The sequence below is a fragment of the Gossypium hirsutum genome, chromosome A13, assembly GCF_007990345.1.
Source record: "Gossypium hirsutum isolate 1008001.06 chromosome A13, Gossypium_hirsutum_v2.1, whole genome shotgun sequence".
Classification (NCBI taxonomy): domain Eukaryota; kingdom Viridiplantae; phylum Streptophyta; class Magnoliopsida; order Malvales; family Malvaceae; genus Gossypium; species Gossypium hirsutum.
Genome location: NC_053436.1, coordinates 73,552,084 through 73,624,172, shown reverse-complemented (window position 1 = coordinate 73,624,172; position 72,089 = coordinate 73,552,084). Strand labels below are relative to the sequence as shown.

The 72,089-nt window shown below is 31.9% G+C and overlaps 3 protein-coding genes, 2 long non-coding RNA genes and 2 other non-coding genes across 11 annotated transcripts; 5 read left to right on the top strand and 2 right to left on the bottom strand.

The window, feature by feature from the left end:
* Positions 1 to 33,360: 33,360 nt before the first annotated feature.
* LOC107893599 (uncharacterized) lies at positions 33,361 to 38,487 on the bottom strand. Of its 2 annotated transcripts, none has more exons than XR_005908130.1 (6): positions 38,135 to 38,487; positions 35,617 to 35,753; positions 35,019 to 35,127; positions 34,545 to 34,936; positions 33,720 to 33,817; positions 33,361 to 33,585 (listed from the first exon to the last, which is right to left on the bottom strand). It is a non-coding gene; the product is annotated as an uncharacterized lncRNA (long non-coding RNA). The 2 variants fall into 2 exon arrangements; XR_001682884.2 differs by having other exon boundaries at positions 34,545 to 34,624; positions 38,135 to 38,480.
* A 2,952-nt stretch (positions 38,488 to 41,439) lies between these two features.
* LOC121212763 (uncharacterized N-acetyltransferase p20) lies at positions 41,440 to 42,222 on the top strand. Its single transcript, XM_041086210.1, has one exon. The coding sequence runs from the start codon at positions 41,482 to 41,484 to the stop codon at positions 42,010 to 42,012; it is 531 nt and encodes a 176-aa protein (XP_040942144.1). The 5' UTR covers positions 41,440 to 41,481; the 3' UTR covers positions 42,013 to 42,222.
* Positions 42,223 to 44,195: 1,973 nt separating this feature from the next.
* On the top strand, positions 44,196 to 45,518 carry LOC107899418 (late embryogenesis abundant protein D-34-like). Its single transcript, XM_016825125.2, has 3 exons — positions 44,196 to 44,591; positions 44,817 to 45,125; positions 45,223 to 45,518. Exons 1-3 carry the CDS (start codon positions 44,280 to 44,282, stop codon positions 45,385 to 45,387), a joined length of 786 nt encoding a protein of 261 aa, XP_016680614.2. The 5' UTR covers positions 44,196 to 44,279; the 3' UTR covers positions 45,388 to 45,518.
* Positions 45,519 to 49,259: 3,741 nt separating this feature from the next.
* LOC121213104 (U1 spliceosomal RNA) lies at positions 49,260 to 49,423 on the top strand. The gene has a single exon (XR_005908472.1). It is a non-coding gene; the product is annotated as a U1 spliceosomal RNA (small nuclear RNA).
* A 1,020-nt stretch (positions 49,424 to 50,443) lies between these two features.
* On the top strand, positions 50,444 to 50,605 carry LOC121212764 (U1 spliceosomal RNA). The gene has a single exon (XR_005908138.1). It is a non-coding gene; the product is annotated as a U1 spliceosomal RNA (small nuclear RNA).
* A 417-nt stretch (positions 50,606 to 51,022) lies between these two features.
* Positions 51,023 to 58,421, bottom strand: LOC107893759 (cysteine synthase). Of its 4 annotated transcripts, none has more exons than XM_041086206.1 (11): positions 58,326 to 58,421; positions 57,861 to 57,913; positions 57,635 to 57,744; positions 57,425 to 57,482; positions 56,740 to 57,003; positions 56,516 to 56,653; positions 56,379 to 56,430; positions 55,965 to 56,044; positions 55,426 to 55,485; positions 55,193 to 55,273; positions 51,023 to 51,331 (listed from the first exon to the last, which is right to left on the bottom strand). In XM_041086206.1, the coding sequence occupies exons 2-11, from the start codon at positions 57,897 to 57,899 to the stop codon at positions 51,239 to 51,241; spliced, it is 975 nt and encodes a 324-aa protein (XP_040942140.1). In that variant the 5' UTR covers positions 57,900 to 57,913; positions 58,326 to 58,421; the 3' UTR covers positions 51,023 to 51,238. The 4 variants fall into 4 exon arrangements, with proteins under 4 accessions (XP_040942140.1, XP_040942139.1, XP_040942141.1 ...); XM_041086205.1 differs by having other exon boundaries at positions 58,176 to 58,361; XM_041086207.1 differs by lacking the exon at positions 58,326 to 58,421 and adding an exon at positions 58,075 to 58,219.
* Positions 51,264 to 55,187, top strand: LOC121212762 (uncharacterized). Its single transcript, XR_005908129.1, has 2 exons — positions 51,264 to 51,404; positions 55,046 to 55,187. It is a non-coding gene; the product is annotated as an uncharacterized lncRNA (long non-coding RNA).
* Positions 58,422 to 72,089: the final 13,668 nt, after the last annotated feature.

Here is a 72,089-nt window from a genome sequence, read left to right as displayed (position 1 = left end):
CCCACCATTAGCACTTGGAGTGACCACGACCAATCAGGCAACTTCCTTCCTTATCTATTTATGGGCTACACATTAAGGACAATGTGTCAACTAAAGTGTGGGGAGTAACATAGAAAATTTGCTTCAAATTTTTACATTTTCTTTGATTTTTCTTGTCTTTTGTGTGCTTGAGCTTGTAGAAATACAAGTGATTGGTTAGGAGCATGTACATATGTTGCTTATGTTTATGAATAAATTTGGTATAATGATAGGTGATTTTAAACTTTTGATTATTAGGCTACTAAGTTCTATATGTTACACTATAAATAGGTATTAAGCAATCAACTATACCAAGCGATATAGAAAATACAAGGAAACGAGTATGCTAGTACGAATGATAAATAGTTGATTTTGTATTTGTTTGGTTGATTAAATTTGTGCATGTTGAGATATTTAGGGATGACCTAAGGCATTGTTTGGAACACATCTAGAACCAAAAAGTTGTCCTAATTATATTTCACCTTTAGTACCAATTTTTGAGCCTGTTGTCACTTCTTGATGAACCACATTACAAACCTCGAGCCTGAACACATCAATTTGTATTTTCCCTTGTTCTTTGGTCCTACACTGCACGATTATAGACGCATAGTCATACGTATTGAGGGTTAAGTAGATGCATCATGGCGGAGTTTGTAAAAATAGAGTGAAATAGGAAAAATTAGTGTGATATGGGAATTATAAGTTAGCCTGAAAGTGCAAAAAAAGAAGAAAAATCCAAAAAGAAAGTCCATACGAGTAGAAAAACTACCTAAAAAGCCAAAAACATTCTTGAGTGAGATAAGTTGAAAAAGAAAAGTGACGAAGTTATAACAATAGAAAAAACTCGTTCATTAGTGTACAAAAAACTCGTAGGCTAGCCGTAATTACTATGTCATGCTATGATTTCTTATGTGGAGAGATAAGGAAGGTGAGAAAAGGAGAAATAAGGCAGTAAGCAAGAAAGGGTCACTAAGAGGGGAAGAATAAGGATCAATACGATGTGCCAAACTATTTTCGTGTTTGTAACCCTTTTTTCTGCTTACTATTTTAGAATTACATACCTGTCCTAAGCTTCAGAATGTTACAAGCCAAAATGTCCTATGTAACCTAAATATCCTTATACATGAATGGACATCATACTAGACATGTGCATAAACGACTATTTGTATTTTGCTCGAATAATCAAAGTACTTATATGATTTGTTGATGGATTTCTATAGATGAAACCCTTAATACTTGTATATTTTGTAACATGCTCAACTTAGATGTTTGAAGTCAAAGGTGGTAAGTCAACTATTCATCATGTTAAAGTTGTTAATAAGCATGAAATGTCTAGGTCATATGCTTCGAAGTTAACACTTGTACCATACTTGCTTAAGGGTCATCATGTTTATTTGTCATTTTTGTTTATGTTGCTTGGGGACAAGAAATGGCTTAAGTGTGGGGGAGTTTGATCTACCAAAATTTGGTGTAGCAGATTAAACTAGTTTTCACACTTAAGGAGCCTGAATACAAGCATTTTCATTACATTTGAGTTAAGTTTCCTTAATTGTACTTACATTCAATAAAATTTGCAAATGGAGTCTTTTATTGACTTAAGGGCCGAATGAGGTCTAAGGGAAAGCTAACATACTTTGAGAGTTTGCAGGAGACCATCAGAAGGCATTTTAGGATGATAGTGGATGCTATGTCGCAACACGGGGGGATTGATGTCGCAACGTAGAGAACAAAATTAAGAAAACTCAAGTCTGCATTCGATGTTGCGGCACAGACTGAGGATGTCGCGACATACCCCCGAAGATGGCTACAACAGAGAATATTGGTTTCTATGTCACGACATACTCATAATCAGATTTGATTTATTCTTCCTTTTTATTCTTTTGAAATTTTGTCTTTTTATGCTATTTTATTTTCATTATTATAAAACCCCAAAAATCCTTTATTTTATATTCTTCATACTATAACTAGATATAAAAGTATTAATTAATTCTTTTAATATTTAGGTTAGAATTGATCTAGCGCTCACCTCCCTTGGTATGATCCTTGGAGTACTTACCCACTCCGTTGTAAAACTATATTACTGTAACGCCCCAAAAAAAATTGGTCTTAGGAGAGTTGGACTTTGAGTCTGGGATTCGGATAGAAGAAAACCTGAATATTTAGAAGTTTTGAATATTACTAGTGTTTAAAAATATATATATTGATAAAATATTTATGTTAGTACTAATATTTTAATTTTTATGAAAATTATTATCATTATAATTATTAGATAGAAATATATTTATAAAATTATTGTTGTTAATTTAGTGTTTAAATTAACATATTATTAGAAAATTTTACAGTATCTATTTTTATTGATTTATGGAAATTATAATTATTATTATTAGGAAAAATATATATATTATCGTATTTAAAATTTTCATTATTATGGTTATTATTATTATTATTTTAGTTTTTAAATAAAATATGAATGGCTTATAGTATGGGAAAAAGTCCAGGCTCGGCCCATAGCTTTAGCGAAATTTTCAAATTTTGCCTCTTAAGAGAATCTGAGCAGTAGACCTTATTAATAACTTGAGCTGAGTTTTAGCATAAAGAAGCATCTGGCTTAGAGGCTAAGCACGCTAGCAGGCCGTGGGAAGTGCCTGGGTTCAAGGCACGGCGCGCGCAAATTGGGTTATTTATTTTAGTATGCAGGTTGCGGTTGGAATAGGCCTTAAAAGAAGTTGCGAATGAAGTTTGACATTAGGAGAGCCTGTGGCGCAATGGCAAGCAATGTATGTGTGTGTTTAAGAGGTCGCAGGATCGAGATGTACAGCAGGCAAAAATTTCCTTTTTGTTTCGCAAGTAACCGGAGCTTCAGCAGGTAAGGTTTATAACTAATTGTGATCGTATATAAGTTAAGAGAGAAGTTTGGTGCAGTGGCCAGCAGCACGGGCGAAGGCACAAGGGCAGGCGGAGGTCTGGGGTTCGAGCCTCACATCGCGCACGGAAGGCTTGGATTTTTGCTGCTCACGTGGGGGAGAGTCAGAGTTTGACCGAAACTCTCCTAGACATGGCTTGAGTCGGTCAAGCGGTGGACTACAGCTGATAGTGCAAGGAAGTTGGATAGGATTTAAATTGGTGGGGGCTGAAATTTAGGAGAAAAGTATGGAATTTAAATTTGGGAAGGAATTTATGTCAAAATAAGATTTATGGCAGAGTACCAGTTCGGCTATAGGCAATTAAATGCCGAAAAAACTCTTAAAATTTTGGTGTTAGTCTTGGGTATTTTTAAGTAACTAATAGATTTAGGTTGGGGCCATTCATATCTATGGTTATTTTTGAGATCGACCTTCATTGTTTCTCCTCTCTTCTCCCCTCTCTTGCATTCATATTTTCTTTTCTCCATAGCCGAACCCATACTCCTTTCTTTCTATCTTTTCCCTTATTTTTCTTTCTTCATTATTTCTCAAAAAGCTGAATCTTGCTATAGCCGAATCTCTATCATTTTCCCTTTTTCTTTCAAAAGCCGAAAACCTTCATATCTGGGGTGTAGGAAGCAGAATCATTGGCTACTTGAACCTGTCTCTTCTGACTATGGTAGATCGGGATTAGAATCATAGATAAGAGCACTCTCTTGGGCAGAACAACGATTGGTAAGTATTCGAATCACTTGTGTTAGTTATTCATGGTTTAAGATAAAAGCCGAAACCCCTTAAGGGTGGCTAACGTTTGGACTAAGGGTGTTGGTGCTTTTTTTTCTTTTTTCATTGTATAAGCATTAGCGTGGACAAGGGGGCATGCAATGAAGGGTGTAAAGACTGATTCGGATTGGATCTCTAGATCTAATCCATATTTCGGCAAAAAGGTAAGAACTCTAGGGTAAGGGATGTGGGCTGAATTTGGTAAGGGGGAATAGTACGTAGTTTGTTTTCGGCATGTAGACTGACGTTTAGTAACTTGATTGTAGGCAACTCGTGAGTGGATCGCGCCAGCGTACCGTTACAAATCAGGTGTGTAAACGACACCCACTCATAGACTAGATCGGTAAAAGCCGAAAAGCCGAAAAGCCGGCAATTATGAACTTGCGAGCGTGCGAGCACTTGTGAGGTGGTTTGGTTGTTAATTTTGATAACCGCAAGCAGTATGATTGCAGAGTGCGTAATTTCGTGCACTTCGGTATATTTGGGCTTAATGGGCCGAAAATAGGTTAGTGGGCCAACGGGCCCGATTCGGTAAAAACGCTCGGTAAGTGCTTCTGTTAATGTGTTAATGGTTAGAATATGTATGTAAACTCTGTAATAGTAAATTTTATTAAACTACCCTTAAGTAGAAAAATTATCATTTTACCCTTAGGTGCTAAATGACCGTTATACACCTAGGGTTAATTTTGACTGAAATACATGATATTCTGATTCTGTTTGTTATATACCATGACATGTATATCTGTTGCATGGGGTTGGGTTTTGTTATGGAGGAATAACTCGTTCTGGTGGCTGTGCCACATATTCTGATATAAGCAGCTTTGCTGCGGATTATAGTTAGTGCCGCAATCGGTGCTAACACTGTAAGTGTAGGGATGGCGTGGGTGATTTATTCCCCACAGGAAGTGTAGGGATGGATGGAGGCAAGTGCAGGGTTGGATGGGGTTATCATGCATTAATCATATGAGACTGTTTTATTATGGGCCAACTGTATTAAAATGGGCCCAACTGTGTTAATATGGGCAAGACCCAATATATCTCGACGTAATAGGGCTACGGCCCAGACTGATACTGATATGGGCTAGGCCCAGTATGCTCTGATATTGTAATAGGGTTATGGCCCAGATTAATATTAATATGGGCTAAGGCCCAGTTAACACTGATTTCTGAATAGGGCTTAGGCCCAGTAAGGCTTGAACTGATTTGGGCTCTGGTTGGGATACTTTACACACTGAGTTTTCCAAACTCACCCCCTTTCTCTTCCATCCTTGCAGGTGAGCCCTAGTTGGTGGACTTGGAGCTGGGCGGGATTCAGAGTGGCCACGAATATTAAGTTTCTGTTTTCTTTAAAATAAGTTTCGCATTTATTATTTTGATTATTTTCTGGTTTAAGTTGTAATAAGGCCTCTCTTTTTATTATTTTTAATATTTTTGGTTATTAAATTGGTTAGCTCTAGGGCGCGTTTTATAAAAGTTACTTATTTTCAAAATATCACGATTACCGAGCAAAGCTTCCGCAACGTAAATGTTTTCAAAGGAAATAAATATTTTAAATAGACTTAAACTTAATTTGTTGTTCGTGGACAAGTAATATGCTTTAAGTGTGGCAATGGATGTGTGCATGTCTAGGATTGGATCCATGAAGAGCTTGGTACTTAAGCAGTCCAATAGACTCACCACCTCTTTTCTGGCATCCTACCTGATGCACAGCTTCCATTCACTTTAAGCCATAACAAAGAAGGTTTGATTTCTCGATACTTAACTGTTTTTAAAATAACATGTTTCTGCCACTACAAAGGTTTATAAGTTTTCAAAGTTTCCCATAAGATTTTACAAGGTTGTTAACAATGTTTTGATTGTTACAATGAATCACGTTTTGGAAAAAAATAAGGCTAAAGTTTTATACAAGTTTAAACGGTAAAAGTTTCTAAACATCAAGAAGGGTTTTCAATGAAAACATGGTTTTTGAAAAACACTTCAATGTGACATGCCGGATTCGGTCGTAACTTCTGGGTCGGGTTTGGGGTGTTACAATTACAACTAGACTCTATACTTGCGGATACCGCTTCGTAATTCTATATTTTATTACAGTATTCACACTCTGGATGTTAGTACGTCTAGAGGTGGTCAAAAAATTTATTTGGAAGTTGAAAGACATATGTGAAACACGAGTTATATGTGTAACACCCTAAAATAGGGCCTAGGAGTTTTAGGGATATTTAGGAATTTTAGCCTTTGAGTGTTCGGAATTCTATTACATGGCATATCAGTAATGTTTTCAATTATGGTTTTTAAAAAATTAAATCAATTCCTGAAAATGATTTTTAATTAATTTTGAAAATAGGACTGATTTGCAAAAGAGTCAAAAATTAAGAGTTTTTATGAAGCAATTTGACCAATTGTCCAAAATCAACTTAAAAACCCCCTTTTCCAAATAATTTTCACATCAACTTCTCCTCCCCCATATTTGTGTCGTCCCATTATTTTCCTTTTTACTTCCCAATCAATTTTTACTTCTAATTCCTAATCCTCTTTGATTTTTATCACCCTTGAACCTTAAATCCTCCATTTAAATCAAGAAAATCACCCCAAAAACTTTATCATCTACATCATCTTATCCAAATGTGTTTTTTTGGGATTTGCATCAAATTTCATTTTTCTTCCATCGAAGATAACCATTCAACTTTCTATGAGTTTTAAATGATATAGTCCCTTAAACTGAATTTTTAGCCATTGAAATACATGTTTTTAAAAAAAGCCAAAAATCGGGTCTTAAATGGTAAATTTTGGGTTTGTGGCTAAAAATATGGTTTCAAGGTGTTTTTCAATTAGTTTTAATATGATTAGTTTTTCAATTTTGGGTCTCGGAAATAAGACAATGTGGTGCAAATATGTTGATATTTTCTATGTTATTATGGTGGTTACTTTAGAGTTAATACTTTTAAGATTTATGAGACTTGGTGCTTGATTAATCGTCTAGTTATATGGATATGATTTAGTGTTTAAAACTAATTATATAGGTGTTATGATGATTTTTAGGAGTTATAATTGTTGCATGCTGATTCAGTATAAGTATGGACGATTGGAATGCTTACATATGTTTTATTTTTTTGGTTTGAAGTAGAGGTATCAATATTTGTATGTTAAAAATGATACCTCTAAAAATTTCAAAGTGCAGGAAGTCAATCTTGCTAATTGTTATTGATACCTTAGCTCAAGTATTGATACTCAAGGGCAAAATTATAGATACTTGTTTAGTGGTACCGATATTTTTTGGTAGTTGGGTTTTTTATTAAGAAACAGTAAGCTAGTTTGGTACCCATTTTCCAAGTAGTATCGACCAGTTGAGAGAATTATCGATACCACATGCATAGTATAGATACATATGTGATATATTTGTAAAAATTTCTAAACAGCCCCAAAGCATGATTATTTGATGTTATAAGCTCGTTTGAAGTATAATTAACATGTCCTCTTGATAATCATCATGTGTTTGTCATAAAACTTATATGAATGTTTAAATGGAAGACTTTTTGTTAGGAATGAGCTTTTACTTTTTATATTTGACATTAGACGATGGTGTGGCACCTTGATATTCAGGATTGACGACCAGGTCGGGTATGGGATGTTACAATATGATTTTGGAAAGAACATAATTGATTTACAACATGTGTACAGATATTTTAGAAGTGCCTCTAATTTATAGATATTATGAATTCTGTTAAATGCCCATTTGAACGTAGTAAACAGTTAGGATACGATTCACAAGCCAATAGGATTAGAATGCGCACTTGTACAGGATTGCACTTTGGTGCCTCTAATTTCACCTCAGTGCCTCTATTTTGACTACAGTGCCCCTGTTTGCACTATATTGCCTCTATATAGCGTTTCGATGCTCTCTAGTGTGGTGTCGTTACCCGAGTATCCGAGTTATTTTACTATAGTTCATCAGGATATTAAAATTTGTGAATGATCTTTATAGGATTTGTTAATATATGTGACGAAATATCAAAAGATTTATGCTAATGAATGAATATACAAGAATGTTTCTGATATTGATTCAATCAAATGTATATATGAATGATATTGATTAAATTATTAAATAACATGAAATATTTGATAAATTATTTCAGTGCTAATCCCATCTATTCTTGCAAATGGTTTGTCAAGTTCATATAATCTAAGTTGTTTTAATTTCAATTTTTAGAATGAGGTAAGTTGGTTTAGATTTAGTTATGGACTTACTAAGCTATATAAACTTACTCTGTTTATTTTTTGTTTTTTGTAGTTAACGTTTTGTGAAACTAGGCAGACTAATCAACTTCTAAGCTCACACTTTCAAGCTTCTATCTCGGTAGATTTTGACTCGTAATTTTAGTTTTGTGGCATGTATAAAAGGTATTTTAGGTTAGTGAATTTGAAGACCTAGGTTGAAATTGTAATGTGTTTAAAGGTTGACATGTAGTATGTTAAACCTAATGTTTATCATGTTATGCATATATGATGAATGTGATGAAGGTATGTTGAAGATGGTGTGTTGATCTAAATTATGAAATGTTTGAATTTTGAATGTAATGTTTTGGTTTATGTACTAGTTGATGATTATGATTTATGGCATCAAAATAATGGTATGTTGGAGTTTGGAATAAGTTTTATTTTGGGTATGAATTAGGCATGCCTTAGTTGATAAAAGATATGGTTTGGTTAACCTTTTAGGTTAAGTGCATATTGGTGGACATATGCAAACTTCGATGATTGGTTTGTTTTCAATAGTTAAGTTAGATGTGATGGTGCTTTATGGCATATTGGTTAGAACTAGGCAAATGATATATTTTTGCATGATTTTGATGTGTTTTGAGTTCTTTGAATAAATAGTTTTGGTATGTTTGGAACTTAAATTAACCATTGAAGTAAATCTTGTATTTCAAGATACCATATGGCACACACGATCTACCACACGATAGGACACACGGCCGTGTGACTCACACAGGCATGGGACACGATCGTGTGATTTGTTTGATTTTAGTGAATTTAGGTACACATGGCGTCAATCTATTACACATTCTGGCAACACGGTCGTGTGACCCTATTATACACAGCATCAATCTATTGCACGGTTTGGGGACACGACAGTGTGCTATTGCACCACATGGCCTCAACCCTATCACACAGCCTGACCACATAGCCATGTGTCACCTGTTTTTTATTTTTGCCCTAATTTTATGTTATGTTTCAAATTAGTCCCTGCTTGTTTCTTAATTTTTTTAAAGCATTGTAATCTTGATTTAAGTCTCGTTTTAGTATGAATAACATGTTTATTGAATGAAAATCTATTGATGATTTTTCAAAATAAATTTTGGATTGAAATAGTTTATGTTGTTTTGTTAATTACTGTAGCACCTTGTAACCTTAATTTGATGGCAGAGACGGGTGAGGGGTGTTACAACTTGTGGAGATAATAACTCTTTACTTACTACTTATTATTTGTAACGACCATGTATACTTGCACGAAACCTTAATACAACTTTTTGGCGTCATTGACGGGGACTGTATTTTGTCATTGTTTATGAAGATAATTGTTTTGCAATTTGGTTTGTTTTTGTTTTTATGAATTTTAATTTTATTATTTTGTGACTTTTCAGGGTTTATGAAAATTGACTAAATTATTAATTTATTACCAATTGACCTAGAAATTGAATGCACTTTTAGGCAAAGAAGAAGAGGACGATCAACCTAAAGACAAGTCAAAGAAATGAATCAAGATCAAAGGGAAGACGCAACAAGTAATACTCGAAATCTGATCCTTATTTTTTATGGTAAAGATCGAGCTATTCAGCAATATGTTGTGCCTTTATTTAGTGAACTCAATCCAGGGATTGTAAGACCTGAAATTGAGTCCCCTCAATTTGAGTTAAAACAGGTGATGTTCCAAATGTTGCAAACAATGAGACAATTCAGTGGGATTGTAACAGCCCATTTTCAGTAGTGTCAAATATGGTGGTTTTGGGACCACAGTTTCGACCAGTGAGTCAATATTTTATTATTTATTTAATTTTTATAGAGATATTATGTAACGCCCCGTACCCGATACCGTTTCCGGAGTCGAACACGAGGTGTTAACGGACTTAATTCATTTACTTACACAGTTCATTTTAAAATTTCCAGACAACCTGGCTAACTGCATCACAGTTACTTTAAAAAACATATCTCGAGTTCCAAAACTCGAAATCCAATTACGTAAATTTTTCCTGAAACTAGACTCATATGTCCATCTACAAATTTTTTTCTAGAATTTTTTGGTCGAGCCAATTAGTACAGTTTATTAGTTAAAATCTCCCCTGTTTCAGGGTTTGACTACCCTGACCTTTATACATTACGACTTAGATATCTCCTTGTACAGAGCTTCAATACTTATTCCGTTTGTTTATAATGAAACTAGACTCAAAAAGGAATCTATACATATAAAGGATAACTTCTAATTGTCTCTGGTTAATTTATGGTAAATTTTCAAAATTAGAACAGGGGATCCCGAAAACGCTCTGGCCCTGTTTCACGAAAACTTAAACATCTCATAAAATACTACTCATATGGTCATTTTGTTTCTTTCATATGAAAATAGACTCATCAAGATTCAATTAGATAATTTATTCACTATTTAATTCCATTCCTACTATTTTTAGTGATTTTTCCAACTTACGTCACTGCTGCTATCAGCATCTATTTTAAGGTAAATTTTACCTATTTCATAATTTTCCATGAATCAAATAGCAAATTGACATACATTATTATCAAGGGTAATCCCGATTAGCCATGACGTACTAGCACCAATAGGACCATGATTGGCCATTCCAATGGCTAGTCATTACAAAAAATTTCCACACCACTTAATAACCATATCACAAGGCCATAATGTTATACTTCGAAATATACGAGCCATTTCCGCATGGCTATACGAATACACATTACCAAAGGGTACTTAATTAACAACAAGGGTCAGCCCTATACATGCCATTTTCAAAATTGAACTAAAAGAGTACCAAAAAGTGGCTTAGATAGTGTGGATGACTTCGACTTTGACACTCCCGAGTCCGATAGCTGACGAACAAAATCTATAAAACAGAGAATCAAAGTAACAGAGTAAGCATTTTAATGCTTAGTAAGTTCAAGTAATGAAATTATTTACGACTAAAGTACAGCGTTCATATGACTAAATGAATAGTTGTATATACGCATATTCCAAAAATTACACTTACTTCACACCTCAACCAGTATATTCATACACAGGGGATCAAACCTAACTAAAGGCCGGAAGTTGTTAATCAATAGAGCGCATACTATCTAAAAAGGAATTAACTTTTTCGATGCATATACGAAACATACCTTATCGTTTGGATTTTATGAGCGTATTAATTGAAATTATTACAGCAAGATCGCTCATTTCCAAACCCAAGTACCTTCGGGATTTAGCCGGATATAGCAACTCGCACAAATGTCTTCGGGTCTTAGCCCGGATATAGTCAATAGCACAAAAGCCTTCGGGACTTAGCCCGGATATAGTCACTAGCACAAATGCCTTCGGACTTAGCCCGGATATCATTCGAATAATCATGCACATATATCAATAAATCATGACACATCCATATTTCATCTTCATTACTAAAGCTCAAACACAAGACACTTATCAAACCTTACCAATTTCGGCTCAATAGCCACATACAAAGAGCATGATTTTGATTGGCTTTATAACATGATCTCTATGCACATTCGGTTACCCGTCATAGGTATAAACTAATCACCTCAATATATAATTCAAGTAGAATCATTATATCACCGTTTATTTGTTATGCTTATATGTCATGACTTAATCAAATCATAAACTAAGTTTCATTACTCGAAAACTTACCTCGGATATTTGGTACAGTTGCGGAGTGGCTACTCGGTTACTTTCTCTTTTCCCTTATCTGAAATTGCCCCCTATGCTCTTGAGCTTAAGTTCAACAAATTTTAACTAGTCATTAATCGACTATTCAAGTATTTCTTTCAGAATATAATACATATGGATTCGACTTTCACACATATAGATTATAGTAAGCTTTATAAAAAATCAATAAATAATTCATTAGCAAATTTTCATTAATGTTTACAATATATTTACAATTTCCCTATAAGCTGACTTCCTGAGCAACAGTCACTAAAGTTTTTATAACTGGAGCTACGAAACACCAAATCAATTGCCGTAAATTTTTCCTGACAGAAGACGCATTTATATATTATCCATAAAATTTTCAGAATTTTTAGTTTAGCCCAACAATACCAGATTTTTCTTAAAGTTCACCTTGTTTCACTGTTTGACAAAACTGACTACTCTTCACTACGAATCAAATTTCTCATTGTAAAGAATTCAAAATATGTTCTCGTTTATTTCATTTGAAACTAGACTCATTAAGGAGTCTAAGCATATAAATTTTATCTTAGGTACATTTTTGTACAATTTATACTGATTTTATAAAAACAGAATAGGGAATCTAGTAGTCATTTTGACTCAGCCCCACAATACTTCAAATATCTCAAGATCCGTAACTCTTTTGTTTTCATAGTTTCTTTTATAAGAAACTAGACTCTTCAAGCTTACATAATTTATTCAGCTTCTAACTCAACTCCTACAAATTATGGCGATTTTCCAAAATCACCTTACTGCTGCTGTCCCCAAGCAGATTATTACCAAATCATTCTCTCACACATTCTTTGTATACATTTATTTAAGCATGTATATCAACAATCGAATTCATCATATAAATATCTATAAATTCACTCAAACAATCTCAATACAACACATGGTGCTCAAACCATTATTCAAGTTCAAAACTCGGCTAATACACATATATACACTAGCAATCAAATACTAACATTTGCATTTCACCTTAATAGCTAGCTTAGCAAACCTTAATTTAACATATAATTGTTCATAACACAATTAAAGCATCCTCTCCACTCCATCAATTCAAAACACATACATTACCCAATAATATCCAAAATCATATTAGGCCTTAGTACACAACTTGTTAGCCGATTTTTCTCCATGTAGCAACTAATGCACATATGTGCTCATTTGTTAGACTCTACTTCACCTAACTACCATTTTTTTCATCCAAATAACATGAACAACAATCATTTCTTGAACATTTTCTCTTAACCGATTACTCATGTTACCAACAAGATTCAAAATTTGGACATGGGCTAACTAAGGGACTTAGTAACTAGCTTAATACATTCAACAATTTCAAAAGCTACCATGAATTACATACCTTATTCAAGACTAGAAGGAGTGGCCGAATGTTTGTTTCCCCTTCCCCTTTCTTCTTAGAATTTTCAGCCAAAGATGTTAAAAGATGAACACTTATTTCCTTTCTTTGTTTTATTCACTTAATTAGTTTAACACCCTTTTTTCTTTTCTTTTTTTTTTTCATAAATTATGCCATTAATACATTATTTTATTATTATTACCCATCACATATTGCTTATCCTCATTGTCATGGCTGGCCACTACTATCAAAGTGGGGAAATTGACATGCAAGTCCACCCTTTTAATTACATGCATTATTGAACCACTTCTAGGATTACCTATCCCATTTTCACATTTGTCTCACATAAGTCCTATTAAAAAGATTCACATTCAAATGAATAAATTAAAGATTGTAATTTTCACACATGCATGTTCATGCACAATAAACATAGAAAATAACGGTTCTTTATTTTTATAACTCGGTTTTGTGGTCCCGAAACCACTTTCCGACTAGGGTCAATTTAGGGCTGTCACAACTCTCCCCACTTAAGAAATTTTCGTCCCCGAAAATCTTACCGGTAAATAGGTTTGGGTATCGTTCTTTCATAGAGTTCTCGGTTTCCCAAGTAGCTTCTTCGATCCCGTGTTGAGCCATAACACCTTTACTAACAGAACCCTTTTGTTTCGCAACTCTAACTCTTTCACTTCACGAGCTAGGATACGAATCGGTTCTTCTTCATAGCTCATATCGGCTTGAATTTCAACCTCGGAGGGATTTATTATGTGCGAAGGATCAGATCTGTAACGTCGAAGCATCGAAACATGAAAAACGTTATGAATCTTTTCGAGATCAGGGGGTAAAATCAATCTATATGCCACTGGACCAACTCGTTCGGATATTTCATACGGCCCCATGAACCTCGGACTCAGTTTGCCTTTACGGCCAAATCTGAGTATCTTTTTCCAAGGTGAAACTTTAAGAAACACTTTGTCTCCCACCTGATACTCAATATCTCTTCGTTTTAAATCCGCGTACGACTTCTGACGATCTGATGCTGCCTTCAGACTTTCACGAATTATCTTTACTTTCTGCTCAGCATCTTTAATCAAATCAACTCCGAAAATTTTACTTTCACTGAGCTCGGTCCAAAACAATGGTGTACGGCATTTACGACCGTACAAAGCCTCGTAAGGTGCCATCTTAATGCTTGACTGAAAACTATTGTTGTAAGGGAATTCAATCAAAGGTAAATACCGTTCCCATGAACCACCAAACTCAAGAATGCAACACGTCAACATGTCTTCGAGTATCTGAATTATCCGTTCAGATTGGCCATCAGTCTGAGGATGAAAAGCGGTGCTAAAATGCAACTTGGTACCCAAAGCTTCTTGCAATTTCTTCCAAAATCGCGATGTGAATCTTGGATCTCTATCTGACACAATGGAAATAGGTACTCCATGTAACCTTACAATCTGAGATATATACATTTCAGCTAGCTTGTCAAGGGAATAATCCGTACGTACAGGAATAAAATGAGCTGACTTTGTCAGTCTATCAACAACAACCCAAATCGCGTCTTTCTTACTTGCCGACGATGGCAACCCAGATACAAAATCCATCGTGACTCGATCCCATTTCCATTCAGGTATCATGATCGACTGAAGTAAACCTGTAGGCACTTGATGTTCCGCTTTCACTTGTTGACATATTAAACACTTCGAAACAAAATCAGAAATGTCTCGTTTCATACCATGCCACCAAAACTGACGTCTCAGATCGTTGTACATTTTCGTACTCCCCGGGTGAATTGACATTCGGCTACAATGAGCTTCGTTCAGAATTGTCAAAATAAGTTCTGAATTTCTTGGAACACACAAACGACTTCTGAACCTCAAACAATCATCATCATCAATTTGAAACTCTGATTCCTTATTCGAAACACATTCAGCCCGTTTTGCAACCAATTCATCATCGACTTTCTGAGCTTCACGAATTTGATGAATCAACAATGGTTTGGCCTTTATTTCTGCTACTAACACATTATCGGATAGAATCGACAAATGTACATTCATCGCTCGTAAAGCAAACAGTGATTTACGACTTAAGGCATCCACAACCACATTAGCCTTTCCCGGGTGATAGTCAATGGCAAGCTCATAATCTTTTAACAACTCGAGCCAACGTCTTTGTCGCAGATTCAAATCTCTTTAAGTCATCAAATATTTGAGACTTTTGTGATCCGAAAATACATGGCCCTTCTCACCAAATAAGTAGTGTCTCCATATTTTCAAAGCGAATACGATGGTAGCTAATTCGAGATCATGGGTTGGATAATTTTTCTCATGTGGCTTCAATTGTCTCGACGCATACGCTACAACTCGACCTTCTTGCATCAATACACAACCCAACCCAAGTAAGGATGCGTCACTGTAAATGACAAACTCTTTGCCTGATTCAGGCTGCACTAGCATTGGAGCTTCAGTCAAGTAAGTTTTTAGTTGATCGAAACTTTTCTGACATTTTTCTGACCATTCAAACTTAACATCTTTCTGAAGTAGCTTCGTCATTGGTGTGGCTATCATTGAGAAACCCTTTACAAACCGTCTGTAGTAATCAGCAAGTCCCAAAAAGCTCCGAACCTCAGTAATATTTCTCGGGGGCTTCCAGTTAAGTATGGCTGAAATTTTGCTCGGATCAACTCGAATACCCGATGCAGATACCACATGACCCAAGAAGCTAACCTCTCTTAACCAGAACTCACACTTACTGAACTTAGCATATAACTGCTTATCCCGTAAAATCTGCAACACTAATCCCAGGTGTTCAGCATGATCGGTTTCATTTCTCGAATAGACCAAAATATCATCGATAAACACAACTACAAACCGATCCAAAAATGGTCTGAAGATCCGATTCATCAAATCCATAAATACCGTAGGGGCATTAGTGAGCCCAAACGGCATCATTAAGAACTCGTAGTGACCGTATCTCGTTCTGAAAGCAGTTTGGGTATATCCGAATCCCGAATTCGCAACTGATAATAGCCCGATCTCAAATCTATCTTTGAAAACACTGAGGCTCCCTTTAGTTGATCAAACAAATCATCAATACGCGGTAACGGATATTTATTCTTTATTGTCACTTTATTCAGCTGACGATAGTCGATGCACAACCTCGTGGTTCCGTCCTTCTTTTTCACAAACAATACTGGTGCACCCCAAGGTGAGAAACTTGGTCGAGCGAAACCTCTATCCGTCAACTCTTGCAACTGAGCTTTCAATTCCTTTAATTTCGTTGGTGCCATACGATACGGAGCTATCGAAATCGGTGTAGTCCTAGGTACAAGTTCGATGCAAAACTCTACCTCCCGAACAGGTGGTAACCCTGGTAATTCTTCGGGAAAAACATCCGGATATTCACAAACCACTGGTACCGACTCAAGTTTCTTTCCTGATTCTTTATTATCAAGTACGTACACAAGATACGCTTCACACCCCTTACTCACATATTTTTGAGCTAACATCGAGGATATTATTGTTGGCAATCCATTCAAGACAGTAGACTCAACTCAGATTATCTCATTATTTGCACGCCTCAAATCAATAGTCTTACTTTTGCAATTCACAACCGCATCATGTACGGTCAACCAATCCAAACCAAGAATAACATCAAATTCATCAAACGGTAAAAGCATCAAGTCAGCCGGAAAACAGGAACCTTGAATTACTAGGGGGCATTTCTTACACACCTTACCAACAAACACATAATCACCCAAGGGATTCGACACTCTAATAACGAACTCAGTAGACTCAACAGGTAAAGTCTTACTGGATGCTAAAGTCTCACATATATAAGAATGAGTAGAACCAGGGTCAATCAATGCAATCACATTAGTATCAAGGAGAGTGAAAGTACCGGTAATAACATCAGGCGAATAAGCATCCTCGCGTGCACATATAGTATAAGCTCTAGCAGGAGCACGAGCCTCAGATTTGGTAGTAACATCTCTAGATCCTCTCTGACCGCCACTAGCATTCCCCGCATTTTTAGATGGTCTACCTCGAGCAGTAGTAGCACCCGGTTTTCCACTCTGATTTACATTCTGTTCAGACTGTCTCGGGCAATTCTTGATAAAGTGGTCAGCTGCTCCGCACTTATAACAGGAGCGGTCATGGAATCTACAACTCCCCGAATGACATTTACCACAATACTGGCACTCTGTCCTGTCCCGACGATCATTTCCAACACTGGCAACCGAAATGACTCGTGTACTCACAGGGGGTCGATCACGATCTCGTCTAGAAAAGCCCGAAGTGTCTTTAGATCGGCCTAAATCATCTCTAAATTTCTTCGATGACTGTTGAAAGGGCTTCCCCGAAGATCTCTTACGAAACTCCTTTGCTCCCATATCAGCTTTTCTTTTCTCCTTACTGAGCTCTTCGGCTTTGCAAGCTCGCTCGACAAGTACCACAAATTCTCTGATTTCTAAAATGCCAACACACAGTTTTATATCTTCGTTCAGTCCATCTTCGAAACGTTTGCACATTACGGCTTCTGAGGAAATACATTCTCGAGCGTACCGGCTAAGCCTTACAAACTTTCGTTCATAATCAGTAACCGACATGGAACCTTGTTTAAGTTCAAGAAATTCTTTCAGTTTTTGATCAATGAATCTCTGGTTGATATACTTTTTTCGAAACTCGGTTTGGAAAAACTCCCAAGTTACTTGCTCTCTGGGCACAACAGAAATCAATGTATTCCACCAATAATAGGCAGAATCTCGTAGCAATGAGATAGTACACTTAAGGCATTCATCGGGTGTGCAAGATAGTTCATCAAGTACCCGAATAGTGTTGTCCAACCAAAATTCAGCTTGCTCGGCAGCATCGCTGTCTGTAGCCTTAAATTCAGTAGCCCCGTGTTTTCGGATTCTGTCAACTGGGGGCTTATTTAACCTTATCTGGTCAGTTACCGGAGGTATCGCAGGTGCAGGGGTTGTATTGGTCGGGAATGGGGGTTGTGGAACAGCCGTATTAGTTCGAATGTACTGATTGAACCATTCATTCATTACGCTATAAAAAGCCTGTCTAGCTTCATCATTCTGATTACTAGCAATAGGTTGAGAGTCCGCCGGCGCTGTCCCTTGCGCGGGAGCAGGCGCTACACTCTCAACATCATCAGCTACCGCTCGGTTGGGATCGGGATCCATTACTATAAGTAAACACATTTTTAACCGTCAGAAATCACCACACTATCAATAAACACATAATGGCATGTATAGCTAAACCCGAACGTATTACGGTAGTCCTAGAATCGACTAAACCGTGGCTCTGATACCAATAAAATTGTAACGCCCCGTACCCGAGACCGTTGCCGGAGTCGAACACGAGGTGTTAACGGACTTAATTCATTTACTTACACAGTTCATTTTAAAATTTCCAAACAAGCTGGTTAACTGCATCACAGTTACTTTAAAAAACATATCTCGAGTTCCAAAACTCAAAAACCGGTTCCATAAATTTTTCCTGAAACTAGACTCATATGTCCATCTACAAATTTTTTTCTAGAATATTTTGGTCGAGCTAATTAGTACAGTTTATTAGTTAAAGTCTCCCCTGTTTCAGGGTTTGACTACCCTGACCTTCATGCATTACGACTTAGATATCTCCCTATACAGAGCTTCAATACTTATGTCGTTTGTTTCTAATGAAGCTAGACTCAAAACGGAATCTATACATATAAATCATGACTTCTAATTGTCTCTGGTTAATTTATGGTAAATTTTCAAAATCAGAACAGGGGATCCAAAAAATGCTCTGGCCCTATTTCACGAAAACTTAAACATCTCATAAAATATGACTCATATGGTCGTTTCGTTTCTTTCATATGAAAATAGACTCATCAAGATTCAATTACATAATTTATTCACTATTTAATTCCATTCCTACTATTTTTAGTGATTTTTGCAACTTACGTCACTGCTGCTGTCAGCATCTATTTTAAGGTAAATTTTACCTATTTCATAATTTTCCATGAATCAAATAGCAAATTGACATACATTATTATCAAAGGTAATCTCGATTAGCCATGACGTACGTAGCACCAATAGGACCATGATTGGCCATTCCAATGGCTAGTCATTACCAAACATTTCCACACCACTTAATAACCATATCACAAGACCATAATGTTATACTTCGAAATATACGAGCCATTTCCGCATGGCTATACGAATACACATTACCAAAGGGTACTTAATTAACAACAAGGGTCAGCCCTATACATGCCATTTTCAAAATTGAACTAAAAGAGTACCAAAAAGTGGCTTAGATAGTGTGGATGACTTTGACTTTGACACTCCCGAGTCCGATAGCTGACGAACAAAATCTATAAAACAGAGAATCAAAGTAACAGAGTAAGCATTTTAATGCTTAGTAAGTTCAAGTAATGAAATTATTTACGACTAAAGTACAGCGTTCATATGACTAAATGAATAGTTGTATATACGCATATTCCTAAAATCACACTTCACACCTCAACCAGTATATTCATACACAGGGGATCAAACCTAACTAAAGGCCGGAAGTTGTTAATCAATAGAGCGCATACTATCTAAAAAGGAATTAACTTTTCCGATGCATATACGAAACATACCTTATCGTTTGGATTTTATGAGCGTATTAATTGAAATTATTACAGCAAGATCGCTCGTTTCCAAACCCAAGTACCTTCGGGATTTAGCCGGATATAGCAACTCGCACAAATGCCTTCGGGTCTTAGCCCGGATATAGTCAATAGCACAAAAGCCTTCGGGACTTAGCCCGGATATAGTCACTAGCACAAATGCCTTCGGGACTTAGCCCGGATATCGTTCGAATAACCATGCACATATATCAATAAATCATGACACATCCATATTTCATCTTCATTACTAAAGCTCAAACACAAGACACTTATCAAACCTTACCAATTTCGGCTCAATAGCCACATAAAAAGAGCATGATTTTGATTGGCTTTATAACATGATCTCTATGCACATTCGGTTACCCGTCATAGGTATAAACTAATCACCTCAATATATAATTCAAGTAGAATCATTATATCACCGTTTATTTGTTATGCTTATATGTCATGACTTAATCAAATCATAAACTAAGTTTCATTACTCGAAAACTTACCTCGAATATTTGGTACAGTTGCGGAGTGGCTACTCGGTTACTTTCTCTTTTCCCTTATCTGAAATTGCCCCCCTATGCTCTTGAGCTTAAGTTCAACAAATTTTAACTAGTCATTAATCGACTATTCAAGTATTTCTTTCAGAATATAATACATATGGATTCGACTTTCACACATATAGATTATAGTAAGCTTTATAAAAAATCAATAAATAATCCATTAGCAAATTTTCATTAATGTTTACAATATATTTACAATTTCCCTATAAGCTGACTTCCTGAGCAACAGTCACTAAAGTTTTTATAACTGGAGCTACGAAACTCCAAATCAATTGCCGTAATTTTTTCTTGACAGAAGACTCATTTATATATTATCCATAAAATTTTCAAAATTTTTAATTTATCCCAACAATACCAGATTTTTCTTAAAGTTCACCTTGTTTCACTGTTTGACTAAACTAACTACTCTTCACTACAAATCAAATTTCTCATTGTACAGAATTCAAAATATGTTCTCGTTTATTTCATTTGAAACTAGACTCATTAAGGAGTCTAAGCATATAAATTTTATCTTAGGGACATTTTTGTACAATTTATACTGATTTTATAAAAACAGAACAGGGAATCTAGTAGTCATTTTGACTCAGCCCCACAATACTTCAAATATCTCAAGATCGGTAACTCTTTTGTTTTTATAGTTTCTTTTGTAAGAAACTAGACTCTTCAAGCTTTAATGAAATAATTTATTCAGCTTCTAACTCAACTCCTACAAATTATGACGATTTTCCAAAATCACCTTACTACTGCTGTCCCCAAGCAGATTATTACCAAATCATTCTCTCACACATTCTTTGTATACATTTTATTTAAGCATGTATATCAACAATCGAATTCATCATATAAATATCTATAAATTCACTCAAACAATCTCAATACAACACATGGTGCTCAAACCATTATTCAAGTTCAAAACTCGGCTAATACACATATATACACTAGCAATCAAATACTAACATTTGCATTTCACCTTAATAGCTAGCTTAGCAAACCTTAATTTAACATATAATTGTTCATAACACAATTAAAGCATCCTCTCCACTCCATCAATTCAAAACACATACATTACCCAATAATATCCAAAATCATATTCGGCCTTAGTACACAACTTGTTAGCCGATTTTTCTCCATTTAGCAACTAATGCACATATGTGCTCATTTGTTAGACTCTACTTCACCTAACTACCATTTTTTTCATCCAAATAACATGAACAACAACCATTTCTTGAACATTTTCTCTTAACCGATTACTCATGTTACCAACAAGATTCAAAATTATGACATGGGCTAACTAAGGGACTTAGTAACTAGCTTAATACATTCAACAATTTCAAAAGCTACCATGAATTACATACCTTATTCAAGACTAGAAGGAGTGGCCGAATGTTTGTTTCCCCTTCCCCTTTCTTCTTAGAATTTTCGGCCAAAGATGTTAAAAGATGAACACTTATTTCCTTTCTTTGTTTTATTCACTTAATTAGTTTAACACCCTTTTTTCTTTTTTCTTTTTTTCATAAATTATGCCATTAATACATTATTTTATTATTATTACCCATCACATATTGCTTATCCTCATTGTCATGGCCGGCCACTACTATCAAAGTGGGGAAATTGACATGCAAGTCCACCCTTTTGATTACATGCATTATTGAACCACTTCTAGGATTACCTATCCCATTTCACATTTGTCTCACATAAGTCCTATTAAAAAGATTCACATTCAAATGAATAAATTAAAGATTGAAATTTTCACACATGCATGTTCATGCACAATAAACATAGAAAATAACGGTTCTTTATTTTTATAACTCGGTTTTGTGGTCCCGAAACCACTTTCCGACTAGGGTCAATTTAGGGCTGTCCCATATTATAGGATCGTATTAAAATTTTGTTAAGAAATTTTAGCGTTTAGATAGTTAATCAAGTAAAAATGATTAAATTGAAAAAGTCAAAAAGTTGATTGCTATGAATCAAATTATATTAAATAGTCATAAAACCAAGAATTAAAGGTTGTAGTTGGTAAATTTACCAAGTTAAAGTATAATGGACTGTTAATGATAGGTTTTGTGAGAAATTGATTTAAAAACTAATGCTATAATGATAATTTAATAAATATGTTAAAAATAAAAGATAAAAAAAATGTTATCATCTTCACTTATCATCATCATCACCAAAAATTAAAGAAAACACCATGGTTAAGCTTATTTGGTTCGGCCAAGCTTGAAATCAAGTGCATGGTATGTATTTTTCACTTGTTCTTAGTGATTTTATGTTTATGAACTCGTATTAGCTTAATTTAGCTAACCAGAGGGATAATTCATAAAATTGTTTAAAGTTTAGGGGCCTACCATGAATGATTTAAATGTGTTTATGAACTTATTTGATTGATTCATGAACTTGATAGCTGAATATAGGTATTTTGTTAAGTGATTTTTAGTAATTTTAATGTTTAAGGATTTATTTGTTAAAATAGTAAAACTCCATAGAAATATTTTGAAATGGTGATAAATATGGGTTGATTAGAAACCTTAGGAAATTTGGCTAGCATGAACTTTGGTTAAATATGATTAATTTGCAAGTTTTGGGTTTAGGGACTAAATTGCATAAAGAATAAAATAGTGGGGTAATTTTGTAAATTGATAATAAAAGGGCCTATAAGCACTTTAAATCTCCCTTTTATCATTGTTTTATGAACCATCTTAATATAACTTGGTTAAAGTACTAGTTATACCCGTTGATGTAGGAATTAATTTTAGTTTAATCAAGCCTCCTTCGGGTACGATCCTCGGAGTACTTCTGGTACTTCGTTGTACAGACTATATTACAACTTGGCCTATATACTTGTGAACACTGCATTAATTCATATCTTTAATTGTAGTATTCTCACTCCCGATGATAGTAGGCCAGAGGGCAGTCAATTGTATAAGCTAAATTGATTAGTTGTTATTAGAAGTTAGTAGTGTGATGGTACTTAAAAATGCCAAATTTGCACAACTTGCATTGTATGCTTTGGTAGAAATTTTATATGGTAGTATGAAAGTTGTTTAAACATGTTTTTAGGTCATCCAAACTTGTACTAGGTTTATTCTTGTGAAAACAGTGAGTCACATCGCGACAAATAACTACTGGCATCATGACGAGAAACAAAACAAAATCTAAGTGGCGATGCCATTGCTCAAGATCATGACGAGCATCAAACAATTAGTTACGTCGTGATGAGCAGCCCCTGGCATTGCAACATTAACCCAAAACTTTAGAATCTTTACAGTTTGGTCCTATTTCAACCTCAAGTTATTAAAAGAGCTTTCATGAGCTCATATAAGACCTGAAAATGATTATGTATCATTTTCTTTACTCATTATAGTTGTAATAGAATGTTTAATGGTTTGTAAATGAATCTAATTTAATGATACTTGCTTCGACAATTAATGTGACATATTATAACTCGGATTTGGCGATCGGATTGGATAATAGGGTATTACAATCAAATTGGTCATTCCACTTTTAAATGGTAATGGAAGACTAATAGTGCATTTTCGTGTTAGTCACTATAAAATTAGAGGAAACTACCCACTAGTCACTCTAAATAGGGGTTGTTCCTATTTTGGGTACCCCAAAATTTTTTGTACAAATGCGCAGTTAATCTTCCATTACCATTTAATAGTGGAATGACCAATTTGACCAATTTCACTTTTAGGTGACCAAAATAGGAACGATTCATATTTAGAGTGACAAATGGTGTAGTTTACCCTGTGATCGCCGCCATGTTGGAAAAATGGGTTTGAAAAATGAAGTGGAAAATAAATTTAGGGAAAACAAAGTTTTAAATTTATTTTCAAAACAAGACATTGGTTGTGATATCTAAAGTAAAAAACATTTAATCAAAATTGTACCATTTCAATTCATCTTGGATGATCATTTCGACTGAGTAGTCTTCTCCGCTATCCTCAAGCTCAAGTCTGCAGAGTGCGGGCTCACTTCGAATCAGAAAAGTTTTCACAAAAATTATCAGTGGGGTAATTTCATAATTTATCTAAACTTTTGGGTCAAGTTGTAAATTAAAAAAATATCTCTAGAAATTTTATGAAATAATCTATTCAGAGAATTTTCTCTATACAAGTTTCTCTTGAATTCAAGTGTGTGTCAAATAATGACCCAAGACTCTCTTTATATAGGGAGAGTTTAGAGCGTTTAATCATAGTTAAACTTAATCACTTTAATATTAAATTAATATATGTTATGAATATCTTATTAAGTGGATGTCTATCAAGATCAAGATAAATTTTAATGTATTTTAAATTCTAATAGTTATTAGAAGTAGATGTCTACATCATTTATACTTCTTATGCCTATAAATAGAGATTTTGGAGAAGCTTTGTAAATATTCTGATTGATCAATAAAGTACGCTCTCTCTTTTGCTCTCCCGTTTTCTTTATTATTTACTCTCTATCTATTTATTTTATAACATGTTATCAGCATGATTCTCTTTTAATTATTTTTCTCCATAAATCACAAAAATATCCCAAAATTTACTGTTGTCGATTGCCTCCTAGAGCTGATGCTATTTCAATTGAGGTTTGCGCACAATGGGTAATCATTTTAGACTTTAACCACTCATGTACACATAAATCTCTAATTTTTTATGTCATTTTATGCAAAAAAAAATTATATAATCCTTACGTGGTATGTTTTTCTCCTTTTTTCATTAATTTTTGGTAAAATTATTTTACGAAAAAAATATTATTACTTTAAAGTTTCTTTTAAAATAAGATTCTTTTATTAAATTATAGTATACATGATATTTGGATGACTAAAATTTTTTATGATTAAATTATTGTTATTAAGTATGCTTGAAATTTGATTAAAATTGTGTGAGAGAGTAGTACTAACCAATTGCCTTTGATTAAAGAAAAAAATGAAATTTAATATGATCTAATTAAGTCATTAATTTGTTATTATTGAATGATTGGATTACACCTTTTAGATTGAATTATAAAGTATAAATAATTTATTTGAGCATCATAAGATTCTATAAGTCATATGTAGGATGTTCTTATGAAAGCATAGCTATTTTAGTACTAGTAATAGTGCTCGTGATAATAGCCAAGGTGACGACGGTGGTGTTAAAAATCTTCAAGTATATTTTATTATGATTTATTTATTATATCATGTATATTATAATTGGAGATTAATCATGACAAACATGAATAGATAGATTCTGATTTGAAATCCACATATGTTTGTGATGGTGATTATGAAATAAAGAATCAATGGAGGTGTTTAGAAATCTGTCCTACTAGATTTGTTGCATTCCCCGAAATGAATGCAAACATAAAGAAAATAAATGATATAATCATGGACCATTAAAAGTGGGAACATAGTAATAAATAAGAAAACAATGATAGTTCTTAAGATAACTCTTCAAAAGGTAAAGGTAACTTATGTTATTAGTGTGATATGAAAGATTATTGGCCACATATGTGGCATATGCGTAAATATTTTGTTTCTGTTAATATTCTTTGAGGAAGGATATGAGAATGTAGTAATGAATTCTATCATTACTGATAGAAAAGATTTATCTTATTTGGTACTGAAACAAACAAATATTATTTCAATATTTGATAATACAAAATTAGTTGAAAGTTTCAGAAGAGCTAATATATCAATATTTAAAAAGTAAAAAATTTGTGATTGTTAATGCATTGGTTTTAAAAGATATTCATTATAATGGATATTATATTGTGATTATGAATGAAGAAAATATTATATTTCATATGAATCACTATTGCTAAAAATATATATTTGAAAAGATGGAAAAAAGGGAGGATTGAGTTATTGATTACTCTTATTATTAAATTGAATTAATTGCGACTATCTTTGTGATCTTTTGTCATCATTCCCATTAAGGAGTTGAAAGCAAAATATTTGAATGTGAAAGATCTACTTATGAGTAATAGAATATGGTAATTTTATCTAAAGCTCATTATGGTTGGATACACCTGAAGTTGCAATTTAAAAAAAAAAACTATGAATATAACTCTACAGAATTCAGAATAAGTTCTCAACGAAAATTACGTGGAAAAATATTATTGATAAGAACTTGCAAGAGAGAAAATTTATGTATGAAAAATCATTGGTTATATACATGTTGTACACCTAGAAAATAAGATACACCCTCAAAGTTTGCTATTAATAGATTTTGATTGGATTCAAAGTCTACTACTGAAGTTTAATTTGCTTACTTCTTGATAAAATCGTCAAGACTCAACGCAGAAAAAAAGGGTATATATTTAAATATTAAATCGACTTGATATATGGTTTAAATATTTGATATGGTCTTCTTTTTTAAGTTTTGATTACATGGGTTACATATTGTTTTAAGCATCTCATTTGTTCATGAAGATAAATATTAACAAATTTATTTATGTCGCTATAGTAGGGTTTATAATTAAATAATAAATTTGATTAAAACATATCTAGTATGCAAATTTGTGTTAATAAACCAATGAATTTTATGGTTATTCGGATTTGATTCAATTCAAAGAATTGTTAAAGGTAGTAGTTCATACGTTTTATATTATTCCATGTGTAAATTATTTACAAAAATGACATGAGCAATTGTAAATGAAAAGTTCTATGAGCATGAATGGTTGGATTTTGAATTAAATTTTATGCATGTTTAAAATGATGGTTATGAAAGAAAAAAATTACTAGCTTTTCATTATGTCGTATTTTTATGTTTGAGATGTGATTTTTATTGATATGTTTAATTTAGGCTTGTTTCTATACATGACCTAGGCAGTTATTCTTGGTAGTTAACTGATTATACAAAACTCTTGTTAAAAGGGTTTTAAAAGTATTCCTTGATGTGAGAATCATACCATTAGACCAAATGTCATGCATTTGAAGATTTTGACATATTCCTTGAAGCGAATATTGCATATAATTATTTAAAAATTATATTTATTGACTTAGTGGCATTATAGACTTCACATTGATTTAGACATTTCTAGCAGTAAATATCAAAATAGTATTTACATATGGATACAAAGTAAAATGAATGATAGTAAAAGTATCAATTTGTTATAATTTCGTACAATTGAAATGCATATTAAAGTAAACCAGAAGTTTACTAATACAAATACATTTACTGCTTGGCGTGACCAATTAGACCATCCTGGATCATATATGATGCCAAAATTAATTGAGAATTCACATGGACATTCATTAAAGAATTAGAATATTCTTTAATTTAAAGAATTCTCATTTTTTGTTTATTCTAAATGAAAATTGATTATTAGAAACTCACTAGCTAAAGTTGAGATTTAATGTCTTATATTTCTGAAATGAATATGGGCTCATTCATCCACAATATGGATGGTTTTGATATTATATGATTTTCGTAGATGGATCTACAAAATAATCACATATGTGTTATCAACTTGCAACCTGTCGTTTGCAAGATTGCTTATTCAAATAATTAATTTCAGATCATGCAATTAAGACAATTCATCTTGCTAATACTGATGAGTTTATATCACAGTCTTTTATTGATTGAGTTTGAAAAACTTTTGTAAAAGTTTTTTTTATTTAAGTGTATAATGGCTTAGAGAAATTATTGATTGAACACCTCTTATTAATGTCTAAATCATTACTTATGAGAACTAAACTTCCTATTTCAACATGAGATTATGTTGATTTACATGTTGTACATATCAAGCCAATAAGTTATAAATAATCCACATTTCAATTGGTTTTGGTCAAGAGCTAAATATTTATCATCTTTGAATTTTTGTATATGCGTATATGTTCCAATTGCTCCAACACAATGCACAAAGATGTGAATCCTCAAAGAAAGTTGAGAATATATATTAATTATAAGTCTCCTTGTATTATTAGATGTTTTGAATGTATTGAAGATTCAATTGTGACATGATTTGTGATTACTATTTTGATTCAATAGTTTTTCCGACATTAGGAGGAGAGAATTAATATCTTGTAATGAGTTAGGGGGAGAGTAATTTGAACCAGAAGTTCAACAAGGATAACTCATTACAAGTTTCAAATTTGAAAATTCTCATAAAAGAAAATAATAAATCTAGATGGTCATATAGTGAAGGCGGGTGCTCCAAAAGAGACCCAAGACATTACTAATAAGTAAAACTCCAAAAGAGATTCAGGTATATAAAACTGAAGATTAAAATAGTGAAAATAAGAGATCTTGACAAGTTATGTCAATTCGAGAAAATGTCGAACCGATAATAAAAGTGGTCAACAATGGTTTTGCATGCAATATTATTGTTGAAATAATGAAATAAAAGGAGGATCTTGAATAAATCTATTGAGAAATATAGATTGGAATAGATTGTTCAAAACAGAAAGACGCAACTCAAGTACAATTAAATTCGTAAAGTTTTCGGACCAGTAGTCCAAATACCTAAAGGTATAAAGCCAGTAAAGGTACAAATGAAGTAGTTTTGCAAAAGTGGAATAAAAATATGAAGTTTTTCGCTAAGGCCTGGCATTGGTTATGAAAAGATACAATATTCTTTTGTAGTGGATACAATAACCTTTAGATATATTATTAAACTAGCAGTTCATAAATGATTTAACTTGCTTCTAATGGTTGTTGTTACAACCTTTTATGAATCACTGTACAGTAAATTTTATATTAAAATCTTTGAAGGATTTAAAATGCCAGAAACATATTGAAATTCTCGAGAAATTGTTCATTTATATGAATTGAAATAATTAAATATATATGATAAATTTTACATAGTCAATAGTAGTTGAAAGAGGATTATAAAATGATCCAAAATACCTATTTGTATTTTTATAGAAGAATCATGATTAAAGTTTATTATGATTATTGTTGAAATTCCTGAAGAGATCAAAATATATTTTCCCCAATTTTTTTCCTCACTTATGACTTTCAAAAGAATATTGATATAAATGCTTAGCAAATACGTTCAAATGGTCATTTGAAAAGCTAGTATTCAAGACTAAATACATAGAATATGAGATATTATGTGATGTTTTCATGAGAGGGAGTAAATACGCGCTATACTCTTTTTCCCTTAACCGAGGTTTTGTCCCACTGGGTTTTCTTAGTAAGGTCTTTAATGAGGCAGCATATTATGTATATTATAGATATGTATACTCTTTTTTCTTCACTGGGAATTTTTTTTCCCATTGCGTTTTTATCTTAGTAAGGTTTTAACGAGACACATTATCTACCAATGGACATCCAAGGGGGAGTGTTATAAATATCTTATTAAGTAAATGCCGATCAAGTCAAGATAATTTTTGATGTACTTTAAATTTTAATAGTTATTAGAAGTAGATATCTATTTCATTTATACTTCTTATGCCTATACATAGAGACTTTGGAGAAGCTTTGTAAATATTCTGATTGATCAATAAAATACGCTCTCTCTTTTGCTCTCTCGTTTTCTTTGTTTTTACTCTTTGCCTATTTATATTATAACAATATAATATTTATCAAGATAAATATTAAATTTAATTTAATATTATAGAATGTTGATCTACAAGATAAACATTAAATTAAATTTAATATTAAGATAACCACTTTAATATTAAATTAATAAAATACTATTAAGATAAGTATTAAATTAAATTTAATATTAAACTATTAAAATAATATTATTTTTAAAATAGTTAATTTAAAATCAAATTCTCTGGTAGAGTCCCAATAGGAGTGTAACTCTTCCACTACTCAACCACCGAAGACCAACCATTGCTAGCCACTAAGACACCGTCGCCGTAGTTGCCTGCACCGCCGTGTCCAGTGATGCAAGTGCGACACCCTTACTGCACCCCGAGCTAGTTTGACTACTATCGGCTTGATCCGAGTCAGTGACAATCCGACCGGTCCAGTTTAGCCACCGGTTGGACTATCGGCCCGATTTCACATATCGGACCCGATTTGACCAAATTTTGGGTCTTGGTCTCATTTTGGGCTCCCGGGCCTAATTTACAATCTCAAGCCCAATTTTCAAGTTCAATTACCTATTAGGCCAATTGTCTGACTTGAAAATTAATTTCCAAAAATATAATATTAATTTTAATTAATTTGATTAATTTAATTTTACTTGATCAAAATTAATTTTTCCAAAAATCACTTAGGAAAATTAATGTTTAAAGAAAATTCTTTAATCAAATTCTCTAGTTGAATAATTCTTATGATCACCTAATTAATTTCCATATTGAATAAATCGACTCAATAAATTATTTCCAAAGTCGTAGAATTTTCTTCTAATTCAAATACAGTCCGATTGAGCTTTTGTTGAGCTAGGGAGGAACCAATCGAACATATTCAATTAGGCTCTAGTAATTGTAATTATGTCCAGAAGTATCGTTCCGATAATTCGCAATTACTTAATCATGGAGTCAGTCAACAAGAAGTACCATGATTGAAAACTCCTTATTGTACACTCTTTACGAAAATAATTCATCCAATTATTTTGTCCAATGACCTCATCATATGTGTGTTACACTCATATGATATTCTTGATTCCTTTGAGTTAAATCTGTTCACTCAATAAAATCCTATTTTATCTCATTGTGACCATTGTGTCTTCTTAATAATTAATATGATCATTGTCAACAAATGACTGTGATAAATTGCTCGCTCGAGAACAAGTAACCCGTGGTCATGTTCCATATTTATCAATCCACACAATGCCAATGAGAGGATATCAGTAACTCTTTAATTGAGCTATGAATTTCACTATTGCTAGTAAAGTCATACCATACACAAGTCATGTATTCAACATACTGGCTATGGGCTCAATCATCTTTACATCATTAGCCTCCACTTATATCAAAGCACATGAGTTGCATACGCATTGTTAATGACTAACTCAGGATTTAGGTAAATCTCATCATGAACGTCAGAAGTGAATTAATTCACAAATAGATTTAGAATTAATTCATCTTGGGTCTAGTCTAATGTATCATTCTACTAATGAATACATCTATGCCTCTACCCGTGAAACCAACTGCATCGATAGTTAAGACTAGTCATCTCCCCAATTGGAATTGTAGACGACATAATAATCCTTCTCAGTATTTGATTCAAATGTTCAATTTGATTCTTTTATGGGATTAAAAATAATTTAGATTATCTACTGAAGCAAGTTGTTTTTCTCGCAATGTAAACATTCTTACAATGCCACTTATCTTCAATATTTGTTTGTCGCAATTTCTCTATGCATGCAAAATATGAAAAAAAATACAAAAGACATAATAATGCAATGTGAAATTAACTTTATTTATTTATTCATCATTCAAATAAATAGAAAACAGTTACATGTTTACTATAATATGAGCACATTTCCCAACATGTCAAACGTGCAAATGTTTGACTAGAAAATGCCACACCAAAAATATAGTAAATTAAATCAATGATGTCCGCAAGTATATGGGTCAAATTGTAAGATAGATGTGTGCAATGGAACACAGAGAAGTATTTTGAGGATTGTACCCAAAAGAGGACGAATTAAATTAGAAATCTAATTCTACAATAACAAGTCTAAATATTAATAATTAAAAATTATATTACGATAAACAATAAAAGAGATAACAAGCATAAACTAAATTAACTGAATTAAATAGATAGAAATAAACAAACCACTAAATCAAAAGAACATGCAGAAGATTAACTCATTTCAGTGGTTGTAATTAATTTCAGAATTTGGGTTTAAATGAAATTAACTATTAATTACTAATTAACTAATCAGCAGGTACTTGCTTATCTCCCAACCTCACTTTCCCCACCAGGATAAATTATGATTTACTTGACAAACTTGTCTTCTGACCTCATTTAACCTAGATTACTTCCTAAGGTCATCAATCCCAGGGTTTAGGCATACATAATTTAAAATCAGTTAATTCCTATTAAGAAACCCTTATTCATCCGTTGACTACTCCCACATCCACTTGTTAATCTCCTTATAGACTTAGCCTCCCATGGATCTAGATTCCATAACTCTTAGCTTTAATTTAAATAAGTAAAAGAACACAAATAAACTAAATTAAGAGACAGGGTAAGATATTGCTCAATTGATTAAATCGAATATGCTCGGAGTTGCATAATCTCTTGAGAGCTAACTAGTCTTGATGTTTGCAAAAGAACAATAAAATAAAACTGCTGAATACTTCAATAGAAAAGACTTAGGTTCAAGCTGAACTACTTAGGTTCAAGCTGAACCTAGTCGAAAAGAACTAAGTATTTAGAAACTAAAAATACAAATGAAATAAAACCTAAATCTACTAACTATGGCTCTTAAAGGCTCGCCAACATATTAGTAATACCTTTCTATTTATATTGATGTTTAGAAACTTTAATTAGGTTTATTACAAGCCATAATCTCGAAAATTATTGATTATGCAGATAGTTTTAACCTTGTCGATTCTAGTGTCCCATGTTCAGACTTGTGTCGCGACACAACCAAGGTGTCCTGCGACACAATATCGATATTTTGATCTTAGAGTTCTGGTTTCACGTGTTGCGTCTTAGGAAACTTGTGCTACACTCGAGTGTCATCCATAAGGTTGTTGGGTTGCTAAATACATACTACAAGAAAACAGACTTTCAATGGCGCTTTTTTGGGCCTTTAGCGGCATTTTTAAACGCCACTAAAACTATTTGCGGCGCTTGTAAAAACACCGCAAAAAACGCCGCTATAGGAAACGCCGCAAAAGTTTGCGGCGTTTATCCAAAAAAGTGCCGCTAAAAGTCATGACTTTTAGCAGCGTTTGTAGGAAAAGCGCTACTAAAAGTCATGGCTTTTAGCGGCGTTTAGCGGTGCTTTTCCTATAAACGCCGCTATAAAATGGACCTTTAGCGGTGCTTTTCTCACAAACGCTGCTAAAAAACATTACCTTTAAAAAAATTTATTTTAATTAAATAATATTTATTTCTATGATAAATATTATATTATGTTTAATTTTTAAATTTTGAACTTTAAACTATATACTTTTAAGGATAAATAAAAAGTATTAATTAAATTAAATTTTCTATTAAAATTTAAACTTCAAAACTAAATATAAAAATTAATGAATTTAAATTAACGAAACAAGAACATTGATCAAGTTAAAAAAAGACAATGAAGAAATTAAGGGTCAAACATTAGCTCCAATAAATGTTCAAAATATAAGACAGCTACATTCAAATAGAAACTAAATAACAACTAAAGCATCCAATGGAACATAATTTCACTCTTCATAACTAAATGTTTCCTCATAAACATGGCTTCATCCAAAACAAAACTTCATACCATTACAATTTGCCTTTTAAGCAGAAGCTGCTGCAACCTTCTTTCTTGGTGCTGCTTCAGTACCTATACATCACCCCCAATAAAAAATAAGAACATTTTGAAAGAAAAAAAAACCCAAAATTTCTTACAAGAACAGAAATATGCAATGGAACTAAAATCGGAAAGCAATGAGCCTAAGGACATTAGCATTTTCCTACCTTCCCTGAAACCTGTCCTGAACTTGCGAGGAACGTGGCGAAGATACCTCTATACACCGGTGATGGAGATGTTTAGCTCATCTAATTGAAACCAACAGCTAGAAACACAAATAATCACACAAGTTAAAAAACCCAAAATAAGTACTTAAACACTTCAATTTGCAACATTTAAGCACTTCAATTTACAACATTTAAACACTTCAATTTGTAGCACTTTAACACTTCAATTTGTATCACTTTAACATCTAAATTAACAACATTTATACACTTCAATTACAGCGATAAAACATCTCAATGTCCAGCAACTAAACACTACAATTTTCAGTACTTAAACACTTCAATTTGCAACATTTAAGCACTTCAATTTACAGCATTTAAACACTTCAATTTACAGCATTCAAACACTTCAATCTGTAGCACTTTAACACTTCAATTTACAGCATTTAAACACTCAATTTATAGGATTCAAACACTTCAAATTGCAGCACTTTAACACTTCAATTTATAGCATTAAAACACTTCAATTTGCAGCACTTTAACATTTCAATTAACAACATTTAAACACTTCAATTTACAGCATTCAAACACTTCAATTTGCAGCACTTTAACACTTCAATTTACAGCATTAAAACAATTCAATTTGTAGCACTTTAACATTTCAATTAACAACATTTATACTCCTCAATTACAACGATAAAACATCTCAATTTCCAGCAACTAAACACTTCAATTTGCAGTACTTAAACACTTCAATTTGCAACATTTACTACTAATATATAATTTGAGGATTCATTAACCAAGAAAAGGAAGGAAAAATATTCTTACTGCCATGGAATATCGCCTGCAATCAGCCATTCTCCTTCTTTGTCCTGGTAGGTGAGAATATAATCATCTTCATCACATTTCTTGTGTGTTCATGACATGAAAAAGAAAAAAGCAAGCTGAATATTGAGATTTTTGGTATTCTTTTATCTTTTGAGGAATTTATGTATATAATCAACAACTTTACCTTTGGCTAACATGGTGATCAGGGAGTGATTTAAAATAAAAATCATGAAAATCATTTACAATAAGGAAAATAATGTTTTAGTATATATATTGTTGGAGTGATTTAAACCTTTTTGGATTTTATGCATTTAAAGACAGAATCAAGTTGTTGCTCCAAATTTTGAAGCTCTCTCAGACTCAAATTTTAGATATCTTCTCCTTCGTAATGCCTAGAAATATAATTAATTATTTATTAAAAGAGAAAGATGCATGCCTTGAATGTATCTGAAATTTGAAGCCATTGCGGGGTACCTCAGGTTTCTTTGTAAAGTCTGCATTCTAGCTTTAAGTTTTGCATGTTCCCAGGTCTAGTTTCCCTGTAAAAGAACATATATGTTCTTTCTTGGTGCTGCTTCAGTACCTATACATCACCCCCAATAAAAATAAGAACATTTTGAAAGAAAAAAAAAACCCAAAATTTTGTATTAGATTCCAAATCCACTGAATACTACTTCAAAATTCATGCTTTTTTACGCATAATGCACATGTTTAAAATTAAGTCGTAAAGTAATCCCCAGTAGTTATAAAGAAATATCACTGGCCATGGAACTAAAATGGCATTCGTCACCTTCAACAGCCTGTGCCATAAATCTTTTATGGAGTGCAAGTAGAAAAATAGCCACATCATGTATCATTTATCATAGATATGTGCACACACACAAATCAGAGTGTAAGTGCTGGAAAATTTTTAAAACCTTACATTATCAAATTAGAACTAATTAAACAAATATGGAAAAGAAAATAAATGATCGTAAAAATACGGGGCTGGCTTCATTAACTATCTCACCTTGATTCATGAGGGTGCACACATCACCTCATCATGAAAAGTTATATATATTAAATAATTTACCTTGTTTTATCTGATAGAATCATAGTTCGCAATAGTGCAATGTTGATCATATCCATCACTTCATCTATGTTGCAATCTGAGCCAATCCTTGTATCAACCAATTCCAACAAGTTCCCATTCTCCTTCAAAACATGAGCCTATAAAACACACAAATTTAATTGCCACATTCAAATTCATTAGATAAAAAAATGAAACTTAAACTGAAAAATGCATAAACTTTCTTTGTCATGTATATAAAGTACTTGTGTTTGGTATATGTGATATGTGTTTGACATTCTATAGTATAATCCTTCATATGTATAATCGCTTTTATTAAAAGGTTTCCAATGAACCCTTGAAGAGTAGGACCGTATGAATTCCTTCATTAAGGACTATTAGTTAAAAATGCCAAAAAATGGCCAACAGACACCAGTTCTTCAGGTTCAGTTATTAATCCAAGCCTAACATCACTTGATAGCAAGCTAAAAGGATTAAACATACACCAAGTACGTAATGAGCTAATGGTCCAAGTCTGTCACCAGGAAACTATAGTGTTATCCATAACTACAAATGAATTTCCACATGCCAACATTCTAGAAACTCACACGCATGACCTGTTTCCTTCTAAAAGATATAAAATTAATTAATAATTAAGCGGAAAAGGGCTCTTTAGCTCGAGGAATGTCAAGCTTCTGAAACATGAAATGAGGAACGCCCTTAAACACTGAAATACAAGTTGACAACTAAGCACATGTTGTAGCAGGATTCATCAATCAAATGAGCTAGCAGTCTTCTAGCATAGGCTCGAACAGAAACATTCAAGAACTTTACATGAAAATTCAACAATGGAATTAGATTAATAAAAGACTCCAATGCAACAACAGTATCAAAGAGAGAGCTTTTTTCATTTAAAAGAATGCCTGGCTAGCATTTCTAAAGCAAACTTAAACAACTGTCCTAATCATGATGGTAACCATGTCCTCCATGATTATCATTTTTCAACTCTCATCAATATAAGTTTTTTGCTCTACACCTCTTCACAGACAATCTAGTCTCAACTTCATAAAACTGATCCATATTAAACAGGTACATCAATAATTTATGATAAAACAGGCAGAACATGAGAAATATAAATCACACATAAATTTGTACATCCATGATGCTTATCTAATCTAAAATGTAAGTGCTATTCAGGATGCATATATATATATATATCAATATAAATGAAAGAAATATGCTCATGCAACATATAGCTATAGTAAGGGTGTGTTCTCCATTGCTTTTGGGATGAACTTTTTCTAAAAAAAGTGTTTTTCTCTTAAAAGCAATGAAGAACACATATCATTGGGGTAACTTTTTTAACTTTTGGGATGAGCTTTTTTAGAGATGAAAAAGCAGTAAATTTTAGCTTTTTCAGCCAAAAAGCACTTTTGGCTGTTATTTTATCTTTTTAACCTTACTTTTTGACTTAAAATGTATTTGATGCTATTATTTTGTGTTCTCTTTCTTGATTATTTAATATGAGTTTTACAAATGTGTTAAAAGTATTAATTAAAAATAAAAAATATTTTTTAAAATAATACAATTGTGTCAATATCTAATTACAAATATTTAATTATTATATTTAAATATTTAAATATAGTTTATATATTCTAATTAAATTTAATAAATAATTAATATTAATTATTTAGAAATATTTAAAATTAATATTATATATTAAAATATTAACAATAAGTTATAATAAATTATTTTTTATATTTTTACTAAAATATCATAATATTAACTAATTTGAACATTATTTAAATACATATTTGTTACTTTATAATATCATGTCTAAAATAGACATTTTACCTATTTTTTAACAGCAATATCAAACACTTAAATTTTTCCAAAACACTTCTCAAAAGTACTTCTCAAAAACACTTTTCCACAACACTTTTCAAAAGCAATGAAGAACTGGCCCTAAATCCTTGACCTTCCATGAGAGTGCTAAAGTATAATTAAAATGAAACAATTGAAATATCTACAAAAAAAAAAGGGGGGGTAGGGTAACATGACAAAGTTGATAATCTACAATGAGATCAACTTAGACTAAATGTTTATTTTTAATGCTATCAAATTCCTTGTATCATAAACAAGCAGACCCTTCATCACAATAAACTTTTTTCTTAGTCCATTCTCTTATAAAGTTTTCCCTTTTACTTTCTAGTTTCTTTTGAGCTTGATCACAGAATTAATTTTTTTCAATACTAAACCCTAAAGGCTAGAACTTTCCAATTTAAGTAAAACATAATAAGCAAAAAGAAAGGGGAAAAAAGCAGATCCTTAAGCAAAAAAGCGAAGGAAGAGTAAGAAAAAGACATACCAGCCTTGCAAGAAAAAAATCGCAGAAAAACCCTAAAAACTAAACCAAGATGAATATCATAAAATAAACTGAAATTTCAATCAAACAAAATTTAAAAAAAAAAGTGAACAATTTAAAAAAAAGAAAACCCTAGAGCTTGTAATCAAAGAATGTGAGTATATAGAAATAATATACCTTCAATGAATCACAAACAAGATTCGATGGCGGAGGCTATACTTTTTTTTAAGCAAATAATTAAAATTTTTCTTTAAATTAGGGATACAAAATTTGGCTTTTTATTTAAGTAATTTTGATTGAAAGCTCCAAATCGAAGGTGGGAAAGTGAATTCAGTGCAAAAATGAAAAGAAGTAGCTATGGTGGGTGAATTCAGTGCAATGAAATGAAAAGTAAAAAGAAGTGTGATGTAGGTGTATTGACTTGGTGTTGCTGGAAATGGGAAATTTGGGGGCAAATTTTGAGAATAAAAGGAGATGAGAAGAAGAGGGAGTAACGAGCGGGTAACCAAAAAAAATAGGTTGTGAATGGGATTTTGATTTCCCGTTTTTTATTTTTTGGTATAAAAATAATGATTTCTCGTTTTTTATTTCACTAAAGCTCGATTTTTTACGGCGTTTTTACTAAAAACGCCATTATAGTTCAACTTTTTGTGGCGTTTTACCCAAAAACGTCACTATTACTCAATTTTGATTTTTTTCATTTTTAAAATATTTTTTCTATTTTTTTTCAAAATTTTTGTGCTGAGATTATCATTTTTTGGATTTTTTTTAATTTTAAATATTGAACTTTTTAACTGAAATATGGACTAAAATATTAAATATTAAATTTTTAAGTTTTTATTTTTTATTTTTTATTTTTAAATTTTATTTTGGAGATTTTTATAATTTTTAAATTAATATATAAAATATAAAAGAAAACTTTAACAGAAATAAAATGGAATCGATGAATTAAAAAAGAAAACTTTAATCATACATATTTTAAAAAATAAATACATCAATATATTTTTATATTGAATAAATATAAATATTTATGTATGCAATATATAAATATAAAATGATGTTATATCAATAACTGTGTTAATAATTTACAAGAACTAGATTAAATTAAAGTTCATGTATACAATTGCACACTAAACCATTGTTCATGTATGCTTTTGGGATTTAACCCGTTTTGATATATATTTTTTTAAAATAATAATTTATATTTATCTTATTTAGATTTATATTATAAAAAAATCCAAGATACACAAGTTAAGTAGTTCACCATATTTACCCCTAGACACTAAAAATTAAATCCTAAAACCCAAACATCAAACCCGAAATCCGAGACCATAAACTCTAAATCTTAAACCATAAACCTACACCATAATCTTAAACCCTAAACTATATACCCTAAACCATAAACCCTTAATTATAATGATAATTAATTCAATATTTTAAAATTAATACTATCTCTTTAATAATTATATAAGAAAATATTTATCATATAAATTAAAAAACACTAATTAATCTAAACCCTAAACTCCTAATCCCTAAACATTAAACCCTAAATCCTAAAACATAAACCCTAAACCATATGAACCCTTTACCATTAACCCCTAACACCTAAACCTTAAACCATAGCCCTTAAACCATAATCCCTAAACCCATAATCCATAAACCTTAAAATAGTAACTCATAAACATTAAACCCTTAACCATATATCGTAAACCCTAAACTATAATGATAATTAATTCAATATTTTAAATTTAATACTATCTCTTTTACAATTATATAAGAAAATATTTAACATATAAATTAAGAAACAATTAGTCATATACCAAAAATCTTTAAAATTATTTTAAATAATAGTATTTTAAATTTTTTCATTTTTTGTGGCATTTTTTAAAAAGTGCCGTTAAAGCCACTAAAAGCTCAATACATAACGATGGCGTTTTGCAAAATTCTTTTGCGGCGTTTTCTAAAAAGCGCCGCTAAAGCCACTAAAGGCTCAACACAAAATGACGGCGTTGTGTTAATTTTTTTTGCAGCATTTTAAGATCAAGCATTAGCGGCGTTTTCTAAAAAGCACCGCTAAAGGTGTACATATGGAGGCGTTTTTAAAAAAACACCGCTAATACTTGATCTTTAGCAGCTTTTTTAAAAAGCGCCGCTAATACTCGATCTTTAGCGGGTTTTTCATTCAAACGCCGCTAAAAACGCCGCTAAAAGTCTGTTTTCTTGTAGTGACACCTCCTGCACACTAAATTAAGCATATTAAAACTACCTAAGGCATGTATTGGCCTAATAGGTCAACTAACATCAATTCTTGAGTAAAAAAGCTTATTTTGCACATAATTGAATCTAAACTACGAAAGCTGAAAATGCAATAATTAGATATAAAAGGACCAGAAAGCAAGTTCATTAAATGTCGAAATGTACTAAAACTACCACCACATTTGGCGGCAAGTTACCCTGATTTTAACTATTATTAATAATTAATATTTTTTATGTTTAATATAACATTTGGTATCTAAACTTGGCATTGTTTCTTTATTTGGCACCTAATTTTTTTTTGTTCTGATCTAGTACATAGACTTGATACTTTCTCCTAATTTGGTACCTAAGCTATATTTTTTATTTGATTTGGTACATAAACTTATCAAATGTTATACAAATTACCCAAAACACTAATGGTGTTGAGTTTTTATGAGGGGACAAAAATAGCTAATATATGATTGACATGTGGTAGATGACATGAAATTTAATGGTAGGAATGATTACATATATTTAGAGTTTCCTCTGTTTCACTAAACAATATGCTCAACTTTTACTTTTAATTGGAATTTTGATTACTTTGACTGTTAATGGCAGAAACGATTCAAGAGTGACCGCATACTTAAAGCATGGCTTGATTTTCATAAAACTCTCAATTCCACAAAAAATGTCGTCAATATTAGAGGAAATATGTGTTCAAAAATTCTAATTCGAGATATTCTTAATGAATGGATATTGAAGCGAAAAACAAGAGTTCTAAAAACCTCAATAAAAGAAATTCACAACGTAAATTAAAAAATAAATAAACAAATAAAACTTAAAAGTAATTACATATTTGTGTAGCATTTAACAAATTTAACTATTAAATTGAAAAAAAAAAGTTAAATACCAATTTAAGAAAAAAGTGTTAAATTCAAGTATCAAATTGGATAAAAAATAAATACAAAATTAAGAATAAAAATATCAAACTCAAATATCAAATTAAATAAAAAATATTTACACATTATATTTAGATACTAAATTGAAGAAAAAAATTAAATAATACTCTGAAGTAGCTTTAATTCCACCAATTATCTTGTTTCTATCCTTTAATAATTTAAATTAGGTCTATTCAATCAACCATTCAACTAATCAATGTCTTTTTCCCAAGAAATTTCGCGAGAGAATAAATAAATAAATAATGCTCTAAAGTAGCTTTAATTCCACCAAGTTAATATGATAAATAAGACCATCTTCACCTGTAGACTTACTTTGTAGTGTTTGGTTAGATGGAAGTTGACTTGTCAAAAATAACTCTTCGACCATTCAAGCTAGAAGACGCCGATGATTTCCTCTTGTTTGCAGGCGACGATCAAGTCACCAATTACCTTCGATGGCAAACACTGAGCTCAAAGCAAGAAGCTCTGGATCACATCAAGGATGTATGTATTCCCCATCCATGGCGTCGATCCATATGCAACGACAACTGTTCGATCGGCTTCATTTCGATCTTTCCGTTCTCCGGGGAAGAAGACAGGTTCAAGGCTAATATTGGATTCGGTGTTGCAGTCAAGTATTGGGGACATGGGATTGCAACGAAAGCAGTGAAAATGGCAGTGCCTCAGTTCTTTGTTGACTTCCCAGATGTGGTAAGGCTTGAAGCATTTATTGATGCACAAAATTTGGGTTCCCAAAGGGTTGTTGAAAAGACTGGGTTTCAAAAGGAAGGAATGTTAAGGAAATATGCATATATGAAGGGCAAATTAAGAGATATGTTTATATATAGTTTCTTATCAACTGATCTTCCTGCTAACCCATAAGAGCTTTCACTAGATGAAAATAGACCTCATGCATTTTCTTTTGTTTTATTTACTAGTATGGTTTGCTTCTTGATTTGAAATTTGAAAATATGTTAAAGTGTCGTATATTTAGAATTTAGCCTTGTTGTTTTTAATAATTTAGTAACTTTATTATTTTTTTTTGTATAATTTAACCCTGTTGTTTTGAAAATAAATCTCATGCATTTTTTTTGATACTGTTATTAAGAAAAATTGATGTTAGCATTTTGATTAAAATAATTAACAATATTAACTATATATTTAAATTAACTAATAATATTATAAAAGTAAAGAGACTTAATTATATAAAAAAGTTAAAGTATATAAATTAAATATCAAGTTTCAACATAGAATAGAGTCCATATTGAAAATTGGCCACTATCTTATATCCTAAAAAAGAAATAAGGAACATTAAAAAAAAGAGAAGTTAAGTGTTATTCTCTAAAACTTTTAAAACATTCAAATTATCTATAATTACATAAAAATTTAATAAAAAAATTAACAATAATTATTTTTTAGACTAATTAATAACATTATAAAAATATAAAAATAAATTTATATTATAAATTAAAATATATAAATGAAAGGCATAGTAGAGACATTAAAACCAAAATTTAACCATTTTCCATAAATAAATAAAAAAGCAGCATGGTTCTACACGTCTTAGCCAAAGGAAGGTCCTCTAAATATTTGTGTTCAAAAATATTTTATATTTAAATAAATTTTTTATGTAGTAATAATTTAAGACATTATATATTTATTTTATATTTGTATCATATATGTATTTGGACTATTGTCAAATTAAACCACATTACTGTTTAATTTATCCCTTTTAGGGTTATTTGCTTGAATATAGGAAATTTTTTTTACTTAAGGGTAGAAAAGCGAAAAAATAATTAAATCTTTCTATAAAGAATAGATTCAATTGAGTATTTAAATTTTAAAATTACATCAATTAAATCTCTCAACTAACTTTCTTTTTAATTGTATCTATTGTTAAATTAAGCTGACGTGACACTTAACAAGTGCCAACTGTTCATTTTTCTAATTCTGATAAATCCAGATGAATTAGTGACATTCTTTTATTTTGTTAAAATGAGTTAAACCTAAAAAGTACATAGATTTAAACCCAAATTACAAAAAAAAAACACCCTAAACCTATCATCACATAAAAAAGTTTGCCAATATTATTATTTTTACTTTTAACACCTTTCGTCCCACTCGATAATCGGATCTGAATTACAAAATGTTACATTCGTTACCAAAACAATTATAGTCAATTCACAATAAAATAATCATTCGCACATACAATTCAATGTTAAACTCATTCATTTCAAATTAAACAATCAAAATTAAGTCTTAATTGAACTTACGAAAATTCTTTTATTAATTCAAGCATAAAATAAGACCAAATTACAAAGATTTAAAATTTTAAGACTAACATCATGATATCGCTAAAACGATACGTCACATCACGACCTCAAACCATTTGATCACATACTCTTGATCAACCTTACAACAAGAACAATTGATAATTGAGACGTGGACCCTATTTTTGACAAAAATACATAATTTAATCCCATTTTAAAGTTTCCAACCTATGCATCAAGTACCTATTTCAATTGGTTCAAAATATACCCCAAAACCTGCTAAAAAAGTTCAACATACATATTCAACTTCTAATCATGACATTCGCTACTTATACCTTAATTAAACTTAACATTTCATGCCATTTCAACCTAATTATCAAGTTAAACAATCACCAAATTTTTTCTATGTCATGCTATAATGAAACTTATCATTTCGATTCATATACAATTATTTATGCATGTAAGGACTTGGAAGTTAATAGTTTCAAAAAGTGTAGTTTTGAAATTCCGAATTTATAAACCGGACTAGTAAAAATTTAAGGTAAAAATTTATATTATTCCTGAAGAAAACGAAAAGTATACATGTGTCCATTAAGCGTAGACCAGGTCATCATTCTTATGCCACGTGTAAAAATTGAATATCAGGATTGCTCCGCTTGCCCTCCCTGCCCAAAACCGTTTTCATCTATTTCCTCGCCACGTTTCCCTGCATCCGACTAACGTGTCCAAACCTTGCATGTTCCATGCACGTCTAATCTAAATTTTAACTAATTTCTTTCTATTTCCTTCATCAATTAAATTTCTCAAAAACTCTAGCAAGTAACTGGAACCCAAAACAAGATTTTAAAAAAAAAAGAAAGAATAAAGTTGAATAAAAAGATGAGCCAACAACAACCTAGGAAGCCTGAAGAAGAAGAAGCGATCAAATACGGAGATGTGTTCGATGTACAGGGGAAACTTGCCGAGAAGCCAGTGGCGCCTAAAGATGCCGCCATGATGCAGATGGCGGGGAACGCCTTGCTTGGCGAAACCAAGAAGGGTTGCGCAGCCGCCGCCATGGTATCTGCGGCGATGAAGAATGAGAAAGCCGGATTTGTCGGTCACGAAGATGTCAATGTCGACAGCGGTGTTACTGTTGAAGAGACTCAACTCGCTGGCAAACGTATAATCACAGAGTCTATTGAAAATGAGGTAAAGCATTAGCAATTTGCCATCTCCTAAACATATATATATGAGGCGTTTATATATTAGATTTGTATAATCTTTTATACGATTTATAATTTATTTTTTTTGTTTATATTTTATTTATGTAGGTTTCTTTTTGAAAATTAAAATTAGCTGACTGTCTTATCAACGACCAATATAAAAAAGTTTCAATGGTTAAAATATATATTGTTGTTGTTGTGAGCACTGCAGGTTATCGGACAATATAGCCAGGCAGCTCCGTTGACATCGGGACCTTACTCGTCTTGTGAACAGAGTGAGGAAGACGGTGGGGGTGGTCCAATCACCATTGGAGAAGCACTGGAAGCAACGGCTCTCACAGCAGGGAATAAGCCCGTGGAATGGAGTGATGCTGCTGCAATACAGGCTGCGGAAGTGAGAGCCACCGGTCGTACCTCCATAATGCCAGGTGGGGTTGCCGCTGCTGCTCAGTCGGCTGCCACTCTCAATGCTAGGGCGAGTAGAGAAGAGGAGAAGACCAAGTTGTGTGATGTCCTATCGGTAACTTACTTACTACTAGTAGTACCAAATAAAATTTAAAATATTGGGATTTAGTGGAAATTTGATTGAAGAAGGTGAAATATATTTGGAATGGCAGAATGCAACAGAAAGGTTGGGATCAGATAAGGCAGCAACAAGAAGAGATGCAGAAGGGGTGGCGGTTGCAGAGCTGAGGAATGATCCAACCCTCACCACACATCCTGCCGGTGTTTCAGCTTCTGTGGCAGCAGCTGCGAGGCTCAACGACCAAATTTCCAAATGATCCACATCATCCATATCTATCTACCACACATATTTCATGTATTGTAATAATATTCACTTCTTCTCCCAATATACGAATAAGGGGAAACCACAAAGAGCAATCACGATGACAATAGATTTCCTCTGCCTCTATTTGCGTGTCCCTTCTAAATAAAATTTTAGTTAAAAAAATAGTCTCACAAAAATATTTAAAAAGTTAATTTATTTTAGGGAATAAATTATAGTAGGATAAGAAAGAATTGTATCAAATCGTAATTCTATGATAACTTTATCTTTTTCAATAGGAGATTAATAGATCAAAATTTTCATTTTGATACAATTCTTTCTCTATTAAGATATAATAAAATTTATAGTTTGTAGATATCAATAAAATAGTGTTATGTCATTAAATTTTAAAGATAACACAGTATTGTTATACATTCATTTATATTTAATATTTTTTAATTTAATTTGATTTTATTAAACTATTTAAAATAATTAATTTTTTAAATTTTAAATAAACATCTTTTAATTTTTTTATAAATTTTAAATTATTTTGTTTAAGTTAATATTTATTATTTTTATGCAATTAATTTTTTAAAAAATAATATTTTTTTGTGTAATTTTCTCATGTTATTATCTTAAACTTTAAGATTTTAAGATTGAGGGGTTTGAACTTGAGATTTAAAATTTAAAGTTCAAGTTTGAAATTTGAGGTTCATGTTCAATATTTGGGGTTATGAATATATGGTTCAAGTTAAGGGCTCAGGGTTACAAGTTCGAGATTTAAGTTTAAGATTTGGGTTTTAGATTTTGATTTGAGATTTTAGCTTCAATATTTAGAGTTTGGAGTTTAGGATAAAAGATAATCAAAATTATAGGTTAAAGATATGAAAAAATTGTTGAAATGTCATTAAATAATTAAAAATAGATGTATAATATGGCGAGAATGATCTATAAAATAATTTCTCTATAAATGAGTGCATAATAATAATTTTATATGACAAAATTTTATTGGTGCTTAAAAATATTAATTTTTAGATAACTTATTTCTTTCTATTTAATGTTTAATAATGAATAAATGAATTATATTATTCAGTTATAATATTATATGTTCTAAAAAATTTATTTAATTTTTCTGAATAATTTTATTAAATTTAGTCAATCAGTGGTTTATATCAACTAAACAACAATTAAAAAAACACACCATAAAGCCAGGAAAACACCAATGAATATTACGGCGTGTAATTCTACTTTCCGGAATAAGACGGCAGGAAGATTGCGGTAGTGTTTGGATTTTCATCTCGTAATGTTGGATCTGATTTCGATTGTCAAAGATCATGAAGTGTAATATTTATTATTATTATTTTAATTAATTTAGTTTTTTAAGAATAATTAATGGTTGATTTTTGACACCTTGGAGTATTAACCCTCATTCTCTAAGCAGGATTATCTTTTAACAAATTTGATCTGTTGACAAATATATATTTTTTCAACTCTCTTAACTCACCTCTTAACTCAGTTTTATTTCACTTCCAAGCACTTTTTTTTCCAAAAATTTGGGGATTTAAACACCCGGATGATAGGTATGAAATTTTCAACTTTTAATCATGTCAGACGATAAGAGAGTAGAAAATCTTGAAAACCAAATCAGAATGTCGATTGCCAATTTAACTTTCTTAGACAACAGAGAATATTCACTATACTTGCATCAACATAGCAACTTATTTGAACCCCAAATCAATTTGTCAATTGTTGATTTGGAGTTCTAAAGTGTCCAATCAAATTCTAACACAATGTTTATAACTCTAAATTATTGTGTCGATTTGGGATTTTCATACATATTTCATATTATTTTAGTAAAAGAAAACATATTATTTCGGTAATTAATTTACTTTTCCATATTATTTTGAAAACAACCTAATTATAGCACTTAAATATCTTAAACTTCTCGTTTAAGTTTTTAGGCATTGACTATATCCGCAAAGACAATTTTTTATTTTGTCAAATACCATTAGCAAGAAATTGATACTTTTTAATACCTCGTATGCTTAATTACAACCCTTGAGGATTTTAAATTTGTATTTTTTAATTTGTTTTTCACTTTCGTCCATAAATTTTCTTTCCTCATTTTAGTACTTAAACTATCATTTTTTTTATTTGGTTCAATTCAATTTTTGTAACAATGATTAAAAAATTCAGTTGATATATGATGCCAAACAGAATGTGCCATGTGGCACATAAGCTAATCAGAAGATGCCACGTGGCATTAGATGTATTAAAATTAAAAATTTAAATTTAAATTCAAAAATAGGAAAAAGAATATTAAGAAATAAATATTTTAAAAATACTTTTGACTTTGACAAATCATTAATTAGCCTTGATTGATCGTTGACAGATCCTTGTCAAGTGTTTTTTTTCATTTTTAATATTTAAAAAAATCATAAATTTTTTAAAAAATATAACTTATCTTTTCTATTTTTTAAAAATTATTTAAAATGTTCTAAAATATATATTATTATTTTTTATAGTTTTTTTAAAAGTTAAACTTTTTCAAAATTTCAATTTCTAGATTTTGTATTTCTTTAGTTAAATTTTTTCTATTTTTGAATTTTTGATTAATTGTTTTAAATTTTTAGAATTTATAAATTTTGAAAAAAATACAAATTTATTACTAATTTTCTAGAATATATATTTTTGAAAATTTTAAGTTTATAAAATGTATCTATTTTTTAATTTTTATATATTATTATGAATTTTTAAAATTTATATTTATATATTTTGTAAAACTTTATTTTTAAATAAACTTATTTTTTTAATTTTTTTGAATTATTATATATGTTACTTTTTACTTTTTAATCAATATAATATGGATAATATTAAAAAATAAAAGAAAATTGAAATGGCACATTCTAAAAGCACCACATGTTGGTCTTTATTTATTTTTTAATGCTGCAAGTCAATTCGAATAATGGAGAATAGTTTAAGTAATAAAATCAGAAAAAAAATTAAATACCAAAATAGGAGAATAAGTATAGTTTTAGGGTCAAAATGGACATTAAACCTTTTAATTTCTTTGGCATCGACTCTATCCGCAAAGACTAGTTTTTATTAAAAAAAATTATAGGTTGGAATATTTTATTTGTTGAAAATCTATTTTTTTTGTTTAAATAATAATACAAATTTACTAACAATCATCATAAACTTATTCTATATCCGAAACGGGTCATAATAATATTATTTTAAGAGAATACTTCAAAGTTCAACACAAAACTTATAATTCTAACTCCATATCGAGTCCAAATTACTTTATTTTTTTTATTCTTCAAACTCGTATTATTTATGTTTAAGATAAAGTATTAAGTATGAATACATGTTTAACAAATAAAACAATTCAAGAGAGAATTTAAAACATATAAATACGAATTTGAATATAAGTTTAAACTTTTTATTAGGCGAAAACCTATTTGCTACATTCTTGCTTAAACCGTTCATCAGGACGGCATGAAGAAAGAGTTCATTGAACTACAGCTTTCACTATTCAATACACAAATAATAGAACTCTTTACCTCTAAAATAAGTAAATTTTGAAGCTGAAAGTGAAACATATAAAAAAAACCCCGCTTTTGGCAAAATCATAACCCAATAATCTAAAGAAATTACTCATTTTCACAACAAAGATTATTACAACTTTATGTAATTAGATTACCAATCAAATTGGTCACTGGTTAGTGCATTTTGCAGGCCCCAACTTCCCAAAGAAAGCCAGTTATTGGCAGTTATTGGATTTAAAAATTAAGAAGCCATATTTCCTATTATCCCACATCGCTGAGGTAAGCAAGATGCAGGTGGAGGTTAGTGGTTTAAAAAAGAGGAAAAGGGGCAAGTGCATCCATACATACCTGGACGGGGTCTATGGGCGATCAAGTAGGCCCATGGCCTAGGTTGGTGGCCTCCATTGCACATTGAGGTGGTGCATCAGCCTAACATCTCCTTCTTATGGAGAGTGTACGTCATAATTTGTGGCAGTTGGGGGCTCGTGTTCGCGCGGCCCCCTCCAACGACTAAACAAATCATCAAAACTTGTTACTGCTTTCATTATTTCTTCTTTGGAAAATGTTCTAAGCCCATGCGTAAAATCAGTATCACTAATCGAATTTGTTAATGTGCTTCGAAAAATATTCTAGCCCATGGGTAGAATCAAAATCACGAATCTCGGTTGTTGATTTTACTACATAGAATGAAATAGGTACCGGGGGAAACAAAACCATTCTACGCTGAACTTTTCAGGGAGCATCGAAACCCATGGCTGAATGCTCTGATTGTTAAGACAAATGTTAATGAAATCTAACCAGTTGTCTCTGAGGATGGTTAGTTTTGCAGGGATTCTAGTTTGAAGTGGATTAATGGGTATAAGTTTAGTAAAACTATTGATGGCAGGTAAGCCAAGGTCTTCAAAACGCTGTGTATTCAATTACATGTCCCCATTCTTTAGGCATACAATTTGTCACACAAAGCAGCTTATATCTTCTTGTTGGCCTCAGTTTTATACAGTTTCAACATCTCTTTCTTTGCAATATATTACTATATGTTCTTTTTTGTAAGTTTCACCTACCATTGCACTAGTTGATATGAGATAGATTGGTTTAACCTTTTGAAGATCCTGCTAAGTTGCATGCAGTTCTGTAAGATGCTGAACACCACTCTCATGGAAAAACTTGCTGTAAACTCATGGTATCTCATTAAATTTAATGAAATATTTCAAGGATATTGGAGATATATGGTACGAGATCAATTTCTCCAGTAGAATTGTATGGGAACTTCAACTTGTACAGATATGGATAGTTTGATATTCTCTTTTTGTCTGTTTTATTGGCTGATTTAGAACCAGTTTGATGTCGGTGAAAACGGAAGTTCATATAGCATAATTGCTCGGGAGTCTGGGTCTTTTTTCATTTATAGGTTTGCCGAGTCACCTGCGCTTACTTATGTCGAAGCACTTATCCCACATCAAAGGAACATAAGAAAGGAACACAAGCTAGGGTTTATAAATAAGAAGCACCTGGCAACGTTACAACATACTTACCTGGACGGGGTCAATGGGTGATCAGTTAGGCCCATGGCCTAGGTAAGCGACTTCCATTGCACTTGGGAAGGGCGCTTGCCTAAGGTCTCCTCAAAGTAGGAGAGCCTACGTCATAATTTGTGGCAGCGGGGGCCTGCGTTCGCGCGGCCCTCTACCAATATCAGTTGAAATTTTCTGTTATTAAACTGTTTCCATTGTTTAAAACATATCAGTTGAAGAATTCTCGTTATTAAACGGTCTTCTGATGAAATAAAACGGATTTTGAATCTTTTAATCAACAAATGGAGAACCTAAGGAGGTATAGCTGACGCTTCCTTTGGAAAGATTGATAAACTACTTGAAATTTTGGGGAAAGATCCCCTCTTTATTCAAAGCTTTAATGGATTCTTCCATGAGATTTTAGGGTTGTTAAGGCTTTTTACCTTTGATTTCAATGTGGTAGGACTGAGTTTATGAACAAGAAGATATTTCACGCCGAGGCGATATCCCATATTGGAGAAACATCAAATTTTATGAAACTCGAATTTTATTTAATCTCAAAGATTAAACATTAAAAATGGACAACGGATCGTATTGAAACTTTGACTTATTTTCTTTTTGATTTCACAAAAGGGGGGCTTCAATAACATTGTTCGAATAACGTTTGCCCTTTTTCCATCCAATACAAAGCCTAGACTAGTAATTTTGAGAATCAATGATATCAGAAAGATTGACATGCTGCCTGACAGTTATCTTTTCCATAGAACACACTACCATTCACATGCTTGAACCTAAGATTTAGATCATTTCAAGGCTCGAAAACCATATTTTCCGCTTCCCGTTTCACAGACTCGAACAGCACCGAAGAGAGGTAACGCTCTCCAAAGCTAGGGAAGACCACCTGTTTGGGATCAATATCACAAGATTAAGAACTAGTTTTGGGGTCCAAGAAAACAAGAAAGTACCATGTCAATGTTGAATATTGGCAATATCCCACATTAGGAAAAGATAGAAAGGGAGGGGGTTTGGTTTGTTATATATAGAACCCCTCCCCCTTTGGTTGTATCATCCCAAAATCTTCTCCTTTGTAATATTTCTAGAGGAAATATTAATTTGGTAGTGTCCGAGGACGTAAGCTAAATTGGCCGAACCTCGTTAAAACTCTGGTATTTTATTTCTTATTTGTTTGCTTTTATTTAATAGCTTTATGTTGGTTATATTTATTTAGTTATTATTGCTATAAATATCTAAGTGAGTTCTGTCTAGTTGTTGGGTTTTAAGCGGGACCATTGTGACCCCTCCAATTTAACTGGGAATTTTCTTAGTATAATTGTTGGCATAATAATTATCTAAATATTTCTGATAATATTGTTATTAATATTATCGTCGCTTCCGCAACAATTGGTATCAGAGCCAAGGTTTTGTAGTATGCTCTGTGTTTGCAGCTTAGTCTGATCTTACACATCAGAAACATTTCCTAAAGCTTGTGGGTATTCTGCATTTGGTGGCTATTAAGTAGAAGCTATGGCAAAAATGACAGAAGAAAAACCATCCATATCAACAACTTCCACTTCGTACATTTTGCCGAGGATTGGAACTGCAAATACGAGATTTGTAGTGGAAATTTTTGATGGAACAGGTCATTTCGGCATGTGGCAAAGTGAGCTTCTAGATGCCCTTTTTCAACAGGGTCTAGATATTGCCATTGAGGAAGAAAAACCAGAAGGGGTTGATGATAAAGAATGGAAGACCATCAACCGATTGGCATGTGGTACAATTCGATCATGTCTTTCCAGAGAGCAGAAGTATACATTCAGTAAAGAGACTTCTGCAAGTAAATTGTGGAAAGCATTGGAGGAGAAATTCTTGAAGAAGAACAGTCAAAATAAGTTGCATATGAAGAAAAGACTGTTTCGTTTCAATTATGTTCCTGGTACCACGATGAACGAGCACATTACCAATTTTAATCAGCTGGTGGCTGATTTGTTGAATTTGGATGTGACTTTTGAAGACGAAGACTTGGCGTTAATGTTGTTGGGATCGCTTCCTGAGGAGTTTGAGTACCTTGAAACTACTCTACTTCATGGAAAATCGGAAGTAACTTTCAATGAAGTAACTGCTGCATTGTATAGCTATGAACTACGCCGAAAGGATAAGTTGAAAGGTTCAAGTGAAGCAGCAGTGGAAGCATTGGTAACAAGAGATCGTCAGAAAAGTCAGTCTAAGGGGAAGAGAAGAAAGTCCAAAGGTCGAGTTGTTGCCAAAGATGAATGTTCCTTTTGCAAAGAAAAAGGACATTGGAAGAAAGATTGTCCAAAATTGAAGAAAAAAGGGAAGACTCCGCAAGATGCAAATGTTGCAGAATGCAATAGTGAAGCAGAGTCAGACTTTTCTCTTAGTATGACATCTTCAACATTATATGCAGATGAGTGGATCATGGATTCTGGTTGTTCCTATCATATGTGTCCCATTCGGGAATGGTTTTTTGAATTTCAAAAACTAGATGAAGGGGTTGTTTACATGGGTAATGATAACACATGTAAAATAGCCGGGATAGGTTCAATTAAACTGAGGAGTCATGATGGATCTACTAGAATTTTGCGGGATGTACGATATGTCCCAAAGTTGAAGAAGAATCTCATCTCTTTGGGGTCGTTAGAATCTAAAGGCCTAGTTGTGACAATACGAGATGGAGTTCTTAAAGCAACTTCAGGAGCATTGGTGATGTTGAAAGGCATAAGAAAGAACAATCTGTATTACTACCAAGGTAGTACAGTGGTCGGGACAACAGCAGCAGCAATTACGAGTACCAAGAAGGACGCTGAGGCAACACAGCTGTGGCATATGCGTTTGGGCCATGCTGGTGAAAAATCCTTGCAAACTCTAGCCAAGCAAGGATTATTGAAAGGTACAAAGACTTGCAAACTTGAATTTTGCGAGCATTGTGTTCTGGGAAAACAACGAAGGGTGAAATTTGGCACTGGGATTCACAATACTAAAGGTATTCTGGATTATGTGCATTCTGATGTATGGGGACCGTCCAAGACTCCATCACTTGGAGGAAGACGTTATTTTGTCACCTTTATTGATGATTTTTCCAGACGAGTTTGGGTGTTTCCTATGAAGAACAAAGATGAGGTGCTTGAAGTTTTCCTTAAGTGGAAAACTAAAGTTGAAAATCAGACAGGAAGGAAGATTAAGGTTCTCCGATCAGACAACGGTGAAGAATATAAAAGCGATCCTTTCCTGAAGATATGCCAAGATTGTGGCATAGTAAGGCACTTCACCGTAGGTGGAACACCGCAACAGAATGGGGTGGCAGAGCGTATGAATCGAACGCTTGTGGAGAAAGTTCGATGTATGTTATCTAATGCTGGATTAGATAGAAAGTTTTGGACTGAGGCTGTGACGTACGCTCAACATCTCATCAATCATTTGCCATCATCTGCTATAAATGGCAAGACTCCTTTGGAGAAATGGTATGGAAAACCTGCTACTGATTATGACACCTTGCGCATTTTTGGTTCTATTGCATATTATCATGTGAAAGAATCAAAGTTAGATCCAAGAGCAAAGAAGGCTCTATTCATGGGCTTCAATGCTGGTGTTAAGGGATATCGTTTGTGGTGTCTAGAGGCAAAGAAGACGATAATCAGTAGGGATGTTACCTTTCATGAATCTGCCATGTTGAATAAGGTAAATCCAGAAGGAGTGAGTAGTACTTCGCAGCAGGTGGAGTGTACTCCGCAGCAGGTGGAGTTTGAGCAGAGTGTGGTAATTCCAGCAAAAGGTACCACTAGTGATTCTTCATTGGCAGATGCAGAGTCAGATGAGGAAGAGGTTTCTACCCAAGAACCTCAACAGCAATCAGAGCCAATTGCAGTCAGAAGGCAGAGACGAGAAATTCAGAAACCAGCTCGTTTCACTGACATGGTAGCTTATGCACTTCCAGTTGTTGATAATATTCCATCCACTTACACTGAAGCCATTCAGAGTTTAGAGAATAATAGATGGTTAGGTGCAATGGAAGAGGAAATGCAATCTCTAGAGAAAAACAAGATGTGGAAGCTGGCACAACTACCAAAAGGGAAGAAGGCGATTGGTTGCAAAATTGAAGACACTATTGAAGTTTGTGTTATGAGAAGATGTTCGAAGATGTGGAATATCGCCAAGGTGGAGATTTGTTGAATATTGGCAATATCCCACATTAGGAAAAGATAGAAAGGGAGGGGGTTTGGTTTGTTATATATAGAACCCCTCCCCCTTTGGTTGTATCATCCCAAAATCTTCTCCTTTGTAATATTTCTAGAGGAAATATTAATTTGGTAGTGTCCGAGGACGTAAGCTAAATTGGCCGAACCTCGTTAAAACTCTGGTATTTTATTTCTTATTTGTTTGCTTTTATTTAATAGCTTTATGTTGGTTATATTTATTTAGTTATTATTGCTATAAATATCTAAGTGAGTTCTGTCTAGTTGTTGGGTTTTAAGCGGGACCATTGTGACCCCTCCAATTTAACTGGGAATTTTCTTAGTATAATTGTTGGCATAATAATTATCTAAATATTTCTGATAATATTGTTATTAATATTATCGTCGCTTCCGCAACAGTCAAGTCATTAGATTTTGTGTTATATGTCAGGATTGTGCAGCCGGAGTAGGCGACATAGAAATGTCACCATAGCCTTTTCTATAACAGTATTTATCTCTCGTGCATTTCCTCAATGATTGAGTAAAAGACAAAAAAAAAAAAAAAAACTTACAACGATGAGCTTCCCAGTATTTTCTGGCCTCTTAGCTATCTTAACTGCAGCAGCAGCGGCAGCGCCAGATGATATACCAACCTGTCATATGTGTTCCAAACAATTATTAATAATGAAAAAGGAGTCCACCAACAGAAACTTGTGCAGTTGAATCTAGTTTAACAGTGAACAAGTACCAGAAAAACTATTTATTTCCTTATCAAATCATATCACTTAAAAGTGAAGAAACTTACTAATAATCCTTCTTTCAAAGCAAGTTGCTTTGCAGTTTCGACAGCTTCTTCACTTGATATCTGCAGTCATGCAGGTAACAATCATTACAACAAATAACCTAACAATAAGCGCATGGAGGAAAAACTACAAATGAACAATAGGCACATGCTCATATATGTCAAATACAACCATATTTCCTTCCCTATAATCATCTAAATATATATATAAATCCAAGTAGGAGAAATATATGTTACTTCAAATCTTCATTTTTGTTTAAGTAACAGTGTCATGTGAATATACAAAGGATTTTCTGTATACATGGGAAAACTTAAAAACAAAAGTAAACATACTCTTATGGGATAATACATACTTGTATTTGAAACTCACACCCAAAGCATAAGGTCAAATAAAGAACCTGGTAATGAATAAGTATTGATCCTAGACGGTAAGAAAACAGGTAGTGAATTGTGGTATAGGAAAAATGCAAATCTTTTTAGGCTTCTGCAGAAATAGCATTTAAATCCCACATTTGGAATAAACAAGCACAACCAAGACTTACTTGAATAACTTCATCAAGTAAATTGACATCTAAAACACCAGGAATGAATCCGGCACCGAGTCCTTGTATCTTATGCGGACCTTGAACATCAAACATGCAGCAGTTCATCAATAGGTAAACATCGTCACAAAATGTCATGTTAACATGAAGAACAAAAGAAAACAAGTTTTGGCTTCAGATGGCCAGATCTAAGAGAACTAAAGACAATGTTAGCATGCCGGTTATTATGGGTGAATACATGGATTCTTGAAAAAAGAAAATGCACGTCCGCAAACCAACACTCACACCGATACATAGTTCCTATATACTCAGTTAGATGTTATAGATGTAGACAATAACACAAGCACGAAAAATAGATAGATATGCATTACGAAGAAAAATGTGTAAAAGAAGCATTGTTATGTTACAACTTACCGGGTTTCCCACCAGAAAGCACTGCACTTTCAACCGGTTCCACACCAATGAGCTGGATAAAAAGATATGTTAAAGGCAAAATAAGCAAATGTGAAAGCACACCCATCACCATCTAATTAGGCATTAAAGAATCTAACCTTAATGTTGGGATTCTGCTCTTTGAGATACTTCCCTGCTCCTGTTACTGTACCTCCAGTCCCAATACCTGAGACAAGTATATCTACCCTCCCGCCTGTGCCTTTCCATATCTCTGGTCCGGTTGTCTTGTAATGGATCTAAATCAGGAAAGAAGAATAAGATCATGGCACCCTCCAAGATTCCGAGAATCAAAATATGCATGGATAATGTTTCAAAATGATACCTTTGGGTTGGCAGGGTTTTCAAATTGCTGAAGAATGAAAGAATTTGGCGTCTTTGCATGAATTTCCTCAGCTTTCTGAACAGCCCCTTTCATGCCGCGAGCCGGATCTGTGAGAACAAGTTCAGCTCCAAAAGCTCGGAGGACCATTCTCCTTTCTAAACTCATTGAAGAAGGCATCGTAATTACAAGTTTGTAACCCTTAGCAGCTGCCATGAATGCCAATCCTATCCCGGTATTACCACTGGTTGGCTCGATTAGGACACTCTTCAACATATAGGAAGAAAGGAAATTATGTTAAGTTAAAGCTTTTCTTGTTAAATTGCTCAAAACTACAACATAATGATAACATAAGAACTGGATATAAATTTAGACAGAACAAAAATAGAAGCCAGCTCTTCGCTTTTTCTTGAAGTGCCCGTGTCCAACATAGCATAAAAGGCCCAAGGACGTCAAAAAAAATGCCCTTTCAAGTTGACAACAAGGCATAATTTAACTGTAGGGCATAGCAACAATAGTATAGAAAGATCACTGTGATAATCTATTTCGATAAGACAACCTTAAAAACACTTTCCAGAAATAAGGCCTAACATTGTGAAGGCATATTAGAGTACAGGACTCAATGCATAACATTAACTCGAAAATTCCACTCCATAAATGTGTAGGAGAGAAATATCCAAATACCAACCTCACCCGGTTTAATGATACCCTTCTCCTCCGCATCCGCAATCATACTATAGCCAATCCTGCAAGTAAAGAAGAGTTTGCATCTCATCAAATATTATAGATTCTAGGTCTACGCATAACTGAACACAGCATGATAGCATCCATAATGATCCAATCTGTTCAGCATATTATCCGATTGAACTTTGAACGGGGAGGTGGATGAGTTTAATACCTATCCTTGACACTCGAGCAGGGTTCCATTGCCTCCAACTTCGCAGCAATCGGAGCAACACATCCCTCAACAACCTTGTTCAGATATACCAGTGGCGTTTTGCCGATCAACTGTTTATGTCAAATCCAACAAATTTTAGCAATAGTTTTTTTCTTTAAAAAATTAAACAAAAATAAATTACTGTAATTAGATTGATGATGAATGATGATGATGAACATTGGCTTACTTGAGTGACATCCTTGGCAATTAAATCCTTGTCTTCCATTTCTTCTCAAGTTACTGCACAAACATTGCAGAGCTAAATTGTTAAGCAAAAGTACAAGCTAAAGTAATAGAGAACAGATACAATTCCAATAATTTAACAGCAATAAATGATAAAAGAAATGATAGATAAGCTTAAAAATAAATAAGAAGTATAATTTTGCAGATGTTAAAAGTACCCAAACTCTAAACTTGCAAGTTTTTATAAAGAAAGATGGTATATTTTAAGCAGAATTAGAAGAGTCAGAAATGGTAGATAAGCTTAGAAGAAGAGAAGAACCTTGTCTAGACTACAAGAAAGTTCTCTTGTAAATCAAAGAGGATTATTTGGTGGGATTTTATGGCAGTGCCTTGTCAATATTTTCCTCTGAGAAAATAAAAATGTTGCTGAAATAAAAATAATTCCATAAGTAATATTTTTCTTGCTTACCTGTATCTGTCTGAAAGTGAAAGTTCCGTCTCAAACGCGTTTGGAGATAAGGAAGAAAAGCCAAAAACAAGGAGAACTTAATTATTTAAGGTAAACTCACTAAATTATTATTTTCATTTTATTTTGGTCTTTATATATATTTCAATGAGTTGTGATTGTTTGTAGCATTGAGCATTTGATCGAATCGAGTAAAAAATTTTTAAGTTAATTAAATTTATAAGTCTTATTTTATCTTTCTAACTCAATTTAAAATTTTTACGAATCGAATTTAGTGAAATTAAAAAAAAATTAAATATGTCAAATAAAAATATTGTTATAATATAACTAATTTAATGTTAGAACACATAAATTTGAAACCATATATATTTAAACATATTTCAAAGTAAATAATAATAAAAGATAATAAATTTGAATCATTAATTATGTCTCAAAATTATTATTTTAGAAAAATTTTAAAATTTTAACCTTTTTATATATTTTTTAGAATTTTTAGAATTTTTTAAAATTTTAAAATTTGAAATTTTTATAAATATTTTAAATTTTAAAAATTATTTTAAATTTTTAAAAATTATTTTGATTTTTTTTGTAATTTTTATCGAGGGAGTGACTAATTTACTTATTTTCAAAGTTCACAGAGACTAGAAGAGTATTTTTATCAATCTTTTATTCGAATTATTTAAGTTATTTGAATTGTGAAATTCAATTTGACTCAAACTTGAAATTCGAATAAAATAACTCAATTCAATTAATTTAAAATTAAAAAAAAAATTAATTTTTTCAAATCGTGTCGAATTTCAACTCTAATTACTTGTATATGATCAAGTTATAATAATAATAAAAAAATCCAATCTTTTCTTGTGGTCACATCTTGGGGTATTTTCTAAGGACAGTTCTTCATTGCTTTTGAAAAGTGCTTTTGAAAAGTACTGTGGAAAAGTGTTTTTGAGAAGTACTTTTGAGAAGTACTTTTGAGAAGTGTTTTGGAAAAATTTAAGTGTTTGATATTGCTGTCAAAAAGTGCTTTTGAAAAGTAAAATGTCTATTTTAGACATGATATTATAAAGTAATAAATATGTATTTAAATAATGTTCAAATTAGTTAATATTATGATATTTTAGTAAAAATATAAAAAATAATTTATTATAACTTATTGTTAATATTTTAATATATAATATTAATTTTAAATATTTCTAAGTAATTAATATTAATTATTTATTAAATTTAATTAGAATATATAAACTATATTTAAATATTTAAATATAATAATTAAATATTTGTAATTAGATATTTACACAATTGTATTATTTTAAAAAATATTTTTATTTTTAATTAATACTTTTAACATATTTGTAAAACTCATATTAAATAACCAAGAAAAAGAACACAAAATAATAGCACAAAAAAAAAGTACTAATACAAAAGAATTGATAAAGCTAGAGAAGAAAAAGTGGAATTCTTTTTTTTTTTGTCTTTTTTGTGTCTCTTCTCTATTAAAAATTTTGTGAAAAATTTAAAATTTTTTAAAAATTTGAATTTTGTAAATGGAGAACATAAATCTCAATCGGAAAAGCTTTTATTATTATTGAACATCATAAATTTTTTAGAATTAAAATTAAATTGATAAATTTTGAAACTTAGATTTATTGAATTTTTTAGAATTAGAATTAAAATAACATTATGTAAACATTGAAAGTTAAATTTATTAAATATTTTATATTTATGATCAAATTGATAGAATGTGTAAACATTGAATGGTTAAATTTATTATTATACCAATAAAAGTCAACTTCGTGACACTCATCTAACGATAACTAACAAGAGAGTGATCAAAATATTTTATACGAAATATTTAGCGATTAAATCGAAAAAAATAATAATTCAATGATAAAAATAGAACAAATGCAATAGTTTAGTGATAATTTTTGTAGTTTACCCAATTATTTATTATAAAAACTATTATTTAACTTTTAAAATGATTAATATAACATTGAGTACTAGAAGGTGACATTTTTACTAATTTGGTATCTAACCTTTCTTTTAAATCTAATATGGTTTTTGAACTTTACACATTTTCTTAACTTATTACCTAAGTATTTTTGATTAATTTGGTACATGAACTTGATTTTTTTTTCTTAAATTGATAACTAAGTATTTTTTTGTCCAATTTGGTACTTGAATTTGACATTGTTTTCTAATTGTTTTGGTACATAAACTTCTTCTTCTTTTATTTTTTTTGTCTAATTTAGTATCTACTTCTTTTTTGTTCAATTTGATATATGAACTCGGGTTTTTTTTACCAAAACAATATTAAAGTAATAATTTATCACCCAAATAATATAATCTTATTTTTATTTACACAAATGATAAGTTTTGAACAATAAAAAGAATATAAATACTAAAAATTATAGTTCATTAAAATAAAAAAAATTATGAAAAATAAAATCTCTTTAAAATAAAAAATCAAAAAATATTTTAAAAATATAAAAAAAATTTAAAATTCAATGTTATCCAAATTGGACTGAACCAGTTGGACTAGAAGATGGACTAGGGTATCGAACTGAGCTAAAAAATCGATTGAATTGACAGTTGAACCGATTTTGAACTAGTCTGACCAATTGGTTCCTAGAACAACTGGTTCAATCGATTCAAAGCAAATAAATTATAAAAAAATTATAAAATTATAAAAATCGGTTAAACTAATTTTTTAACTTGGTTCATGTAACACCCCTAACCTGTTTCTATCGTCGAATTAGGGTTATAGAGCATTATCAATCAAACGAAAATCATTTAACATTATAACATAAGTAAATTAAATTTATTATAAACCATTCATTTATATGGATTTTGTCCCTAAACCAAGCCCTCAAGGCCCAAAAAATAGCTTAGAAGCATTTCGGGACTAAATTGAAACAAAACAAAAGTTTAAAGAAAAAGGGCAAAAATGTAATATCCCGAATTAGGGCCTAATCGGAATAGTGGTTTCGTGACCACAAATTCGAGATAGAAATAATTATTTTATGATTATTTTGAGGTCTATGATATGATTGCATGATTGTGTGAAAATTTCGTGAAGAAATTCTATGCGTAAAGTGCTTAATTTGAAGTTAGGGACTAAATTGAATAAGTTGCAAAACTTGCATTCTAGAAGTTTCTAGTATGAAATTGCTTTGAAATATTAATTAGGAGGTCTTAAATAGAAATTTGACCAATTTCTAAGTTTATGGACAAAAATTGGACATGGATGGAATTTTTGGAAAGTTTAGTAAAAAGGACATTTTGGTCATTTAGGGGTAAAATGAATTAAAATACAAAATTTAAAAGCCAATTTTGTTCATCTTCTTCACCATGGACGTGTATACCAAGGGAGACTCCATGGCTAGGGTTTCCAAGCTTCCAAGCTCGATTGTAAGTCCGTTCTAGCCTCGTTTTTAATGATTTTTACGTTTTTGGAGTCCCGGTAACTTGATTTAGCTTATGCTAGCAATAATTCAACCTAGGGTTCATAATTGGAAAAATACCCAAAGGTAAAATTTGTGTATTTTGGTGTTTTATGATAGAATATGAGGTTTTAAATTATGTTAGACAACTTGTGCTACTCAGTTTTAAGTGAAAACGAGTAAAAGGGCTTAATCGGTAAAAATACCTAATAGTCATAAGTACATGTTAGAGTGAGAATTTGATGTTGCCATAGAAGGGAAAAATGATCAGCATGTCATAAAACATGGGAAAATAGGATGAAGTTTAATTTCTGAACCTTGGGGCAAAAGTGCAAATATGCAAAAGTTTAGGGGTCAAAACGAAAATTTGTAAAAATATGATTTTTGGACCCGTATGAATAGTGTGACTAATTATTAGGCTAAATGTGATATTATAGATGAAGGAAATCGAGATTCGGGCTTAAATCAAGAAAATACAAGGTTATAGACTAAAATGGTAAATTGTCGTTTCTGGATCGAGGTAAGTTCGTATGATAATAATAATGTAATGTGTAATACCCCTACCCGTATTCATTGCCGGAATAGGGTACGAGGCATTACCGGAGTTTACGAATTAAATTTTTTTTTTTATATTCAATATAGCCCTTTTATAAATATCTAACCTTCCCTGTAATATTAAATCGAGACCAATCCACATCAACCAAATCAATTCAACATATTTTCATGATAGACTCATGCATTTATATAAGATAACATCATCACATATCTATAACCAGGTTTGTTAACCATACTAATGGCTAACTTTACATTCATTTCACGTTAACATTTACTTTGTTAGCTTATACATGCTATTGATTTCCAAAATAAAGTTTCTTTATATACCAAAATCCTGATGTTGACAGTGTGATGTGTCTCCGACCAGATCCGACCTCCGAGCTCTTAACACTACAAAACAGGGAAAAAGGAAACGGGGTAAGCACTTTGTGCTTAGTAAGCTCATGTAACAAGAATTATACTTACCTAATATTTTCAATACAATACCATAAACATCCATATATCCATTCAATGCATTATTACCCTAATATGCACAAACTCAACATTCAAGTTAGTACAATAATTTCCATGTACCAATAATATATACTATGATTGATGAGCTCGTCAATACCATGATTTCCATTTCCTTGTTATTTTTCCATATTTATCCCGTTGAATTTATCGGAATTTCGATGGATTTTCAGAGGTACACATTTATTGTACAATTTCGGGTCCGTCAATTCATATTCATGTGCGCACATATCCATTTCAGAGAGCACACTCCCGCGAACCTCAACCTTGCAGCGGGATTACCAGTCCAGGCTAAATCCCCTGCAATATAAACTCATAGAGTATTGTCGGGATTACCAGTCCAGGCTAAATCCCCTGCAACGACAATTACTCTAATGAGCTTGGATCTGAATTACCAGTCCAGGCTAAATTCTGACCCTAATTTGGATTACCCGTCCGGGCTAAATCCATTTTACACATATTCTTCGGGAGGGCTATATCAGGATAGGATCACCCGTCAGGGCTAGATCCTTTTTACTGTCAATTCCTTTTCAGAGATCCATCGAATTTTCTTTTCATTCAACCGGGATTTCTTCCCATTTTATCAAATATATCAATGTTTCATAAATTTCCATATAATGAACACTCAAATCATATTCACATCAATAACATACAATTTCAAGCATTTCAGAATATAATTCAAGTTACACGAACTTACCTTGATACTTGTTTGTAAACAGTAAAAATCTACTAATCCCGAACTTTTTCCTTTCCTTGATCTAGCTTCGTATTTGAATCTTCTGGATCTAAATAAATAAATTTAATTATCAATTTAATACATTTCATGTTCATATGCAACATTCTCTATAATTCAACTATTATTTATAGTTCATTCAAAGCTGTCTACTTGAGTCATAGTCATTAAATTATTTATAACTTGAGCTACGGAACTCAAAATTAAGATCTGTTAATTTTCCCTGAAACTAGACTAATATATATTTTTACCATAAATTTTCAGAATTTTTGGTTTAGCCAATCAGTACAGTTTATTCTTCAAAGTCACCCCTGTTCTGTTGTCTAACAGTTCTGACCCTTCTTCACTAAAAATAAATTATCTCTTTATACAGAATTCAAATGATGTTCTCGTTTGTTTCTATTAAAATAGATTCATTCAGAATTCTAGAAATATAAATTTAAGTCCCTAATTATTTTTATTCAATTTTTTATAATTTTTCAAAGTCAGAACAGGGGAACCCGAATTCATTCTGACCTTGTCTCACAAAATACATTATATCTCAAAATTTACAAATCCATTGCTTACAATATTTCTTCTATGAGAAACTAGACACAATAAGATTTAATTACATATTTTGTTAATCTTCTAATTCGATTCCTACAATTTTTGGTGATTTTTCAAAGTTAGTCTACCAAACTGTTTTAGTGCAAGCTGTTTATTACCATTTTTCCCCTAAGCTTTTAATAAATGATAATTTCGTCCCTACTCAATTAGCCTCTCAATTGAGCTGATTTTTCTCAATTAACATTTTATTCTATCACCTTAAACTAGTTTACAACCTTTAGGAATCAGAATTTCAGCAATAGACTTTAATTCCAAACATTTTCACAATTAGGTCCTAAAAAATCAATTTCCATTGAAATTGCCTAATAAAATCATATTATAAACAAATTAAAGCTTTAATTTCATTCTATTTCATCATAAAATTACAGCACTCAACCATGGTTACTTTCAATTTCATCCATGAAATCAAAAACTAATGAATTTAATAGTAGGACCTAGTTGCAAAAGTCTTAGAAACACAAAAATTACAAGAAAAAGGCAAGGATTAACTCACTTGGTGCAAAAATTATGAAATACCAGCTTAGAGAACCCTCCTATGGCATTTTTAGCTGCTGGAATTGAAGAGAAATGAAGAGAAATCTAGATATTTCCTATTTAGTCCTAGTTTTATTTAGTTAATTTTGCAATATTCCAATTTTACCCTTAATTTATTAATTTTTCTGCTGATTTCTTACCCTTGCCGTCCAGCCCAAATAACTTTTGAGTCTAATTGCCTTTTAAATCCTTTCTCATTAGACTCTTAAGCTATTTAATCACTCTAGCAACTTTTACACCTATTACAATTTAGTCATTTTCATTTAATTGACTACACAAACATTAAAATTTCCTAACGAAATTTTAATACCACATTAATAACATTTCATAAATATTTATAAAATTATTTTCGACTCGGTTTTACTAGATAGAGGTCCCGATACCTTATTTTACCCAATTTCTTCAATAATTTCTTTTTCTAACTAATCACTAAATTGATAAAATTTTCCTATTAATATTTTCATACGATTTTCCTATCGTATCAATTTTCAAGCAAAAATATTAAAATAAATTTCTCTTTAAATCGGATCTATGGTTATGAAACCATTGTTCCGATAACCTTGAATTTAGGCCATTACAGAATGTTATATTTGAATTATATTTCTTACTATTATTGCATATATTGTATGATTTAATATGTTGGAAAAGTTGATGGAATGGTGTTTATGATGTGGAAATATGACATGAAAGAATGTTACATGAGATGCAAGAAAATGATGACACATGACAAGTGATATATGAAATATGTGATATATGTTATTTAAATTCTTAAAAGCTGATTTGATATTTGAGTTGTGTCTTATTATACTATGAATGGACAGTTGGTACTATGGATAGTAAGATCGACACTTCGAGTAAGTTCGTACATAAATAATCTATAGATTCTTTTTATGTTATTATACTTTGATATCATATGAAATGTGGCTACCTATCAAATGGTTATTTGATGTAAGTTATGAATTTAAATTGATTACGGACAATTTAGTAAAATGTTGAAAAGTAAGGAATTTCCCCATTGAACCTTCGGAATATAAACGATACAAATGAACTATTGTGAGGTCACGTGTGTAGTATTAAGTGCAGGCTACTACGTGTACCAGATAATTGGTCGCATGTGTAGTACTAAGTGCATGCTACTATGCGTACCTGAAAACTGTGATCACGTGTGTAGTACTAAGTGCAGGCTACTACGTGTACCAGATTATTGGTCGTATGTGTAGTACTAAGTGCAAGCTACTATGCATACCAGATAGCTTCGGCTACAAGTGTGGGAATGGGAAAATGTGCAGGCAATTGTGTATCTGTTATTATTCCAATGAGTTCAACGGGAAATTGATTAAATGAAAATACATGTGAAAGTGATTATGCGATGAATAAGTGCAAGTATATGTTTATTTGAATTTATGAGCAATATGCTCGATATTTGAGCGAACCTTGGTAAAATGGAATGGATTAAGTGAATTGTGTAAAAGTGAACTTTAGTAGTAAAACAGTGTTAAACAGCAGCAGTGCATGACTTTAAAAATTTACCAAAAATTGTGTAAGTTGAATTAAATTTTAAAAAAATTATGGAATTAAATATTAATGAGTCTATTTTCATATAAAAGAGACAGGGGGAGCAAAAGAGTTATATATTATGTGATATTATAATTTTTGTGGGACAGTATTAGAATAAATTCGAGATCCCCTGTTCTGAATTTAGAAATTCACCATAAATTGTAAAAAAATTATTAAGAGTCATACCTTACATGCATGGATTCCTTATTGAGTCTATTTTTAAGGAAACAAACGGAACGGTCGTTGAAATTCTGTACAGGGAGAAATTTGGTTCGTAGTTCATAGGGGTCAGAGTAGTCATACCCTGAAATAGGGGAAACTTTAATGAATAAACTGTACTAATTGGCTAAACCAAAAATTCTGGAAATTTTATGGGAGAAAGATATATGAATCTAGTTTCAAGGAAAATTAACGAAACTAAATTTGGAGTTTTTTAGCTTCAGATATAAATGATTTAGTAACTGTAACTCGATAACACAGCTTAACCTGAACATGTGTAATTGTACAATTATAGTGTTTTATCTTGAAAAGCGTGGTAGTAATTGCTTATTATTTTCATATGAACTTACTAAGCATAAAGCTTACCCATCCTCTCCATTTCTTTAGTATTGGCAGGTCGACTCGGGGTTGGAGATCGTCGGAGGCAAAATCACACTATCAAACTATCATTTTGAGAGAATTAATTCAAATATTAGAAATATCAAGTGAGTGGCATGTATAGGAAGTTGGTTTGTGATATGTATTTTTATTATGGTTTTGACCATACGTATCAGTCTGCATTGAGTTATCATATATGATCATGAGATGTGGTCCTTATCCATTATGGTTTATAAGTTTAATTAATCGTGCCATGTCCTATGTTTTGATGTGATGATATAGTTAGCTTTGTTTGTTTTGCATGTGTTCGAAAAGTTTTGAATTAAATGAAATTTTATGGCCCGATTTTCGTCTATGTGTATTGTTAAGTCTGGTAATGCCTGGTACTCTGTTCCAGCCTTGGATACGGGTAAGGGGTGTTACAAAAAATGTGAAAACAGGGGTCATACGGCCGTGTGGCATTACCCAGGCCATGTAACATTCAAACTAAGGGACACACGACCGTGTCCCAGCTCGTGTCCTTACCTGTGTAACTCATTGAGTAGGGTCCGTGTAACTCTCTAAGTTGCCACACACGATCGGATGCCAAGTCGTGTGCTAGGCCGTATAACTCACTGACTTGGAATTCTAAGAAATTTCAAATGACACATCGCCGTATCGCCAGTCTGTGTGTGTCACACGGCCGTGTGAACCCAAAAACTTACCTAAAATTAAGTCATTTCAAGACCATTTCATACCTAACCATTCAAATCATTTGGGCATAAATTCAAGGGGTTTAAACATCACTCAACCACAATTAAACATGCCATTTCAACATCCTAATTCATCTAACCAATATGCCATTCACAAGCACCATCATTGTATCAAACATTATTGTAAAATCACACATTCACAACCTATTCCAACAACTAACCAATGCACCATCATTGGTACCACATGTAAATGATCAAACAACCAAACAGCAACACAATCAAAATCTCAACTACTTCAAATATTATATAAATATGCATTACTTATCATATTTACTTGCATAAACACAAAATATCAAGCCTATCATACAAACATCAAAATGACCATTTATAACATCTATTTCCACCATAAAATATTATAGTGCCACTAGACTCTTCTTATTACATGCCACTTTTAATCAACTTCAAAAAAAACACAAAATGACTACCAAGATATAAATGATAGTGTGTGAGCTTCCAAGTTGGTCTAATTGATGCTATGATTCTAAAAGTCCTACAAAAATCATGTAACACTCCTACCCCGTATTTGTCATCGGAGTAGAGTTATGAGGCATTATCGATCATGTCACAGTTCATACAATTATGCATTACATTTTACTACTTGAAATTTTAATGACATTATTATAGTAACTTAATCTAATATCAAACTTAAAATCAGATCATTCATAACACGACATAATTAAAACATGATCCAACATATGTTAAAACAAACTATATATATATACAGAACATATAACAAACCAACAACTTTATTAATTTAATATTAGACCTATTATATTTTTATTTTAAAAGACTTCCGTATGTGCAAATTTCATGTCAAACAAAACAAATTCCTTTACTTCATTTATGCGGCATGATTACATTAGTCAATATAAATTTATATACCTCATATTCTAATACAATTTAATACATCTATTCGAATATATATATATATATATATATATAAAAGCACTTAAACATATTCAAATAAAGCTTATTAACAAATCATGTTTACAATTTTTATAAACGATCAACACATTAGAGGTGTAAACATATCTTACCAAGCTCAAGCATAATTTACCATAATAACTTAAACTATTCACTGACACATGACAACTCAATACCAGATTCATGCACATTTCACCATAGCCACAATCCAACTTTCATTATAATTAACATATCATTGTATACCTAATTTGCATATATAATATCAAGTCTAAACCTCACATTTTACATGTTAATTAATCCTTCATTCGTTTATCACTTATAACCTCAATCGATCACATGCTCATTAAATGAACCATACACCATAGCCGAATATACTACCATACATTTATAGCATATATATATAATTATCAATCATTCCACTAACAACTTGGCCTTAAATACCAAACCACAAACAAGATATCTTAAGTATGAGCATATGTTTTACTATCACTAGCCGAATATAAAGGCACAACCTAGATAAGTCAATATGATAATTCAAAGTCACATATACTTCTATCCATGCATAACCTTAGCCGAGGCAACCACATGTACATTCTAAGTCATCAACCGTTTTCAAAACATATAATACTTACCACAAATATTATACATTCAAAACACGCAACTTTATAACCAAAATGAACACAAACCATACTTAACCTAACCAAATCCAAACATAAAAGTTTAGCCATTTTCGCATGACTTAGATTACACATATCCAAAATTCAACATTTCAAAACGTAATCCAGCCTATACATGCCATAATTCGAGTTCAACTTATTAAATACCGAATCAGTAGATAGTGTGATGAACTTTGCTGACGATCCCCGAGCTCGTAACTTGATCCAAAATCTATAAAACAGAGTAAACATGAACACACAGGGTAAGCTATCATAGCTTAGTAAGTCATAAGCAAATAAACAAACCAATGATATATTCAACTCATTTTAAGCTAAACCGAATTACATTAACGTTACCATGCTTAGTCTCAAACTTACAAATTTCATGAATAATACATTTTCATACACAATTTCTACCTTGGCCGAATGCCCACATAGTCAATTTAACATATTATTATTCAACTTCCAAAGCCAAATAGTCATTATAAAACCTAGTCCACATACACTCAAATACATAAACTCATGTATCAAAATATATATCCATATACATATACTAGTTATGTGACCGAATACACATGATCATATATACACATAGTTAAGATTTATTTCAATAATATTCACAAGGCCGAATACACTTACCAAATTTATATATATTCTTCATTTGCATCACACACAATTTGTAACAAATATCAAGTTATTTACTTGCCTTATTTCAAGTAGTCAATAAGCTAATTCATACCTGACCATTTTCGATCACAACTTATCTTTGCCCGATGAACCATTCGGAATGGGATAGGACACTCGGATTATCACACATATATCGTACAATGCCAACGTCCCAGACGTGGTTTTACATGTAATCACATATCGATGCCACTGTCCCAGATAGGGTCTTACTCGCACACATATATCGAAATCACATATCTATGCCATGGTTTTACTCGCACATCAAATATCGGAATCCTATGTCTTGACATATATCCTAGCTATTCCTAAGGTTCATACGGGCTTTCAGACGTTGTAACTCGGTCGAAACAAATTCGGAAATATAATAGCCAAGCCTACTCACATTCGACTATTGTATATATAAAATCACATATTTCATTTCAGCATATATAATTTGTATTTAATTAAAATTAAATACATCTATTTGCTTATAAACTTACCTCGGATAATGTAAAACGGAACAGGACGACTAGTCAACAACTTTCGTTTTCCCCCGATCTAAATTCGATTTCTTTGGTTCTTGATCTAAACATATTCAAATTAAACTCATTCAAACATATTTGCAGTTCAAAAATACATAAATAGGAAAATTACCAATTTACCCCTAACATTTTACACTTTTTACAATTTAGTCCCTATTGCACAAAATACAAAATATGCAAAATTTCAATATACCCATGTTTGACCAAATGTTCCTAGTATTCAAGCAAGTCCATATATTTCATTTATTTCACATTTTAGTCCCTCAAATTATTATTTTTGCAATTTAGTCATAATTACTCAAAATTATAAAAAATTCCAATACAAAACATGTTAACCCAAAACATATCTTTCATATTTCATCATCAAACAAAAAAAATCACAAGCTCTCATCAATGGCATAACTCAAAATATTCAACAAAATAAAAAATTCAAGCATAGGTTTACTAGTACTCGTAGCAACGATATCAAAAACCGAGTTAGAACTTACCTTGATTGAGCTTAAGCAAGTGCCAAACCCTAGCTTTCTTTTCTCTTTTCTTTTGTTTAAGTTTCGGTCTAGAACATGATAATATAAAACCATATTATAAATTTTATGTTTTATTATACATATATTATTTCATATTTTACCATTATAAGCTTAATAAATTTAATTAGAAAACCATATATAACATTCCTATTACCGTCCACTTATAAAACCAATGGTATAATTACATTATAAATACCCCACATTAAAAGAACAAAGCAATTAGACACTTCAACATTTAGCATACAAGTTTTGCATTTTACGCGATTAAGTCCTTTTATTTTATCGGGCACTCAAACGACAAAATTAAATCACCAAAATTTCACACACACAAATTCACACATAATAAACACCGTAAATAATTTTTAAATATTTTTCTAACTCAGATTCGTGGTCTCAAAACCACCGTTCCGACTAGGGTCTAAATTGGGCTGTTACAAATTAAATTAAACTAGTAAGCATAAGGAAGCTTAGTAAGTTCGTCAACTCATGTAATATCAATTACTAAATTTCCAAGGGACGTTATCATTTACTAAATCGACATTGAACCTGCTAGGCACTAAGCCTGATTAACACCGGCATTGATTTTGCTCGGCACTAAGCCTGAATAACACCGGCACTAAGCCTGAACAACACCGGCACTAAGCCTGAACAACACCGGCACTAAGCTTGAATAAAACCTCATTTGAATATACAGTACAATTCAACATTCAAGTAAAAATATAAAATAGAATTACAAGATTAAATCATTAACAAGGAAATGAATATAACCATGCATATACATAAATTAACTTACATGACTGGTTTGTAGTAATCGCAAAAACACAAGAACTACTTCGCAATATTTCCTTTTCCACGATCGTCAACACGCTCGTGATGTAAAAAAAATAGTTTCATTCAATTAAGTACTTCTAGAATTCAATTTAATCCATAATTCATATTTATACAAAATTAGGAAATTGCCCCTAACATATTAACTTTTCACAATTTAGTCTTTAAGCTCATAACTTGAAAGTTAACCATTTTAACCAAAAACCAATTTAACCCAATGTTACAAGGGACCTTGAAACAACCCATTATTATGAACATTTCACAACCAAACCCATGGTTTATACTTTTAACAATTTAATCCATTATTTCAAAATTCATCAAAATCACTTAATAAAACATG

Excerpts from the sequence above, each read along its gene's own strand:
- LOC121212763 (XM_041086210.1), top strand. The coding sequence starts at position 41,482 with ATGGAAGTTGACTTGTCAAAAATAACTCTTCGACCATTCAAGCTAGAA.
- LOC107899418 (XM_016825125.2), top strand. The coding sequence starts at position 44,280 with ATGAGCCAACAACAACCTAGGAAGCCTGAAGAAGAAGAAGCGATCAAA. Across the intron at positions 44,592-44,816 it reads CAGAGTCTATTGAAAATGAG|GTTATCGGACAATATAGCCA; the intron begins GTAAAGCATTAG and ends TGAGCACTGCAG. Across the intron at positions 45,126-45,222 it reads AGTTGTGTGATGTCCTATCG|AATGCAACAGAAAGGTTGGG; the intron begins GTAACTTACTTA and ends TTGGAATGGCAG.
- LOC107893759 (XM_041086206.1), bottom strand. The coding sequence starts at position 57,899 with ATGGAAGACAAGGATTTAATTGCCAAGGATGTCACTCAA. Across the intron at positions 57,745-57,860 it reads TTGCCAAGGATGTCACTCAA|TTGATCGGCAAAACGCCACT; the intron begins GTAAGCCAATGT and ends TGACATAAACAG. Across the intron at positions 55,274-55,425 it reads CTTTGAAAGAAGGATTATTA|GTTGGTATATCATCTGGCGC; the intron begins GTAAGTTTCTTC and ends CACATATGACAG.